This window comes from Leptosomus discolor, chromosome 1 (genome assembly GCF_034619465.1).
Source record: "Leptosomus discolor isolate bLepDis1 chromosome 1, bLepDis1.hap2, whole genome shotgun sequence".
NCBI lineage: Eukaryota > Metazoa > Chordata > Aves > Leptosomiformes > Leptosomidae > Leptosomus > Leptosomus discolor.
This window is the reverse complement of record NC_141391.1, coordinates 168,989,059-169,061,147: the sequence shown is the minus strand read 5'-3', so window position 1 is coordinate 169,061,147 and position 72,089 is coordinate 168,989,059. Positions and strand designations below refer to the sequence as shown.

The following is a 72,089-nucleotide window of genomic DNA, read 5'->3' as shown; positions in this document are numbered from 1 at the left end:
GTTTAGGCCTCAAGACATCGAGCTCAGGATGGCATAATTTGAGCATCTGAACAGCCTGAAATGGATTTGTAAGTGGTTTTTTTCCTCTTCTTAGAAGGACTGTGTGAGACTGGCTTTTCGTCCAGCATTAAGCACCTCAGCTGGAAGGACCTATTTTCACTAAAGAATAGTCTGTATGTCTCAGAACTACTGAAATTGTTTTCTAGCTTTAAAAAGAGTATCTATGTAAACCAATAAAACTGCACGTGTTCAAAAAAACACTTAATAAAGTCATTTGAGAAGCTGTTCTTCTTAAAATATAATGGAGTAAGCTTGAAACACTGTTCAAATTATACAGAAAGCCCCTTTTAAAATGGCATAGTGCATACAGCTGTGCTTCTTTAATTTTGTTTGACAGAGATCAACCATTTTTTTTTAACACCTGTTCACACCTTGTAGTACAGCATTTGAAACTGGCAGCACTAGGTTCGCTAAAAAGCCAAGCTTTTTAATTAAAACGCTTTGGTAAAACTTAGAAAGTTTGGATCATCTACTAACTTTGATCCACATCATTTCTGACAGAGAAGGATGAAATATTGTAGAATAATTACATTGTCTTTAATCAAGATACAGCTTTATTTCATGTTCTTTTAGAACACCATCATTATCACTTCTTCATACAGGCATAAATCTATGCTTAAATGCTTAAACCTGGAAATCTGACTTCAGTGTCATCAGTTGATCACAGTTAATACAGGAGTACAGGACACTCATACCCCAAGGCTGGTTTTGAACTGCCTGCAGAATCAAACTCTGCATTATTGGTCTATTCCCTTTGACCTTGCTACAATCATTCCCTCTTATCATGTGATTTCTCTTCCCATAATTTAATATCCAGAAATCCTGTTTCCAAAAGTCAGCTTTATCCACTGGACAGATAAAGCATTCTCTTATGGTGCCAATGGCAGCATTGACAGCATACAAAAAAATAGCTGGGAAAAGGACATTGGTTTTGGGGTTTTTTTCAACACACTCAACTACTGGAAACAGCCTAATACCAATAACAGCAATCAACTCTTTGTACATACTAAATCTAATTTGTTGTAACTGTAACCTATAATTTTATTAATTAATTCTATTCTATATATTTCCATAACAACAACTTTAAATGCAACAGGTGTGGGTGCAAAAGTACACTAGATAATTTGTGGAACCAGTCTGTTCAGTTCTTGCTGTGAAAAACATAAGGCTAACATAAGGCTATTTCCTTTTATCTTTACCAGGGGTTTTATTTCTGGTTGCCACAACTCTCCTACCCTCACTACTTTCCTTATGCTATTTCACTTTGTCTAAGTGCTATTAACAGTCATTTTCTGGCAACTTATTGAAACTCTGCAATCTTAACTTTAGTAAGGCCTTTGTCCTCATAGACAAGCTGACAATGTACAGATGAGATCAGTAGACAGTGAGGTGGATTGACAACAAGAATGGCCAGGCCAAGAGGGTTATGAACACTGCCAATAAGTCCAGCCAGAAGCAAGTCACTGGTGGTGCACCCCAGGGGTCAATACTGGGGCCAGTACTGTCTAACACTTTCATTACTGACTTGTATGAAGGGACAGAGTGCACTCTCAGCACGTTCACGGGTAGTACAAAGCTGGTTGGAGTGGCTAATACATCAGATGGGTGCACTGCTTTCCAGAGGGACCTCAACAGGAAGGAGAAATGGGCAGAGAAAAATCTGATGAATTTCAACAAAGGGAAATGTGAAGTCCTGCACCTGGGCATGAATAATCCCAGGCTCCAGTACAGGCTGGGGGCCAACTGGCTGCAAAGCAGCTCTGGAGAGAAGAACCTTGGGGTCTTTTCAACCAACATGTTGACCATGAGCCAGCAATGTGCCCTTGCAGCAAGGAAGGCAAAGAGCTTCCTGGACTGTATTAGGAACAGCATTGCCAACAGGTCAAGGTAGGTGATCCTTCCCCTCTATTCAGCCATGATGGTACACAGCTGGAGTGTTGGGTCCACTGCTGGGCTCCCCAGTGCAAGACAGAGACTTGCTGGAATGAGCCCAGCAAAAGGCAACTTAGAAGATTAAAAGGCTGGAGCATCTGACATGAGAGGCTGAGCATGCTGCAAGTGTTCAGCCTGGAAAAGAAAAGGCTCGGGGGATCCTATCCATGTTTCTAAATACCGGACAGGAGGGAGTGAAGAAGTGGGAGCCAGACTCTTCTCAGTAGTGCCCAGTGACAGAGTAAGAGGCAACGGGCACAAATTAAAACACATGAAATTCCATCTGCACACAAAACCATTTTTTTACTCTGTAAAGGTGATCAAACCACGGACCACGTTGCCAAGAGAGGTTGTGGAGTCTCCATCCTCAGACATATTCAAAACACAGCTGGACATGGCCCTAAGCAAGCTGCTCTAGCTGACCTCGCTTGAGCAGGGTTTGAACTAGATGATCCCCAGAGGTGCCTTCCAACCTCAACCATTCTGTGAATTCTAAAATGGAGATACTGCTAACATTTCTGTTACCATTTTTGTTTGTAAAAGCCACATGGAACAGGATGGAAAAGAATCACCTCAATCTCCAGGTTGCAGTCTTCTCAATGTTTAAGTCTTGACTTCTTAAACTAGTCAGTCCTAGCCTAGTTTACACCCACATGTTCTTATCCCCACATTGTTTTTCAGCCTAAGTATATTTTCCCCTCCCATATATTTATAGAGATGTGGGCTTATTTAGCAAATGAACACAAAGCTTTTATGGGCTCTTATAATACACTATCCATTCCTGTGATAACCCTCATAGCCTTTCCCTGCACCTGTTCCAGTTTTAATTCATCCTTCATGAACAGAAGAGCAGAACAGTAGACACTATTCCCCAAAAACATGGTATCAATGCTTTCCTCTCTGTTCTGTCTATTGTAAACATTTTCCTCACTTTTTGTAGGTAACAAATCACTTGATTACTCCTGCCAGACTAAATGGAAGAAATTAATGCAATAGAAGACTCAGGTACTTACCTGCACTGTGCTTAAAGTCCATACTACCATGGGTAACAGATGTGAGGTACGTTTCTGCATCCTCATCACAATCACAGGGCTATGTCATGCTGGCTGCAGCCATTTCATTAAGATCTTGCTTCCAGATGAAAATCAACTGAAGTCTTTTTATTATGGTTGTATTTCCACCCATGTGCATTCTCTGATGCTGCAGACCGCTTTTCTCAGGAAATCTTCAGCAGCCTCTGTAAGATGTCCTAAGGAGTAGAAAGATCTCAGCCATGAGAGGATCTGGTTCAAGTTAGTCCAGGACATACCAAACTACTCAGTAGAGAGCAGGTGAGTTTGGCTTTCTTTAAACAAGCAGTAAAACTGCATTTTAAATCATGCCTATGAGCAAAGTTTTCAAACTTGTTCTCTGCTTGTACCTAGTTCTCTGTAAATAATAAAAAAAAGGTCTGGGTTAAAATATTCAAAAGTAGCATAAATGACAGGTTCATCAGTCACTTACGAAAACAGGGCTTCAGGGCTTTGAAATTTCCATTCTAAGTAAGTATCTAAATTAGAGAAGACACTGCAACAGAGCTTCAGCAGTAGAGCGGGCCATTTGATAAGCCAAAAATAGCCATTAGCAAAGCAAATATAACTCTAAAGAGATGTAATCTATTTAGAAGAACTTTGGAAGTTAGAAGGCGATGGAAGGAGGGGAAAAGCTAATGCAGAGATCACTTATAACTTATGATGTAAATGAAATATGATCCCATGGTATCTTGAAGCTTGGGATATATTTGTTCATGAGATACAAGCTCATCATCTTCTATATAGAGTTAATGACAGCCTTGTAATACTACATTTTTCTGCCCACCTTCCCTAAAAGTTTGAAGAGTGAGGTAAGAGAGCTGTAAAACACAGTGGGAGAAATGACTTTCTTATACTGAGCAATCCACTGGCAGTTTTGTGCTCTTTACTCCTATTTGCAGTTACATTGTTTTCAATAAGACTTTGCTCCTGACATTTATTGTGCCATTACAGCCATTAATATGTGAAAGCCTATTTTCAAAACCCTATCACTATCATTCCTTCTATCTTCCATTTATTGGAGCAAATATACGACATGAATAGTAGTAGGAGGTGATATTTTTCTGTTTGAAAGTAATGAAGCCTACAGAACTAAAATAAGCTGAAAAAACAATTCCCATTTTCTGTCTTTTGTAACCACAATTCCATCCTCAAATATTTTGCTACTTAGAGTGACTATGTATGTTCATAGAAAGGAAGCAAACGGCAATCCAATATCAGGTAGACTTACGGTAGCTAAAATTACAGAGTAAATACTACTTCACTTGGAACTTACCCTCAATTCATTAGCAAATCTTACCCTCAGTGTCCTGATATACACACACTGCTACACATTCTGCTAGTTCTCAGCAAAATGGATTTGCCTCCTTTCTCATGTATGAGTTTTTGATTGGTACTCCACACAAATACAGTCACTCTAAAGAAAGGGATGCTTACCCTTTGCTTGAGATTATATTTTTAGAGTGTCGGTTATAAAGATATACTAAAGCAGTAGCTCCCTTTTACTTGATAATAAACATAGCCCAACAGCTGAAAAGATATATTTACAATCTTCCACCAGAATCCTCCCAACCCCTTACTGCTAAGAACAACAAGTGGGCCACTGCAGCATGTCCCAGAACTATTTTGGTATTGGGGGAAGTGCAAGTTCCAAAGCAGTGTGGAAAAATGCCCTGCCAGCTGCTCCCCTCTCATACAAATGTAGGCTTAAGTGTCTTCCCTGATCAACTAGCAGATGAAACAACTTTCAGATAAGCTGCTTCCACATCATTTAGTGCCACATCCACAGAGATTTTTAGGTGTCTGAAGGCTCAAAGGTTCAAACGAATTGCTGGAAGCTAATCAAGTATCACACCTCAGCTGAACTACAGTAACTGGCTGTGCAAGTCAACAAAACAAAAATGCAATGTAAGTCACAGCAGCTCACCTCCTTTCACTGTGGAGTACGCTCACTCAAATTGTGCCTGCCACATATTAAGAGCACAGAGCATACAGACCTATTGAGGCACAGTAACTTGTTACCTCACACCAACTGGCTCTGCTCTGAGTAACATTTGTTTATAAATCTACTTTCAAAGCTCTGGCACCTGAAAAGTCATCGGTGCTTTAACTCTCACCAGTGAAATTAGTGGAGTGCCAGATGTTCTACTACTATGCATGCCAAGATCTTGGTTTAGCTGAGCATTTCAAGGGCCCATCTCATGCCTACTGATCACAAGCTATCAGGCCTGTGCTTTGTCTGCTGATCAATCCAATAGACAGGTTTGTAGTACAAGTGCCTCATCAAGAGCAGTTTAAAACGCTGGGTATAACACACTTTCACTGAGAAGCACTACCAAAGCAGAAGGTGGCATCACCCACCTTTTATGTGGCTACCTAGAGGCGGGCACACTCAGGGAGGAAGTAAGAGACTACTCAGATGACAGGATTCAAACCCAGATTCTGACACTGTTCTTGGAAGCCTGAGGTCATCGGCCTTTTAAAAAGGGATTTATAATGGAGTTCATGCTTCTAAAGAAAAGTTTAAAATGTGAATTTCCAGTGAGTCAAAACCTTGGGAAGCAAACAGAAGTCAGGTGGTGTGAATTTTTTGTAGATCTCATCAGCTCCCGGAACCTGCTTCATAGATGTGGCATTAATGACAACAATAAGTGCAATAATGACAATAATAATAGCTGACACAAAGCATGCTGAAACTCATTTAGTCTGGAGATGAAAAAGACAAAGAAAATAGTTGAATGGTCTATATGAACTACATGTAAACACAGCCTCTTGGTCAAGCTGAGACATGGTCTGGCTGCTGATTCTGCAATGTTAGTGCTTCCAAGTCAAGAAAGCAGTCATAGGATCAAGCAAGTAGTCATAAGATGCAACATCACTTCTTTCACCTTGACTGCTTTGTTTCTTCAAATTTATTCTTTCATTAGTATTAGTATCTCCTCTTTCTTCAGAATGAGTTTCAGGCTTCTTCTAAGTTGCAGTTAAAGACAGGACTGAAGCTGATTTACACCAAAACTCATTAGCTATAAGCAAAGTAGCACTGCAGAGGCTTCAGTTACCACATAGTACCAGGATACTGCCCAGATTTGTACAGCTGAAGCCAAATTCAATGCTCTTGTAACTTCAGTGCTATTGCCTAGGCTAGCTAGATCAATATTTGCAAAGCAGTATCTATATATGTTGCTGTCACACCTTTAACTGTGATGCAGACATAGCCACAGGTAGCTGTCATTAGTGCTCTGAACTCACATAGACACCCAAATTGGCAATTTGCCTTCTCAACTATTTGAGACACTAAATTTTTGTAAGCTGGATAGGTTTTATTAGAAACTATGGATCACAGTTGGAAGGACATTGCAAAGGAGTAAACGACATGAAAAAGCAGAGCAGCATCCCGGGAATTATATCCATATCAGTGTAATCTGTGCCAAACTACCAAAACACCCCGAAGACTGCTATTTCAAATTGAAGAGATGCTAGACATTCCCTATACCACATTTTGATTGCCTAACCTAATGCTCTTATGAACTCAAATTGTAATGAAATTTGAGGGGAAGCAGTTAAGCCAAGAGAAACTTCTATTAGTCTGCCAAGACAGATTTTCCCTTTTGACCTTTTTTTGAAAGCAATACGTTACATCATAGCAATGTGTAATTTTACTTTGCGGCGCAGGTATATATCTAATGTAAATTGCAACATATTATGCACACATGCAGCCCCACTGTGAACTTGTTTTCAAAAAATCACTTTTGCGATCCAAGCATCCAGGAGAGAATGAAGGCTAACAAAATGCTAAAACTTAAACATGTCTTAGAATTTCTGGGATTTCCATCCTGTACTCAGTTTCAGCTCTAATGCTTTTATAAGCAATAATCAAGAGGCCATGCTGCAGACGGAGAGGGAAGAAGCTACAAAATAGCACAGCCACCTTCCTATCACCTAACCCTGAGCACACATCCCACACAGAACAGCACTGTTGGAAAGTGCAAAAGATACTGCTTTTGTATCTCCTTTCATAAATCTACATCCATTATAATACAAATTTGTTTTAAATATATCCAGGCTGTTTTCAATGGTTTTGGTTTTTTATCTGCCAATAAGCAAATTCTATCTTCAGTTTCCACCTCAGGATCGAAGGCAAAGGCTGGGAGCCTCTGCTACAACTCCCACCTGCAGAATCTCTTGTGTAGGCAGCACCACAAGAAACTCTTCAAGGCAGACTGCAGCTCAGAAGACATTGATGGCTATGTTTGCACTATGTAGCGATGGTAGATATAAACACTGAGCATGTTTTACATTTAATTTCAGAGCATGTGAACAGTGGACATCCAGAAGATGGGACATATATCAGAGAGGAAGACCCAGAGACAGTGCCTGTCACCTCACCTTTGCAACAACTGTAGCTACAAAACATGCTACCACACAAATTCAGGATTAAAATCTTTTCTCCTTTTCTTCATTTTTTTTTTTTTAATAGGGGAAAGAGGGACATGTGGATTTAATTGCAGGCAAATATAAAACAAACAAAACAACCCAAGAAACAAGCTGCTTTCCAAAGTATGGAATCTTGGAATCTTTCCCTTTCTTAAATACAAATGCAAAATGCAAGCTACTGGTTGCAGAAAGGACTATCTTTTTAAGTTAAAAAGTGAGAAACAACAAACATCATGCACTGAAACATCTGTGGCTGATGGAGGAATCAAAATAAGGAAGGATGACACAGAGAAACTAAGGAGTTGCTGTGGGCTACTGTCAATGGAAAGCTCAACTTGACTGTCACAAAGAACAAGCTGTCGGCAAACTCATCGCTGATGGTGGTCCGAGGGCTCACTAGCACTGTTCAAACAATGGGTAGGACCAACATCAGAATGGAAGTGGAACCCAAAACGTGCTGGTGGATCCCATCCCATCCGTGGTTCCTCCCAATAACATTGTTATGCAGCCTAGCCAGAAGTCAGACCTACATTTGCAAGTGCCCTCAAGCACCCAATTCCCATTGGTTTGAATGGGAATCAGGCTCCTAAATGCATTTGTCAGCCCCAGCTTTACTGCCTTTGCCCTCCAACAGCCGTGAGAAGCTTTTGTACGACACTGTTTCTGCCTCAATACCTTTCCAGGAGAAAGGGGGGAAAATAAGTACGTCTTAGGCATGATCCATGTTCGTTTTGCAAGGAGGTAACCACATACCCAGCACAAAAAGATACATGAAAAGGTGTATCATTATGTATGGCTTTTAACAGTAAGTGACATCGCTGGCTGGTTACCACTGTATTATCATAACTCTTTCAGAAACTCTGACAGCATAGGCCAATATTAAGGAAATCCTTATTCTCCTTCTTTCTTTCAGACATCTTTGAAAACTAGCTTTAAGGCTCTGTATTTGTGTTACATTTAACAGCTATTTAGTACGCAAAATGTATTTGGGTATAGGTATCCTGGCTGTCAAGTAGTTTGATTGTATCAGTTTATAATAACACGATAGAATGTATTTAAGGTGAGTCTAATCTTTAGAGTTATGTTCTGTTAGTGTTCAACCCCTCTTATGAAAGGAAATGGTTGAAGAAAAAAAGAAAAAATGCATATGGCAGCTATTACCAAAATAAACACATACCACATCTTGTTCTGAAACCCTGCACGCTACTCAAGTTACTTTAAGAAAAAAAAGAGTTAAAAAAAAATAAAATATATTAATTCCATTTACTGCTTCCTGGGATTTTTTTTTTTTTTTTTTGCCTGGCAACAGGACATCCTTGCTGGCATTACAAAGATCTGATATTCATTTAAAAAAAAAAAAAAAAGCAACTGTGCTAGAAATCATGAATGTCAAAAAAAATTGAGAATGCTAGCACATGCTGTGACTTATTCTCAAGCATATTAGCAGAAATGCATTCCAAAAACAGGTTTTATCCTAAGAAACCCTGATTCTGAGTAGAAATTCTTCTCGTCATGGAAACAGAGAGAAATACACAAAACGATAACCAGTACTTATATTACTTTCAATGCTTAAAGTCTTAAATGGTTTACGGACATACCACCATAGGCATCACTTATTTTTGCATGACACAGTGTCAAATCTTCAGCAGTGACAGCTGAATGACAATTTATCTCCTTTTGTATAAATGAGAATAGCTACTGGTCAGACTACCCTGCTCCCAAGAGCAAAGAATCAGAAAAAAAATCTTTCTTTCTAGGACAAGGACTTGAAAAAGTAGGACTTAAAATGTCATCTGGTCCATTCCTCTACTCCAAAGCAGGACTGTTAGGGTTTAAACTATATTTCAGCATTTTTTTAGTCTGTATCCAGAATAGCTTATATCCAAAGACTAGAAGATACACATGAACCCAAACCTCCTCCCTCCTAGAAGAGGTTTCCACACTGCAAACTATCATGGAAAAAATATATAGAGTGATACTCTAGGAGCTGCACTTGAATTCCATGGTTTCATCTGTGGGAGGTTATTGTAAACTGTAGCGTTGTGCCTTGAAAGTGACATTTTTAGTATGAAAATTCCTGAACACCGGAATGCCTAGGTTCACAGGCCTTGCCATTGCCTTACAACAATTTGGTGGTATACTATAAGCACATCAGAACAATTGCCTGATAAAACAATACAGGAATATACCTCCTTTATTTTCTGCATTTATTAGAAATGTAGTACCAAACTACAGATAACATTAGACACATAAACTAACATGTCCAGCTTGCAGGTAAACAAATACTCCTTTCTCACCAATGAATAATGGGAATTGATGTTGTTTAATCTCCCAGGTATGGATGCTTTGTATTCCTCCTGAAGACAATGTTATTTTAAGCCTGTTGATGCACAATGTGTGGAATCACATAATGGTTTGGGTTGGAAGGGACCCTAAAGATCATTTAGTTCCAACTCCCCTGCCATGGGCAGGGACACCTTCCACTAGATCAGGTTGCTCAAAGCCCCATCCAGCCTGGCCTTGAACACTGCCAGGGAGGGGGCAGCCACAGCTTCTCTGGGCAACCTGTTCCAGTGCCTCAGCACCCTCACAGTAAAGAACTTCTTCCTAAAAGCTAATCTAAATCTCCCCTCTTTCAGTTTGAAACTGTTACCCCTCGTCCTATCACTACACTCCCTGATCAAGAATCCCTCCTCACCTTTCCTGTAGGCCCCCTTTAAGTACTGGAAGGACGCTAGAAGGTCTCCCCGGAGCCTTCTCTTCTCGAGGTTGAACAACCCCAACTCTCTCAGCCAGGTCCTGCACTTGGGTCACAACAACCCCATGCAGCACTACGGGCTTGGGGATGAGTGGCTGGAGAGCTGCCTGGCAGAAAAGGACCTGGGGGTGCTGGCTGACAGCCAGCTGAACATGAGCCAGCAGTGTGCCCAGGTGGCCAAGAAGGCCAACAGCATCCTGGCCTGTATCAGAAACAGTGTGGCCAGCAGGAGTAGGGAGGTGATCATGCCCCTGTACTCAGCACTGCTGAGGCCGCACCTTGAATGCTGTGTGCAGTTTTGGGCCCCTCACTACAGGAAGGACATTGAGGTGCTGGAGGGTGTCCAGAGAAGGGCAACGAAACTGGTGAAGGGTCTGGAGAACAGGTCTTGTGAGGAGCAGCTGAGGGAACTGGGGTTGTTGAGTCTGGAGAAGAGGAGGTTGAGGGGAGACCTTATCGCTCTCTACAACTGCCTGAAAGGAGGTTGTAGTGAGGTGGGAGTCGGTCTCTTCTCCCAAGTAACAAGTGATAGGACAAGAGGAAATGGCATCAAGTTGCACCAGGGGAGGTTTAGATTGGACATTAGGAAAAATTTCTTTACCAGAAGAGTAGTCAAACACTGGAACAGGCTGCCCAGGGAAGTGGTGGAGTCACCATGCCTGGAGGTGTTAAAAAAAATGTGTTGATATGGCACTTTGGGACATGGTTTAGTGGGCATGGTGGTATTAGGTCAATGGTTGGACTTGACGATCTCAGAGGTCTAGTTCAACCTAATGATTCTATGAAAATATTCCTTACACCTGTAAAATTAGTATCATGGCTAATGTGAGTCTGCATGATCTACTTAAGTCATTTTGTAGCTCATTTCTGCACAAGATCACTACTAAAGTCATAGAAATAATGCTACTAGATAAGGCAGTGATCCTGTTGTTTCCATGAGCACTTGCAAAAAAATCCTTCAAAGGTTATAAGAAGCCCTGAAGCGACAAGTTCTAGAACCGTCTGCCCATATGGGAATTTTCTTTTTAATCACAGAGAAAAATTTTATTTTTACATTGAATTCTAAGAATTTATTTCAGTTATTTCAGGTTTCTTCATCTACATCCACATACCAAGACATATTATCAAAGACAGATGTGAGAACGTTGGAAACTGAAAACTTGATTTTATTTGAACTTTTATAAGATACCCACATTCTCTTTACTAAGTAAAAGCTCTTCCAAAATACAGACGTAGAAACAATTTGGCTAATATAATGGGTGGGTAATAAACACAACAATTTGGGTAATACAATGTGAAAAAACCACTATGGGCCTAACCCTCCAGGTTTTCAATGATGACAACGAAAAATACAGGAATTGGACTGATTTATTTTGTAGTAGGAGGTGGGGAGGGGAAAAGTGCTACAAAATATTGAACGCTTTCAGGTGCAGCACGACACATATTATGCTTACACAACATTTCTATCTACGTTCATTTAATTTTGTACTTGTAAGTCTTCTATTCCCTTAAAAACACATACAGAAAACACTACTGCACATATTATCACAATACTATCAAATAAATATTTTATCCAGCACCAATAAAGGCTAAGCACAGCATGGTCATCAGATTATAAAGGTCATCAATACATATAGTAAGAGATGAAGGCAGAACGTAGATCCTACTTCCAACCTCTGTACTGCACACACAATCAATAATTAGCCTGGCTAAAATTTTTAGTAGGAAGGATTAAGACAACAGACATATACTAAGCTATACAGCTCATCAAAATGAGCCACAGAAGAAAGAAAATCACCATCTGACCACTTCTGCCTTTTTCCATCAACCTCATTTTCCCTCCAAAGCTCTGCAACATCTTTACAGCATCCACTAAAAACATATGTCTTGAAACATCTCCTGGAGGGGAACGGACAGCATTAACACTGATCACCCACCCTGGGGATGAACTGTAGTTACTCGTGTAGGATGGATGTGGTTTTCATAGATGACACTGTACCATTCTGTATGGTTTTCTACAGCGGAGTAACTGAGGCATAATATCATCTTTCAAGAGAGCTGCTGAATATGTTTGAAGATTTAGAACCTTTGTGAAGGAAAAAAACTTGTGCATCTTTTCCAAGTTGTGCATTTTTATAGGAAGTGTTCAAAGACGCATGTATTTGATGCATACCATAACGATGAATACTCATTCAGGCTATTCAGAGAAGCCGTATTCATAGAAGCCGTCTGGAACTGGAGGAACAGCAATGAAATAAGTGAAATGTAAATAAAATGCAAATTAAGCATTACAAATATATATCAATTAGCAGTTTCCTGTTTGTTGGGTTCTTTTTTATCACTGTTGTCTGTTGGAGTACAATCAACTATGATAAAAGTCAAAGTAATCTTTGAATAGACCAGCCCCTCCACACAGTGAAACAGGGATCATTATCTTTCTATTAGCAATAGCAATGCCTCATACAACTTCCTTACTGCCAGGATAACCTGACCACTACAGAAAGAAGCAGGCATGAAGGGAAGAAAAGCAGAAAGGAAATTCAGAAATACAGAATTTTTTAAAAGCAAGGTGACTCAATTTATATTCTGTATGTTTTCTCCCCATCCCAAACTTTTCACATATCTATGTACTGTATGAAGTAGCATTTTTTTTCTTCCTTTTAAGAAATAAAGTTCCAAACTTCAACAGGAATCAGGACACAACCAATGCCCAGCTCCCCAGAAGACCTTCCTGGCTTGCAGACCTTGCTACAGCCCGCTCTGTTCTCCATTACTCTTTTCTGTTCAGCTGCTGTGCCTCATTTTCGCTTTTTGGGGGTTAACTGTCTACCTCAGTAGCCATTGCCTTCATAGCACTCTGCTTTGATTCTGGCCCTTGGATAAGTCTTTTCTTTAACAGCTGCAGTTCTCTCTCATTCTTAGCACCAGAGTGAGGACCTGCTCTTTGTTAGTACTCTGTAGGATAATCCAGCTATCTACTACTCCTTCTCAAATTAAGGGATTTTACTTATTTTTGTGCTCTTCCACGGTGACAATTCATTCACACATAGTTGCTGCTATGCTATAACGCTCAACTGCGTCTTTCTCTGCCCTTAAGAAATATGTATTGCCCCTTCTTCACACTCAGGAAGATTCACTCATTCCCTGGCACAAACCTATATACCTACACACCCAGGCTGACTCCACACATTGCCTTACACATGCTGTTTCTGAGCACATTCTTTTCCCCACGTTCACTCAGTCACACCCTCTTTCTCTAGTACTGTTCAACTTTCAGAAGCACAAATATATTACTCTCAAGGCTGGAATTTCAAAGTTTGGTTAGATGTGAATGTTACCAAGTAAAAATGTGGATGTTCAATGGGTTAAGAAGCTATCTTGTGGAGCGTGCATTAGTGAGTGGTCTATGAAGTAGAACCACCCAATGATTCACCTGCAAAGACAAACATGAAAAAACATCCTGTTTGAGTTTATATTATATCCACCTTTAACAGGTGCTTCACAGTGTTCTTACAATGAAATAACGTTATCTAAGTAGTTGAATTCCCATCCAGCCTGTGTCTTCAAGTGAAATTAGAAAAGAGTTTAGGAGTTTATTTCCTAGTTCATGTAAAAGATAACTCAAAGATATGTCAGCCTTTTTTTTTTTTTTTTTTTTTTTTTTCAGGATTCACTACAAATTTGGTTTGCAGAACACTGGCTGTACAGTAGGGGAAGACTGCTGACCAGGACACAAATTTTGCTTCCAGCTCAGTGAGCGTCTTGATGTACATTAAAATCTTTCTTCTATTGTCAGTTTACACTGAACTTCAGGTGTTGAGTCATAGCTTTCCATTCATTTTTCTCCCAAATATTTATTTCATAAGGTGTTATTCAAAAAGAAAATACCTGAAAGGACAGTTTCTTTATATGATCTTACATTTGAAATTACCTTTAGTATTTTAAGTCTATTCACTCAAAAATACAATGACATAACACACTGCAAAGCTCATAAGGTGGCAAATGCTCAATAGCTATAGACATGAAAGATCTCTTCAAATATCTGCCAGGAGAGCAATATTATAGTTTCACCTGTAGAAATACATCGTCCTTAACATAAGCACAAATTTTACAGTACCTTTAGAAATTAGTCTACCAAAGCAGTTTCTCTGCATGAATCACAATCATCGCACAGGGAAGTTGGTAAAATAACTAATCCCACCTTAAAATAAACTAACTAATGCATGCACATTATATTTAAAAACTGTTTAGGACGGGTAGTGCCACCACGGATTTTAAATTTGTAAAGTACTTGTACTACATGTTCATTCTTCGTATTTTAGACTTTTATTATATAAGAGGTCTGTACATTGAGTTCAACTGAGGACAAATCGAGTGGCAGACATTACTTCATAGTTAAATGGGACTGCTCCACTGTTGCTGAACCAGGAAAGTACACAACTGGAGTCCACATAATAAATTACTATGCCATTTTGCAGTGTTCCAGGATGAAATGGCCTTACGATCTCTAATACTGGAGCAATGCTTACAGATCAAACTCACAGCACTCTTACCAAGCACAATCTCAATTCTACAATCAGACCTATTCAGGTCATTTCATCACAGATGAAGTCCCAAAAAGCTTCAGCACATCTTTGTGAAAGTCCAGCTGGCAGCAGCCTGGATATGAATATGACACAAAACTGATAGAAAGGCGATAAGGCTTCCCAAGGAAAAAAAGATAAAATAGAAAAGGAAACATCATTGGGATAATCAGAGAAAATCAGAACAGGAAGGAGGCATAAAAGCTAAAAAGCACATGCTCAGCATTTATATTACGGAATATTAATTCATGTGTCCAGTTTTCATTTATTTTAGTGGACTCTGGTGCCACTTACAATGCATCTCTAGAAATTATCTGCACTTATGTCAACAATTTTGTTCCTACTATCAGGGGAAAAATAGTGCCCAATTGCAAAGTCCAAGTATCCAATTGCAAAATCTGGTTCCAGCCACATTCCAAGGCAAGTATCTTGACTCTAATAGATGATTTCAAAAGACATGTCACCACTTTGAGTAGCAACAAATTTTCAGTTGCAAATACAACTGATCTTTTAGCATTTCCATAATCAGGATACGAATTGTGAAGCCTATGCCTTTGTCGTGGTTTAACCCCAGCCAGCAACTAAGCACCACACAGCCGCTCGTTCATTCCTCCGCTGTCCCAGTGGGATGGGGAGGGAAACTGGGAAAAAAACAACTAAAACTCATGGGTCGAGATAACAGTTTAACAACTAAAATAAAATAATAACAATAATGATGATAAAATACAATAATTTTAATGAAAATGAAGGTAACAAAAAGAAAGAGAAATAAAACCCAAGAAAAGCCAAGCGACGCACAATACAGTTGCTCACCACTCGCTGACCAATGCCTGAGCAGCAATCCACACCTGCTGGCCAACTCCCCCCAGTTTATATGCTGAGCATGACGTCCTATGGTATGGAATATTCCTTTGGCCCGTTCGGGTCAGCTGTCCTGGCCACGTTCCCTCTCAGCTTCTTGTACACCTGCTCGCTGGCAGAGCATGGGAACTTGAAAAATAACCTTAACTTAGGATAAGCGCTACTTAGCAACAACTAAAACATCAGTGCGTGATCAACATTATTCTCACACTAAAACCAAAACACAGCACTATACACGCTACTAGGAAGAAAACTAACTCTATCCCAATCGAAACCAGAACAGCCTTCTAACCATCTAAACTTGATTCATCCTCAGTCAAATTCCTATCCCAAAACCCTATTCCAAACTTAATTCAGACCATAATAGCTCCATTTATTTCAAAACACAAAATTACAAGATCTGTAGTAAAGCACTGCCCTTGGTGGGTCATTCTTACAAGTTTCCTCCTAATAACAGTGCTCCACAGGATACATTTCATCCACGGGTTCTTTAGTCTCTCCTAGGATGGGCCTTCATTATTCAGGCAGAAGGGAGGTGTGACAAAAAATGAAACACAGAAATCGGGTCCATAAATGCCATTAAAAACATGTTTGTGACACGTTTTAAGTTTCCAGTAATGCATTGCTATTGTCGGAATTTTCTTTCTTATACACATATACAGACGCTTTATCTAAACGCTAAAAATAGTAACAGTAAGGCTCAAGAAAGAATATAAAAATCAAAAGAAACCTCTGCCTTTTACAATTTTGGCCTTTCACATCCTGTGAGAAATGTTAAAACGGGCTACAAAAATAAAATATGAAATAAGGTGTTCCCTAAACTCTTGTCCCAGAGTTGTACTTTGGTATATAATTTACATAAATGTAGCTTAAGGACCAAGATACACTGTCTCTTAAGGAATTTTACAGTTCTTTTCACCTACCCTTTGCCCACAGTGAAAATACTAAGCACTTGTTCAGAAGAATCAATTTCAATTTAATCAGAAATGTTACTCATTTATTATTCATTTATCCCAGTAAAAGCAATATTAAAATTTATATTAAATGGAAAATGAAGCTTTTAAAACCAAATTTTAGTACTGATAATATGCATAACACTGTGGAAAAATTATAAATTCTCTACGCTCTCACTTGATCTGTTGAGAATGAGATGGACTCAGCACCATCCCTAAAAATTCACACACACGCTCACCCAAATAAAGGAAGCCTTGAGATAAAGCTGAAAACAATACTTTAGGAAATCTTACGATAAATATATTATGACACTGTAGCTCTATAAGTCAACTAAGATTACACAAACAGTTATATCTAATTCGGTCAGTGAGGTAAAGTTATAAAGCTTGCACAAGCACGGTGGAGGTTTGGATCTTGTTGCATTATTCAATAAGACAACAAATGAAGTAATATAACAAAAGGAAAAAAAAGCATCCTTCAGTTGACTGGAGCGACAACTAAAATACAATGACATAGCCAGAAGCTGAAGATACATAGTTAGTCTATCAATATTAGCAACAGACACACCAGAAAAATCCTAAAATGATAAAAAGACTTTCCTCTTTTTCCTGAGAAAGGCTTAATCACTGCGACAGAGAACATTTTTTTTCTGTGGAGGAGTCCGAAAGAGACTATTTGTTCCCAAATTCAGGAAATAGTGAACTTTAATAGACAAACTAACTCCTACTGTGGTTCAACTTTACAAGCAGTAACAAAGCAAAAGATATTAATTTACAGCATACTTACACTACACACCATTCCCATCAATATTTTAACAGTTGTCAAGAGAATAGTAAAAAACAGAGCCTTGTTACAGTGAAAGATGTGAAGCTATTAACACACATCTCAATAAGAAGTTGCATTTCAGAATCAAACATCCCCACGCTTTGATTTGAGATTGTCCACATTTGCTGTCTCTCAGGACATAGTTCAGTAACCATTTACTCTGCTTCTATTTGGAACGAGAAGTAGTTATGATAACGTAGCAACTAACACCCAATTTACTAACTTTGGCAGGAACTCCAGGCAGAAAACTTGATTTTATTCTGTATAAATTTTTTTCATTTATCTTCCTAAAATTTGAGGGAGATGTTTTAAATTACTGTTAAGAAAAACTATAGCTCTACTGCATGCATTCTCAAGACTACCTGCATACATACACTGGACTCCTCTCATACTAGTTTTATGAGAGGAGAAAACCCAAATCTTTACAAAAAGATAAACAGACAAGTTTCAACAGATACTTATCAAAACATGCAATTTAAATCATTTCAATCTGAATGAATTTAAATATTTAAAAAAATAAATATGGACTGTGCCATAAAGAAAAACACTCACTCGGAGCACTGGTCAGAGAAACAACTAGAAGTTCCCTTCTTGGCTGTTCCTGATTTGGAGCTTACTGGGTCACAATGCTCCAACCATCTGTCCATTCTGATGATCTTTCTCAAGTACGGACTCTATCTCGCAGGACGTGGAAAATTTTCCAGAGACAGTTTGTCAAAATAAACACAATTCCTCAGTAAAACTTTCTTTTCTAGGGAAAAAAAGAACTTGAAGGAGTCCTAGCTAGCTGTAATAACATATTATTGTTTGGCTCCATCCCCCATATCAATGGCATTTTATTGTAACCATATACAGAAAACATATTCCACCTGCTCAGAAGCTGAGCAACAGAACTCCAAGCACATGGAAATCACTAGGCTAAAATCCAGAGCCACCATAGCGATTTCCTACTGCTATCAACATTTAAGTTTACACGCAAATCTTCTGATTGCCCACAAACTGTCCTTGCACGATTCTGTATGTGCAAAACCAAAACCGGCACATGTGCCTGATCCCAGCAAAGCCCTTTTACACGCAGCTTAAATGCTACCTCCTGCTGCCCCTCTTAACGTTAGGAGGTTCAACTGTTACACTGCAGGCAGCTCTGATGCATATATTTAGCAACAGTAGCTAAACCACAGTCTGAAACAAAAGCACTGAAATAAAAGTGATAATACCAGGCCCCACTGTAATTTGGCTCCAAAGCTGGTAACACATTCGGTCATCACACACCCTCATTAAAAACAGAGCAATGATCAGCTTGCATGTCTAGGTGTCTTCAAGTAGCCCATAATCAATCTTACACTCTTGTCACAAAGATGATAATGACTAACTATGATTGGTGGGGGGACCTATTATGCGTCTACTCCACCCATACTGACCTGTAGATCCGATCTTTTTTTAAAGGTTGCTTCATTTAAGAAAGGTTAAGCCTCACTAAACACATCAGGGTCAAAAGCCAACATTTTGGAATGAAGCCTTCAGACGAAAACAGCGGAGAGGAACATTCAGGGTTTTTCATTGCTTTCTCTGCCACCACACCTTTGCAGTAATCACTTTTTCCAGTAAGTTGGTTGAAGCCTGCAACATAACAGCACTCAAAATATTGTTCCAATATTTAAGAAATCACTATGCTCTACCACCAAGATTTACCTTTGAAATTTAACCAGACATAAGGGTGAAATTCAATCACTGTTTACTCCTCGCACAATATTACTTTTAGTAATTATCTCAAGTATTTCTTGAACTCACAGCTACACGAAACAGCTTCCACTCCTATTTAGCACAGCTCCTCATAAAGCATAGCTTGGCCAAGCCTCCAAAGTTTTTCTGCCACAAACTGCTGGTTTTCTACACAGTCAAAAAAGATGTGCATTATCAGCCAAGCACTTCTACTAGACTCATGCATTATGCAGTGTCATATCAGAAATAGACAGGCTTAAATAGTCAGTAACCTGGCTACATAAACATACCAAAATAAACATAATAAATGACCTGTTCTGTAGGACTTGAGTGCCAAGTCTAGCCAAGCAGAATTCCATTAGATTAGGAAAGAAGATTGCTTAAATGGCAGTCTATCCTCCCCTTTGTGATGCATTTGTTAATCATACAATGCAACTACCATTTTATTATTAACCTGGCTTCTAAGACATAGGCTCTGCCAGAAAGAACTGCATGGGTTTGAGGTAACTGCACTACCAACTCTTTCCCTCACCCCATTGCTGGAAAACACACTCCACAGTAGATTTAGCCAAACTGAACACGTGCCCATCTCTCGACAACCCAGTTCACAGTCCCATTTCCTCTGTATCTTAAACTAGGAGTCTGGAGCAGTTGGTATTTGGTACAGGCTTGCTGCTGCTCCTATGGGAGTGGTAACATCCTAACTTCCAAAACAATTCAGGTATTTTCTCAGCTTTCAGTCTGTGAAGTTCTATATTCCCAAGAAGCCAAACTCCTCAAAACCTGGACATATTTTACCCTATATAACTGAACATGGACTACAATCTTCATGGAGCCACACTTGTAATTTTAAATGTTTGCAGGTAAAGCGGGATTTCACTGCAATCACTTGAAGGCATAACTTTATCACTGAACAAGGCTAGTAACTCATAGAGTCTCTCCGAACTACATCCACTTACACCAAAAATAGTCTACTACCCAAATTAACTCAAAACTTGAATAACAAGAGTATCATGGCAATGAATTCAAAACTAAGGAGGAGAAAATACTAAGGACCAAATTGTTTACAGGAAATGCATTGTTCACAGAAGAATATTTATGAACACAAAACTAAACAATAGGACATCCCGCTAACAAAGCCCTACAGGCTAAGGAGCTTAAACCCAAGTTTAAGATTACATAGTCTCACAGAGAATCTGAAATACACAACAATGATCTTAATTTCTACTGACCCATTTCACAAAGCCTGGTGAAATCCTTGGGGTATTAGGTTGTCTCTATGATAAAGATAAAAGAATTTTGCATCACTTAAAAAAAAAAAAAAAAATCTTCTTCAGGTACTTTTACCGAAGTTGAGTACCATCAACTTAGCTTCATTGTAGACATCCAACCAAATAGGCTAAACAGTTCTGTAAAATACTACTTTTTCTATTTTGCTAAAAGACATTCAATTTTAAGCAAATCCAAACCAATCACAATTTGCTGAACCCATCAAAGCACACAAAAGCATACAATACTCTTAATATATCAACACGCTCAGATGACTAAATTCAAATAAACATAGCTGTATTTAATTGATCTCCCCCTTTTCATTCACTGGTTACTATTATTTATCTCCATTTCTAAGCATTTAATGCAAAACCTTATCTTTACTAGGAGGGTCACTCTTACCAGGCATCAAAGCAATGCCAACTATTTCATAAAAGGCAAGATTAGAAAGCTGGATGGGCAGACAGGAACAGTGTAATTGCTTACAGTTCATATGAGTTGTTAAACAACAACAAACCAAAGGAAAAGATACTTGTTGGCAGCTGTAGCAGTGCTCTGGATTCACCTGAAAATAAGGGAGCCCTGTGGATGGCGAATGCAACCCTTACCATAATGACCATGTACGTGCATTCTCTTTAAAGTGCATTTTACAACAGTAAAAATTCAAATGACAGTCTGGCTCTAAAAGAAAAGACAACGTGGGACTTACTATATAACAGCTGCTTTATGCAGAAGCATGGTTTAGAAATAAATGTGTTCCATTTTTCAAAGTCGTCTCTGTTCAGTGTTTACCAGAAGAGAGTGCGTGTATGATTTGACAAGATTTTTGCATGTATTTTGGCACTTAAAAGTATTTTAATAAAATTCTAATACTGGCTCTTTTATAACTGCTGTATCATTAGAAAGGTGGCATTTTAAGTTTGCAGGGAAGTAAGCTTGGCACTGTTCTCATTTGCTTGCTTATAGCTAACCACACAGCAGTATTAAATCTCAGAAGAATCACTGCTCCCTCCTATTGTATCTTGGGGGAATAAACTACCTTAAATAGTAATTAACCTGATGAATAATTACCCTTTCCTTATACCAAACCTTCTTATGTTCAAGTACGTTTAAGATTTTTTTCTAGGTTTGGGAAAAGTGCTAACCTGTCTGGTTGTCAGGTTAACCTTGCCAACCTCGACGCTACAGTTCACTTTAAGTTCTCCTGAAATGATGACTGGGCCTGAAGCTGCAGGCAGCCTTTCACCCGGCTACAATGCAGCTGAATGAGGATTTACTGTCCCAAAAGCCCACACAATGCAGCACTAAAGGGATGCATTCTCAATACAGTGTTCACTCCAACTTTTGGACTTTGTGCTGGTTTAACTGTTGAATACCAAAGAAGTGTTACAACCATGACAGACCAAATGATTCTTTAGAATGATGATAACTGAAGACACTGCCTTCCCTAACATAATTAACTTGATGTGCTATTTGCAGAAGTGAGGAAAAAATCTATTTCTCTTCAGAGCAAATGTTAAGTAGAGGACTGAAAGTACCTCCAAAGCAAATAATTCATTTTTATTAACCATAATAAACTAAGAGCGTGTCCTGGTTTGGCTGGGATAGAATCGTAGGCCAGCCATTGACAGGCTCAAGCCAGCCAGGGCAGCTGACCTGAGTTAGCTACAGGTGTAGCCCACATCATCATGTCATGGGTTATAAAGGGGGAAGGTTTACTGAAGAGAGGAACCTCCTGTGAGGTTATTCCTGCTGGGATTCCTTCTGCTTCTGCTGAGAACTACTCTGACAACAGCATGTTCATTTGGCTAAGTATTTTCTGTTTGTACTGGCAGTTGTTTCATTAAATCTGTTGTACTTCCACTTATGGGTCCTCTCTCCTTTTTCCCTGATTCCTCTCTCTGACTGGTGAGGGTTCATCAGGTGACAGAGTGACTGTTATGTTTAGCCCCGGGTACAGGCTAAACGTAGACAGAGTGGAAAAGAAAGTTACATCAAACTTGCCAGAACACGGTTATTGAACACTGCAGTTTCTAATCTCGGCAATAAATGTAGGTCAAGGGAACTGGAAAATCTAATTACTCTGTAAATTTTTAAACCTGTTTCTTCTCAAGGAAAGGAAAATTGTTCCCTTGCATTTAAGCAGACTTCGCTTCATCCAAAGTGTAACTACAGCTAGGTGGAAAATTTACTTTTGTCTGAATGTAGGTTTTTCAAGTTGCTTTGAAGTATCTTTGCATCCTGCACTGTATGCTGAGCTCTAGTTCACACTGGTACTCAAGGTATCATCAGTTACTTCATAATTACTACAGCTATAGTGCAAAATCCATAGACACTCTTCACAAAAAAAAAAAACAAAAAACCACACCTTTGAATAAAACAGACCTTTGGTACAACACTGTAGCAGTTCCTTTCAGTAATATATCCCATGCAATCATAATTTGATACCCAGTATTGATACACTGCATCAACAAAATACAAAGTGATGCATCATTACAGAAGTACTGCAAACTTGAATATGTGACAGCATTGTAAATGTTAATTATTTACTGATGATTTGACTGTTTCACATGCAGTTGTTACTGACTTCTGTGTATAGACAGACCATGTAACTTAAAAGGTCAAATACTTTAAAAAAAAAATACAAAAACCTTGAAGATTCAAGACTCATGATTCTAAAAACCAAGAGCCATTTATGAATCACATCTGCAAACAAGAAATAATGTTTTTAGCATTCAAGATTTATCCCTAGCACAGTGAATCTCAACTTTTCTCAAAAAAAAATCCCCAACAAAAAAATACTGAAACAAAGAAAAAAAACCAACACCGCACCTCTCAAAACAAAAGCCCTCGAGGTCCCAAAACCAAGATGTCCTACCGCTTCATGTTTTAGGATTCATCTGTCGTCATGTTTTTCTTACTGTTCCATATCCACAAAGTTGGGTTTCTTCTGTTTTGTAAAATAAAAGCCTAATTATACATAATTATAGGTAGAATTCTATGTAATTATAGGTAGAAGTTGGGGCTTTCACAAAACCAAATAAAGCCCCAATAAATTTACAAATCATTGGAGTTGTTAGTGTATTTGAGGGTACGTGGAGTAGAAAACATAACTATAGCCAGCCAGCTGACTAGCCTGAATCACAGAGCTCTTCCTGCTGGCTCTTACCTCTGTGATACGTGCAAAGAGACCATCGAGTTTCACAACAGAGATAGGACTTGTGTGTTATGTTCTGATTTGGCAGTCAAGTGTTTTGTTTGGTTTTTGGGGGTGGGAAGTGCAAGTTGTACAAAAGAGGAAAACCTGGCCTAAGCTCATCTGATCTTTGGACACTGCTCTCGTTAAGTATAAATCCTACTTTTGAACCACCTCCAATTGCATGAGAGGTAAAGCCTTCCAAACACACACAAAAAAAAAAAATCAGAGAGCCATATTGAAGACTTAAAACATGTTTGTCTTAAAAGGTAAACCCTGAAACAGCAGCTCAAGGAACAACCCAAAGCAAAATTAGTTCTATCACGATGGTCCATTGTAAAAAGCAGACAAATGGCAAGATTATTTTCACTATATGCATTGCATGAATGTACATCTACGCCCTTTGTAAAGATGTATCTTTAAAACTACCCAGAAATATGGCAAAGGTGGCAAGGTCAAACACATGAAACTTAAGTAATATTGGTGCAATGACTAACTGTGCAATCTTAATTTGTGGCTCTTGAGTTTCATTATGCCATTCCACACTCCCTTTTCCGTATCATGGACGAGTTCATGAATACAAGCATCAAAACCACGTTTTTATTCTTCAGCATTCTCAAAGGTTTCAGATCTCAACCCTTTATACTTTGAAATAAAATTTCAGACACTAATTGGGTATTGGTCCTTCCCTCACACAAAAAAAGAATTCATTAAATAACTACTAAAATTGTATGTAGCCTGAGGCCTGCCTGGTGACAGGTAGTAATAAATGAGACCTGGCTCTGCACTGAATGAGGAGAAAAAGAAGAAATCTAATCTGCCAGTCCATTTGCTAAGTGACAAAAGTGGCAGGGACCTGCTTAAGAAAAATGTGTTTATACAAGTAATCAATGTGCAAAAGCAAATTAAATTTGGAGTTTCTTGATCTTTGGGTGTTTGACTTTACAGCTTATTATAACTTTAACAAAATAATGTAATTCAATACAATTGTGCTTTCCTTCCTGCAGCTTCCATGGTTTTCAGGTGTGGTATTGCACTGACTCATGGCACTTACTTCACATTCTGATGAACAGAAGGTCCAAATTTCACTAAGAACCAGAGTAACTAGTGATGACAAACTAATCTCCTTTCAATGCATGCCACAAAAAGCACGTAAAAAGTCTGACTTGTTACAGATGAACAAAATTGTTTAAAAAATATTTTAAGATTAAAAAAATAGGTGTTCTGGAACAAGAAACAATTAGGTTTAATGCACATTGGTCTACTCTAAAAGCACAAGTGAGCCTACTGAACATCAATAGGATTCAGATGAAGGAAAAAGCTTATGAAACAGTTTGGACGGACGATTTCTGCAAATATGTAAGCACACGCTACCTTCTCTCTGCCAACACAACTAAACAGTCTTTCATGCACAAGCAGTAAGTGCTTTAATGGCTGTTTGCAATCGATAGCAATCCAGGGACACTGAAGAGAGTAGCATTTCCTCACTTTGGTTTTGGGTTGGATTTTGCAGGATTTTTTGATGATAACGAAAACACCAGGGTTTTCACCCTACCAATAAAGGTAGGCGGATAGACAACCTGTTCCTGGCCTGTTGGCAGCGCTGGGAAGGCCTTTTGTCCGTCTTCAGCTCCAAAATAACGCTATTATGTGAACAACAAAAGGATAGCACGGGCTGCCTGCTTTCCCAGCCTGCGTACAGCAGTATCTTCTAAAAACGAATTATTTCAAAACCACTTTAACCCTCTTTGGCCAAGCTACGCTCTTACTACGGTACTTGAGCCACGTGCATCCTCCGGCTACCGAGCCTCGCAGCAGGGAAAGCCGCCCTGCCTCGCACACCCACGCCGGGCTCCCTGCCACCAGAGACCGCAGCCCTTCCGCGCTCGCAGAGCCGCGCTGGACGAAGGCCCAGCGCCGCTGGAGCGACGCCTGCGGTAGCCCCGCGGCCCCGGGGGGAACCGCCTGCCGCCGGGCCCGCTCCCGCCTCACGGGGACAACCACACGGTCGCACAAGACCTGCCCCCACCGCCTCACCCCCGCAACCGCGGCCGGTGGGACACCGGGGGCAAACACCGAGCCGCCACCCGGGCCGGCTCCTGTCAGCCCACGGCGCCGCGAGAGCAGGCGACGGAGTGACCAGCCTCACCCCGCCCCACACCAGGGCCTTCTCCCGGCAGGGGCAGGGCCAGGCGCGGCCCCCAGCCACCACCCCCGGCGGGGCCCCGCCGGTGACTAAGCACACCCGCCGCCGCGCCGTGACCGGCCTTTTACCTCCCCGCCCGCCGCCGCGGCCCGCCTCCCTTCCCCCCCCCCTCCGCCTGCTGCCGCGCCCGGCGCCTGCGCGGTGCGGTGCGGCGCGCGCGGGCGCAGGAATGTGCGTTACAGTTAAATAGTGGGCGCAGGGGCGGCCGCCGCGGCGCTCGGGGCCGGCGGCTCAGGGGCGAGCCGGGCCGGGCCGAGCCGAGCCGAGCCGAGCCGAGCGAGGCGGCGAGGGAGCCTCCATGGCGCGGTGCGGCTCCTGGGGCGGTGGCAGCGGCGCGGCGCTGCTGTGACAGGAGCTCGGCAGCTGGGACCGGCCTTTCTCCTGTCCCACGCCCGAGCGGGGGGCCCGCGCCGGCGTCCCGGGGGAGAGCGGAGCCGTGGCGGCGGCGGCCGGGGGCAGCCGGCGTGTCACCGCCTCTATGATGAAATTTAAGCCGAACCAGACGCGGACGTACGACCGGGAGGGCTACAAGAAGCGGGCGGCGTGCCTCTGCTTCCGCAGCGAGCGGGAGGACGAGGTGAGCCCACCGAGCCGCCGCCCGCGGGGGGTGCCGGGCCCGACCCCCGGTCCGCCGTCACCCGCTGGGCCCGCCGGTGCCGCGTCCCTTTGTCTGGCCGGGTGTGTGTGTGGGGGGGGGTGTGCACGGGCCCCTCCCGGGGGACACGCCGCTGCGCACACAGAGCCGTACCGCGGCTCTATCCCCTCCGCGCCGGGCGAGGGGGTGATGCCGCGCAGCTGTGCGGTCCCCACCCTCGCGTTGGCCGAAGCGGGGAGCGGCTGCCCGCAACCTGTGCTGGGGGCGGCGGGCGCCCCCCTGCCGGGCCGGGTCGGGCCGTGCCATGCCGTGCCGGGGGCGGGGCGGGCGCGGCGGCTCCGCGGCGCGGCTTTCGCCCACCATCTTGGGGCGGGGCGGGCGGCGGGGCGCGGGCCCACGTGCGCGGCGCCCTCCTTTGTGCGCGGCCGCGGCCCCGGGGCGGGGGGGGGGTTGGCGGCGAGACGGGTGCAGGTCCCGGGGAGAGACCGGGCACCGGCGGGAGCTGCTGGGCTGCCCGGCCTTTGTGCGGCCGCAGCGCGCAGGGGATCGGTGAACGTATAATGGCGCACCGAGGGCAGGGTGGGTGTTGCCCGCAGGACGCACCCCCTGCCATCCTCGGGTGGGATAAAAAGAAAAAAAATAAATAAATCCTGTATTTGAAAAACCTGTTTTTCACAGCGAGAGAGTGCAAATGGTGCTTCAGAATATTTTGTCAAGGAGCCCGGGGGCGGGAGCGGGGGGTGCTGCGGTTTGGGTTGTTGAGGGTAGCGCTCGGCTGGGGTTTTATGTTGCAGCAGAATCGGGAGGTGGCAACAAAGTTGTCCTATATTCCCAGCCAAGGTCAATTGCACCGGCCGCTATCTTGAAACTTTGCTGATGGTTTCTTTGCACAATGCATTTATAGACTGTCTTAGGCCGGCAGCGTACCCCTTCCTGATTTTCGTTTTCATTTTGTTGTTTAATAGCTATAAAATAACTATAAAGGTTAGGGCTTGGGGCTTTTTTCCTCCGTTTATATACTGGGAGAAGCTAGTGCCCTAGCCAAGCTGCCAATATGGCAACTTTCTTGCTTAAACATCCACTAAGCAATACAATGCCAAAGGGAGAGGCTTGATCTCAAAATATGGGCCTTTGGGTTTAGGCAAAAATTTTGTGGGGTGTTCTGGTATATGCCATTACCTGTGCGCTATAAATGCGGCCTTGCGACCACACTGATCAGCTTTTTCTAATATTATAAAGGAGAATGGTGCCCAGTAGGAATCTTTCTAGGTCTTGCTATTGGTCTAGCTTTTCTTCGGTTTCAGCAGCAGCTCTGATACTCCAGTGTGCTTCCCCATTTATGTGTCTTCGGCGTTTATTTTTGGATGCTGCTCCAGCTCAGACTTATTTGGAGTTCAAACACTTGAGCCACTGTTACCACTTTCTTGTACCAGTTGTAGTTCAAAATTAATTGTTGGGGTCACTTCTGTCAGTAGTTTCCATTCATTCTTCATTTCCTGCTGCAGCTTCTTATAATCTCCTTCAATCCTGCATCCAAATGAGACGACTGGCTGCTTCAAAGCATTATTTGTAAGAACACTCTCTGACGCTAAGGACAGTAGTAGCAGCGTTGCTGCTGGGCTGTGTAAGAAGTGTGGGTGCTGACACTTGTTGCACTGAAGTGCTTTGTGGTTTTGCGGATGGAGCACCTGTACAGCTGGCATGAGGCTGGGCTTTGGTGTTGTGCAAGTAGACGCACTCGAGGGTGGAATGAATGGGCTAACACCAAGTCAGATTTGGGACACAGATTAAGCATGTGGAAATGGTTCAAATCAGTTTCTGAAAAGTTATTTCCAGAAAAGCAATGGCAACATCTTGAACTTCAGCTGTTTCCCAAGTGCCAGCTCCATCTATATCGATACAGAACCTATTCCTTAGAAGTTTGATGTCTAGCTGCTGTTGGTGATTAACTTGTGATTGCCAGCCACATTCCCCAAATTGGCTGGATGAGGCTTGCTTCTGTTGTTCTTGAGCAGTGTTGTCTTAATAAGTTTCCATGTAGGTCTACTCCAAACTCCACATAAGTGTCTTCAGTGTTTCCTTTTCAATTCTCTAGAGATTGTACCATTGATTTTCAACTGACCTACATCTCCAGGGATCTTTTAAGTGCAGCGTAATGTGTGCTGTGAAGGAGCACAAAGGGAGTGCCTGCGTGACTGGAGGGAGAAGAGGGGAACACCAGACTCCCGTAGAAGCTGGGGGGGGGGAAATTAGTTTTCATAGTTGTTTTAACCTGCAGGATTACTACTCCATAAGCAAAGAGTTGTTTGACATTGGCAGAGACACAATAGAACAGACAACTGAAAGAAACCTTTAGCAATACATTTCTTTTTAGGAGTCTTAAAGCAATAAATCAAAATCTCAGCTTCTTCTGGTTTTACTGGAGATACTGTCTCCAAGAGTCTTAATAGATCACATTCTGTTTTTCAGCTGGTTAGTTTCTGTTGGGAGGAATGAGTGTCTGCAGCAATCTTCTGATATAAATCTTAGAATTAACTTGTCTTCCTACTTCCGTTCTGACTTTCTGTAAGGCCAGTCCATATCCAGTTGTGCCTGTGCTTTTAGCTTTTTTCCTTCTTTCTTGCACTTAGCTTTCTGACACCTCTGCAGACAGCAGTTGTTCCTCTCTTAGCATTTTTTGGATGGACTTGAAGTCTTAAAGCCCTGTCTCCTAAAACCGGTTTTCTCTTTTTCTGATTGTCATGGTAGCTCTTTCATCTCCTTCAGTTTGACAGCCATATTTTTTGAATGTGGGTGACAGCCGTGGTTGCTTTAGATGGAATCTTACCCTGTTGTGCAAAAGGTTACTAATACTTGTCTAGCTATGCCAGAAAAAAACATTGTGATAGGACCTGTCTTTATCATGATGGTAAAGCTATCGTGGAGTCATCTTGTGATTAGTGGTGGTATCTAGGTCTCCAACCTGTTCCCATCTCATGAACTCTCAACCTGTACCAGAAATTCTTAGTGTCCTGCACACTAGGTTCTTCTTAACCAAATGTGATCCTTCTTCTGGAACTTCAGCATGAGAGATCCCCTGTTGATACCATAACTTACGGACACTGCCTCTCAATTTGGAGACTTTGAAATTTCAGGAACAGCTTTTCTTGCTCATCACCACTGAAAGTCAGGCCAGTCACTAAAACATTTACTGTCTCTATTGTTAATCATCACCTAGCAAAATCTGCTCCTAATGGCTTCTTCATCTGTTTCCTATCCATATTGCACTTAGGCTACCTTTGTAGCCTTGCTGAAGCCCATGGTACAGCTGAGTTTTATGGACATGCAACATGTCAGTTGAAAAAGACTGTGGTAATAAGAGGATGTTTTTGGTAAAACCAGACTGTATTTGCATTCATTTTCTGTTCACTTCTTTATTTCTTAATTTGAAACCTAAGTGGGCTCTAGAATACCGCTGAGGCAAAATTCAGTCTGGTGGTCCCTGCAAACAGTTTGAAATAGAGCCACTGAACTCCTACTCTCCAACTACAGCACCCTGTCCGGTTAGACTTACCAACAGTCCTTGCTGCTAGACTTAAAATTGTTGAGTCAGTTCTCTTGGGTGTTAGGGGCTGGAAACTGGGCTTGCCTGCAGTCTTGCAACCTGTCAAAAGCTTCTGCTTTGTCTTGAGAGCTGGTATTGCAGCTGAAAGCAATTGAGATGACTGATGGTTGTTCAGATGCACCACTGCAAAAATCCTCCCTTCTTGTTTCTTTCTTCATCTTCAAGTGACTCCACATATGCCAATTTAGTGCTATATAGCCCATTTTGGTTTAGATTTTGTAGCCTTCATGCTGTGATGATGTATGATTTTAAAAAAACTATATTCTGGAGGAAGCCCCGATAGCCAAGTAATGTGGCCAGTAGCTTTGGAATTTTTTTTTTTGAGTGTTTTAGAAGGAGCTCTCTTAGACTACTGTCGTTAAAGCATTGCCTGTTTTGGTCTCTCAATGCTATCATTTGGCTGAAGAAAGCAAGATGGCTGGATATGAGCTTGAGTGCTGGCCCCTTCTGTCGTTCTTAATGGAAATGAAGCAGTAATTGCAAGCACTGTCTGCCCTTTGAATGAAAAAAAAATTGCTGGAAATGAAGCAGGAGAAATGCCATGAAAAGTGAACTGAGGCTATGTGGGCATGAAATGCATGAGGGCTGCAGGCTTTTTGCTTTGAACAAGCAAGAAGCTGTTAGGTGTGTGCAAAAAGCTGATGGTATTCAGCAGTCTGGAATGGGCTGGCACATTTGTATATGAGGAAATGCAAGTCTGTCTTGAGCAACTAGGGGATGTGGATGGCAGCTTTAGGATAAGCCCACAGGAGAACCTCTCTCAGTACTGTGAGGGTTTCCACGGGTTGGAATTGCTTGCGCATTCAGTATTCTGCAAACACTGGTTTTACATAAAATGCTGCTGTCTTAGGGCTTGGGCGGAGTGTAGGCAAGGAAATTCTTAACTCTCAAAGCAGAGAATGAGGCAGGCCTTTAAAGCAGCAAGAGCAAATAGTAATAAACATTTTTTCTAGTCATTTGGATAACTAAAACAATTTGAAAGAGCTAATTTAATTTCTCTTCTATCCACTACATATTATACAAATAAATGAGCAGTTATTTTTAAATACCTTGAATATAAAACTTGAGTGCATTCTAATTATTTTGGCATCTGTAACACTGCTTTATGTAATTGAATAAAGTATTGAAAGCCCTACTTTAGTGTTCAGCCAGCAGTTGCTACTGGCAGATGTAAAAAATATTTTCATATGCAAAAAGCTTTCAAGCTTTTCAGTTTTTAATTTTGCCATTTTTGTTGTTCAGAGATGAAAATAGATGGGAAGGGTTTCCTGTTACTATTGAGACAGTAGTGAGGATAACTGTATTGTTACACACTTACGGGAAATACAGATTTATTTCTTTTCCTGTAGCAGGGCATACACTTGCATGACAATTATTACCTCTTAACTTTGAGTTAGAATACTTGAAGCCTATCATTTTTATCTCCTTTTTTGGTCTGATTTCGAGAATTTTATTTCGTGGGCTGTAGAATGGCAAGACTTAAGAAACCCTAGTTTAATCTGTCTTATTCTGTGGTCACTGTTTCATTATTTTAAAACATAGTGTTCATTTTTGTACAGCTGTTGCTTCATATTAGCAATGGTTTTATGAAAGGATAATAAAGAAAAAAGTAAAATGTTATTTTTATTTGCGTTGGTCTAAATCATCTGAAAACCGGAAAGACCTGTTGTAATGTAACCTGATCTATAAAACCAGGGCCCAGAAGTGTCACCTGGCTACCCTGGCAAAATGGGGTGTTCTAGGAATTCTTGTAAAGAAATATACGCAGTGAGAAAAGATCTTCTATACTTGACTCGGAATTTCTCATTTGGTTTCTTTATCCTTCAGCGTAAGCTCTCACGTGTAAACAGACAGGTTATGTGTACTTTAAAATATAACTGAGAGTATGACCGTGGCACTGTATTTAAGGCTGACATGCTCTGCAAAGCAATGTATGGACTGATAAAGGTTACTTAGCTTGCTCTATGATTGCCTAATAGAATATAGGCATATTTTAAAATACCAGAGAATAGACATTTCAATGTGCGCTTCAGGGACACTGTGGTTTTTACTTGTTCTGTGTCGTGTACATGCCACGCCGACATACAGGAGGAATAATTGACATAGGATGATTGCTGCCTTAGTTTTTTCCTCAGCATTTTCTTGATTTCTTGATATTTGGACATCATCTGTGTGGTGTAGGAGGGGGTGTAACTTGAAAAATTGAGACCTATAAACAGCTTCCAAAATGGCTCTTTAGCTACAGAGACAGCATCTGCTTGTGGTGTATCCCTGCAGGCTCGTATGGAGTTCTGCAGTGGTTTAAGCTTGTGTTAATGTTGGGAAAAATAACTGAATGTTAGGTGGCTGTGGTGGGATTTATATCAGGGAACCAACTTAGAAAACACAAGTGCCTTGTTACCCCTGCTTCCACAGGAAAACTGCAGGCATTGCATGTGCCCCTTGCTTTCATGTTGGGATCTTGTTTTGACAAACTGCAACTAACTGCTTGCCAGCAGTGGAAGCCTGCAAGCTCGGCGAAGCTGTAGGAATAATTCAGCTGTCCACCGCAGCAGGAAGCTTCAGTCTTCAGTCATGCCTCTTCAGATAATGAAATCAGTCAACCATGAGCTGTTTTTTTAATTGTGAAACCTTGATTCTTTTTTTTTTTTTCCAGTACCTATGGTATTACTTGTCTATGCCATACAAGTGTGTTTAATGGGGTGGATAGTTGCTCAAAGTGGGCTGAGCGGAGAAGGGAACATGGCCGTACCTGTCTTAACACCAGGCTAAGGTGTCCTGCAACAAAACATGTTTTGTGTTTTGCCATGTTTAGAAGATGCTTTTTGAACTAGTAATATTTGTGTTTAGATGCTTGAGAAAATATCCTTTATATCTTACTGACAGCATCCTAAGTTTACTTTGAGGATTTAAACTAGTGGCTAAGTTTCTGTTTGAATTACCCCAGCTAACTCACTGGTGTTCAAAACTTCCAAGTTACCAGTTTCTGTGAAATAGCAGAGTTGCAGACTTCTTCAGAAATCTCTACATATCCTAGCTGGAGATATATATGCATATATACACACACATATGCATATATATATATCTAGCTAGGTTTTGTAGCCATGTTTTCTTAAACTTATCGTTTGTAGATATGAGCTCACAGGCCACAGGTTGATTTTTTTTTTTTTTTAAATTTATTTTTTTTCCAGTCTTTTGTAGTACACTTAAAAAGCTTGTTTTTAATTAGGTGGCTTTCTGACAGTGCTTCAGTGGAACCAGTCCTATAAACGTGAATATTTTAAAACAAATTTTGTCTTCAAAGATGTATGGGTTTTTCCCAGATATCTCAAAGACAAAAAAGGCTAAAATGTAACTGGTACTTGTCAAGAAGTAACCTTGCCACGTCTCTACCTGCAGCTGAACAGTTCTTAAAGACTTGGAGCTCTTGTGTCTGACAAGTGCTTGGAAGCTGATCCCTTAGTCAAACAGATTGTGTTGCTGAGTAACTGGTAAAAGCCCAGTTCTCCTGCTCAAGATTAGGCAGTGGTTTCAAGTTAAAAAGAAATGGGCAGCAATATGAGTTTTGTCTCTTTCCCTACTGCCTTGTGTGTTTTCTCCTTTGATATTGGCAAGCATTAAGGAAGAAGGACATAGTGTAGAGTGGATTGGGGAACTGACCCAGCCCGAGAAGTAAAACTTCTTTTATAGACTCTTGGGAGGGGTTTCTTGTTTGTTTGCAGGGTTTTTTGCAGCCAGAAATCTCCTTTTGGTGTATGGCTGGGTGCAAGATCCACACCCTTCATCGCACCAGGAGACCTGTCACATCTGATTCTCCAAAGCATACTAAAGCTTAGGGGGAGATCTAATGTTACAGGTGACTTGAGTGCTTGTTGACATGAGGAAATGTGTTCTGACTGATGTGCCATAGTGGTATAGTGCTGTCTGTTCCTGATACGAACACTTTAGCCAAAGAACAAAACAAAGTACTTTAAATAGCCAGACTCAAATTCTGCATCACTATAACAACGTGCTAGCCAAATATGTGAATTTTGTGTGAAATAAAATTTATAGAATAATAGCAAGTTAAAGCTAAACTTCTGAAAAAGGCTGCTGATTTTCTCCCTATTGCCATATAGCCTTAAAATCAGAAGATCTCAAAGGAAAAGTCATTTGCACATCTGATTTTGAAGTATTGTAAAAATGTATGCATATATTTCTTTACTGGCATTCTGAAGATGAATTATAAAGTTGCACTGATTGATGTCCAGGCATTGTGCTGCTGCCTTGAAAAGTGATCTTTACTTAAAATTGGATATTTCAGACTTTATTTAATATATTGTATATAAGAACCCGGTTTTCTGGATTGCTTTCAGGATGCTGTGCTCAAGTTAATGAGCATTAGGATTAATGTACTGCTGGTTGTTACACCATTTCTCTGCTGCTCTGCTAGTTCATTGAGACTGAATCTTCTTTTTAACCTCAGTCATAGGTAGGTACTCGCTGTCAATCTATTGTCTGTGAAGTATTTTGCTAGAGGCTTTTAAATTGGCAGAGGCTGATCTGAAATTGGGTAGCTGCAGTCCTGCCTTTCTGCCCCAGTTTGTGCAGACCCTTGTATGGCTGTGTACTGATCAGCATTGAGCTTGTGCAGGCTGAAGACTAAACTTCAATGGGTGGTATGAGCTAGTTTTCAGCTAGATCAGCTTCCTGAACTCGTTGTGCCAGTGTAAGGGAGAAAGTAAAGCTGTTGCAGCCTTGAGTTTAATTAGCTTTTAAAATGCTCTCAAGTCTGATCCCAAGGCTTTTTACTGCTCTACAATAACTTTGCACACATTGCATCTCCAGGTTAAAAAAAGTAATTTTGAAAATGATTGCAGTAAAGAATGAGGACTATAAGTAATCACTCTACCAAGAGTATCTTCAGGAAGGCAAAAAGTATGTTCCTTACTAAATGCTACCTCTGTGGCATTGCTGTGGCAAGTTGTAGAGCTCTATTGCATTTTTCAACTTTCTGGAGTCCAGAAAGAGACAATGGCATTCTAGGACAAGGCTATCACAGTAACCTATAGGGGAACTGAGAAGCTGTTTCAGAACTACTGAAGTGAGGCAGTGATTCTTAAAATAGCAAAGGGTGTTAGATAAAGGAAATCTCTAACTACAGTAGCAGGTTGACGTGTGCTTTCTAATCTGAGATGTGTGCTTTTGCTTAAAAATTCATACAATGAATCCTGCAAATATGATGCAGAGTTCAAGAGGTGTTTTTCCTTGCTCCTCAGTGATGTTTCTGTGTTGTAGCATTCAAAGTAGTTTCCCAGTACTTCTAAGGAAGCTCCTGAGGTGAAAACAATTGGAGGTTGGAAGTGTTAGGGAATAATAAAATATTTCCTGCTTGTGTTCTTCCCTGAACATCTACTTACGACCATTTTTAAATCATAGCGCTTGAGTGACCCTTTTTGGATTAAACCATCTTTATGACTCTTTCAGGTGCTTGTAACTTTGGCAGACCAAACACATAGGCTGAAGTTTTCATGCTGAGTGTGCTAGGTTAGACTGTAAGCACCTCCAGCCAAGTGGGTCTTGGTTTTTTTTTTGTCTCAGAATAGGGTTGGTTTTTTTTTCCCTCTTAATGTTTCTGATGCCTGTGAGAACATGCAGTACATCTGTTCTCTCTTAACAGTGTTTTGACACTGTTTTGTACCTGAGAGGTATCTCTTGCTGCCTTTACAATCTTTCCTATACTCCGACCAGTTTAAAGCTTCTGAAACGGTGTGCATATACTCACCTAGAGCTTGGGAGCTGAATCCTTGGTCTTCCATGCACTTGCCTGCTCCTTTCCTTCTCTGTGCAGTGTTTAGTCGTACATCTGAGAAATATGGTGTTCATTGTAACTGAGCCACGTGTGCTCAGTGGTCTTTTGGGGGCGAGGGGTTGATTCCCTTCCTCTTGAAAGTTGTTAGTTTTAACTGCTAGTTTTACTATTAAAAAAAAAAAAAAGGCAAATATAGCTACCTCCATCAGGTAATTCAAACAGCAAGTGGGACATAGCTAGTGGATTAGTGGGGGTGATGAGAGGGCAGAAAACGGGGTGTGGAGTGGGGAGGAGAGGAATAGATGTGATTAGGCTGGGAGGAGACAACTTAAAAAGATTGCTAATGACAAATAAGTAATATCTGTGGAACTGGAGTGGTACCTTTTGAACTTTAAGTTTGTTTTCCCTTGCAAGTAATACATCTGCTATGGGAAAATTCCCATCTTGCAGTTGGTTTATAGTGACTTTTGCTGCTATTACTTCATTACTTCAAGATGTGGATGACTCTGCTCTGAAGTCAAAAGAATCCAGCTGTGGGGGGTTGTTCTGTCTAGCAAGTTTCACCCTTAACCTCTTTTTTTTTTTTTTTTTTTTAATGTAAGCTGATTTTTAACACAGTTATAATGCCCTACAGTTAAGGAAGATAGAAAGCAACAATATTTTGTATAACTTTAAGTCAATTTCTACCTCTTTGAGTGCTTGATATGAAAAAAAATATAAAGAGGAGTAGCTTTTAGTTGTAATTTGTATTACTCTGAGCTGTTGCCATTTTAGTTTTCTGGAATATATGTCTGCTGACTGTTTCACAAGTTTCTTCTGACCTGAGAACACTAAAACAGGCCAAAACTTTGGCACATCTTTCTCTAGAAATTTTCAGTTGTTTGTCTGCAGGCTTATCATTTATAGTGAGCAAGTCCCATGATGCTACATGCTCTGTAATTACCTTTGGGTTTTGGTTAACCATATCTTGGTTAAGCATATTGGTAGGTGCTTATTACAAGTAGGCTGGCTAGCAGTTTCTCTTCCTCACTGCACTCAAAGGTCATTGCTATTCCTGGACTTGAAAACAAGGTAAAAACTTGGCTGGTAAGACTTAGTGGAAGAATTTTTCTTTTTCTGCTCTTAGCTGAATTTTGATGCTTTACTTCCTTTACTTGGCAGTGTTATGGAAGAAGAATAGCTTTACCTTAGTCTTTGGAGTAAGATAAACTTAACAGTATAAAACACAAGAAATCTCATTCCTTTCTCTGCATTCAGAGATACGGGATAGAGATGTCTCTGCATAGGAAGTACTTCTGTTACTTACTTCTGAGCCTTATGACGTTATGAGGTAAAATTTGGTGTGCATAGGCCAGAAAAAAATGTAGGTGTGTGAGATTCTGCAGTCTTTTTCAGTAGACTGCTGTAATCTGCATGAATGTGAACCTTCTCAGACAAAAATTGGATGTCCAGGCAACCTAGAGCTCTGTTCTCCTGCTTATCTTGTATACAGGGAAGATAAATTGCTGGCTTTTTGATGCTGATTTTGCACCTCTCTTCACATGTCAACCAACCACAGCTTATTGGTGTCTTCATTTTTAGGTGATCTTTATATTTACAGGCTAGCCATTCAGGTACTGTGGGATGTATCTTCTGGCCACATACAGGTGGAAACACCTGAAAACTACATCCACTACATGGGTTAAAAAACAACACACTGAAACTAAAAACGTGCAAGCGAGTGCAGGATTGCTTGCTACTGTAACTGAATCTGTGTGGAGTGCTTGTCAGCCTTACCACACAATCTTGTAATTGCTAGCTATCAGCTCTTGGCTTTTGTAGAAATTGATTACCACAGAGTACATTTTTGCTAGCATAGCCCAGGATGGATGCCTTGTGCACTAGTGGCTTCAAATGTTAATGTTACTGGGTGGAAAAAATTGTGCATCTGAAGGTCTTGGGGATAACCTTAGTGTGGTCCCTTGGATTTAGACTGTAAAAGCAGTGAGATCACAGGAGACTAAAGCATAGAGGGAAAGACGCTTGAGAAAATGCTTCAGTTCCAGGGTTAGCGGAGACTTGCGTAGCTGCCAAAATGACTCCCAGGCTGTAACACTTGGGAGTTTACTGTATGTAAAGCCTATCTACTAGAGTTGATGTATTTTAATGTTCTATCTGTTTCTGCTTTTTAAAAGGGTAATTTAAAGCTAACAGATATACAAACCCAGTTCAATAGACTACTGATCAGGTTAGCGGTAGTCAACTACTATACATAAAGGCATAAAAAATTCCAGGCTTATGCTACACTGCCAGAACCAGCAACCCGATTTATCCCTTAGTAGTAATTAAGAATTTTATGTTTAGCCTTAACTAAACAATGAATGCTGATTAAAACCATTCTACCAAGCTGGGATTGATTTAATGTGATATAATCATCCTTTTGTTCATCATTGTTGCTAGCTTCCACATGACTGCAGTGAGTGCTAGTTTCATCAGCAGAAAATAATGTGTAATGCTTATGTCTGGGATCCCGCAAGTGAGTTCATAACTTCATTTTTACAACTGTGTTTTAAGCATTGTCGACATGGTGGTTCTTTGTAGTGATATAGATGCTCCACCTATGTTTTCAAAAACTTTTTCTAGAACTACATTTAGTAGAGCTGTGTACCCTCTGTGATCTTTTGTTAATATCAAACGATCCTAGGAAACTAAAACGTTTGGTTGTAAAGATCAAGTTGAGACACATTTGTGTCTAACCTTGTTGCCTTTGCTGACTATTTCTAGGTTTTTAGACAGCTGAGTAAAATATTTGAATTGACTGAAAATGTGACCATTTAGATCAGATGCTAAGAATGATTCTGTACTAAATGAGGTCTCTGCTGTGTTCCCTATTTAGCGTAGGAAGAATTTGGGGGAAATTACTACAGTGGAGAATGCTTCAGAGTAGGCCAAATCTTGACTGCAAATAAAATAAACATTACAACAAGACAATATCTGTCAAGTAAGGCTCTTGTAGGTGCACCTCAGTATGCACACGCATTGTTGCATTCACAGAGGTATGCAGTCAAGTTAATTGCACTTCCCAGTTCCTGTAGGTGAACCTACGCCATATTTCCATGAGTGCCAAAGGGACATAGTATACGTAACAAGAATTTCCCTGTTGCCCTCATCAGGGAATCGTTTTCCTACTTAATCCAACGGGAGGTGAGTTTAAAGACCATAAGGGTAGCTGGCGAGGACTGGACTGTCACTCCAGTCATCTGGCACCAGTCAATACTTTAACCTTTAGACTGAGGTTCTTGTTGCTAGTCTTTTAATTACGTTTAAAGATTTGAGCACTGGCCCTGTCCCTTTGCTCCCCACAGTTGCCCTTTGACTTCAGGGTAGGGCTTATGTAAGTATTGCCTAGTATATGAAGTGTGTTACTACACAAATGATTAAGAATGTCTTACTAATCAGGACCTGTCTCAAATACAAGTTAAACTGTTAATTTCCGTGTGGTCCTGAATTCAGGTCTTATTTTCATTGAGTTCTACTGCAAATTACAAATATAAGGCATCCTAGTTTGTTGGACTGAGATTGTTTGGGGGTTAAAATCTTCTCAGCTCTGAATATTATGAAAGACAGGTCCTACAGACAGTGGGGTTTACATTGGTATATATCAGTGATATGGCAATTAAGTGAAATCAAAGTGTCTTGGAAAAAAATGTTATTAAATTTAGAAATCATTAAAATTCAGTATGTTGCAGTTTTTCTTCTTACAGAAATGTTAGAAGAAACCAAATTGGACAAGGGCCAATGAAGTACTCTTCCCTATAATTTAGTTATGCAATATTGTAAGCATGACATGCTAACATAACACTTCAGTAACTGAAAAGAAGCTTGTCTAAGATTAAAAATTACGAATATTTTCACAAGTCCAGCTTTTTAGCCAAAAAGATGTCATTCCAGAAGAATTAGCTTAACTTCTGTGTGATGAAAACGTCTTCATTTTCATGCTTTACCATCTATATGACTCTAAGGCTTACTCTGTATTGGCAAATATTGTTATTGGATTTTTGTTGTACATCTTCATTCTTGTGCATATTGTATTGTGTATTTTTCACACTGTGTCTAAGCATGTGACGAAAGTGTTTGTTCAAGGAGATTACAATGACATTGTCTTGACTTAGTTGTATTGAAAAGACTGGATGTTAATAATTTCACTGGTTTGGGTTTTTTTTTTTTACTTCTTACAACTCCTGGTAGCCTATTATGTTTCATTTCTAAAGTCTATAATCCACCTGGCTAGATGGATAAGTGCATAGCTGAAAAAGTAGATAGTACCAAGATTCCTGACTTGTGAGCTATATTTAACAGTTATTTGCAATTATTTATAGGTGCTGTTGGTAAGCAGTAGCCGATACCCAGATCAGTGGATTGTACCAGGAGGAGGAATGGAACCAGAAGAAGAGCCAGGGGGAGCAGCTGTCAGAGAGGTGTATGAAGAGGTAATAAAAACAAAACAAAAAAAATCCAGCTTCTTTCTGCTGCTGCTATCTTCAGATGGGAATCAAGAAGAAAGAGGGAATGCTACCTCCTGTATCCAGGATTTGACTGGGACTTCCATGGTTGTGAAATTCAGAGAACTGCAGTTCTGTATGTTAGAATTGGGGTATAGTGTGGTGAGGTGAACTAATTAGCTTGCTTCCCAGCATGCTTTCATTTCATAGCTAAATTTCTGTCTCTCTTTATAAACACTTACTGTAAGTGGAACTGTGACTTTATGCCAAATGACATATTATAGTAGTGTAGCATTTGTGTTTGTGCAGAAGACGTTTGACTCGCAGCTCTTCTAGAGCAGACTGAAGTCGAACTAACCATTAATGTGTAGCTAGATAAGAAAGAGAAATAAACAGCCCTTTGAGGAGATTCCAAACTAAACTGATTAGACACTGATGTATCTGAGCAGTTGAGAATTCAAAAAGGCCTTGTTAAGTACATTTAAAGCTGTTTATCTACAAAGCAAGCACCATAGGTATAGTCTGCCTTTCTACCTCTGCCCCTACCCCCTAGCCAAAACAGAGCTGTAAGTCTTGAAGTATTAATGCCGTTTCCCACTCTAATATGGTACTTAAATTTCAAATTTAAAATTCTGGCTTTTAACTTGCTATTTATTTTTCCTAGGCAAGCTAGGAATGTTACTTGAATATCTAACAGTCAGGACTGTAAGCCAAACAAAACTTCAAGAACAGAGTCACTTGATTTAGCTACAAATTATGCAATGAATAAGTGACCACAGATCAACTCTTAATTCTTTATATCGTACTTGGATGCATCCTAGCAAGTCAGTGAACTACAGGATTTCTGCTAGTCTTAAACAGTTTTCTCATCGCAGTTTGACTACTACTATTCACAAAGCACATTAATATTGTTGTTAATTAGTATATATAATGATTTTTTTAATTAGCTGCGCTATCTAGTGGTTTAGCTTGCTTACCCTTAAGACTGATTCTGCTGGGTTGTAGAGGCTTGGGAAATTTAAGGAGATGCAACTTGCACCAAATGCTGCCTGGTATTCGATGTCAAAATAAGATCTTCTGTGAACTGTGATTCAGCGACCCTCCTCCCCTCTTACACGGGGAGCAGGCTAGTTCAGTACTCAGTGCTCTTAGCAGCCTTCATGCAGCAAGGCTCAAGCATAAATAAGCCTCACTGATACAAAGTTATTTCAGACTTTCTGTCTGTGTCCAGTTTTGCTGGGGGAGCAAATTTCGAGCTGCCCAAGACATACTCAGATAAGTGATTGTGCGTTTGTAAAAGTAAAGGAGGCGGCCACGAGGCAGACTGTTTGAAAGGAGCAAAGGTTTAGGATTCTAGGAATGAGTCAGCAAAGACTTAGGCTTCTAGGCAGTAGTAGCACCTCTGAGGAACGTCCTGGCACTTCCACTGTCACGAGTTGATGGGTGGGATGAAAAAGCACAGGATCACTGACTTCAGTGTTCTTGTAAAACACTGATAGTTTTAATCGCTGATCTGACCCAAGGCACAGTTCAAGATAAGGAATAGTAAAATCTCACCTCCCTGTCAAACTAGCGCTGACTGAACAGTAGTCATATGTTTGGTTTTTTTTTTTTTCTTTGGTGGTGATCATCTTGAAGGGACCTGCCTGCAGTTAGTATATCAGCAAAGTTGCTGTGGGGGTTTGACCAACTATTGAAAGCTGCCTGAATGGTCTAGCTTCTCAGCTTGCAGGGAATGCAGTGTTACACACAAAGCTCTCATAGCAGTGAGCGTTGTGAGCTGGGGGCTGATAACTGGTTTTGTGCTACACGTGGTTCTGCCCTAAGAATATTCAGAGAAACACTTTCAAGTCCTGGCTTTGCTGGAGATCTGCTTGTGAATTTCTGCCGTGGTGCAGTGCATGGGCCATGAGTGTTGGAGAAGGTTCAGCTGGTATAGCATATTACTGGATGATACATCATATAGTATAAACTTGGTACAAATTTCTCTGTTACTGTAAAAGCCCAATCAGAGTGCACACACTGCCCAGACACTGCGAACTTCTCTGGTTCATACAGGTATCAAAATGCTAATTACTTCTGAATGAACTTTCTCCCTTCAGATACACTTTCACTTCAGCAGGAAAAAGAAAAGGAAAAAAAAAAAAAAAGAGCAAATCAGAAAGTTAAGAATAGGAGTACCTGCTGTGACAATGTGAAGCAGTCCTTCCATAGCTCAGTTTTCTTCTTGCCCTCGTTTCTTTCCCAGGGCAAAGCAAAAGACTTTCTCACATGTCATGGTGGTTCTGGTCAAGAATTGCAGTACTCAGCAACCCTAGGCTGTTTTGAATCCTTTACACAGAGGTCAGCCTCCCTCACTTGCACACAGAGCTCTCTTTTGATCATGTTTTGTTCCAGTGCTATCACACAAAGTGAATCTTAAAACCAGCTACATGTAAACATGTGATTTAGGCAAATGCTTTGATTACCTTTCAGTGTGTTCTATGTTAAGTTGTTCTGTAGCTGCTTAGAATATGTGTTGTCATCAAAATTTCAGTAAGAGGCTTCATGATAGAAAAGCTGCATTTTGTAAACAACTTAAAAAATGGCAGCATCATCAGCATTTGTAAACCGTGAGAGAAACTGTTTCTAAAGGTAAAGGAGAGAACCCAGCAAATATAAAGCTTTTGAATGGTGCTAGCACAGGGTTATTTTGCTCAGAAGTTAAACCAATTTTTATTCATTTATCCTACAGTGGGTATGCTTTTTTTTTAATGATGTTCTGGAGTAAGGTACAAAGCGCCAGCCATGTTCAGCTGTGCTTGCAAACGCATAAATATTTTTCAAAGGCTAGGGGCTCTAATAAACATCATTTGGTGATACTTGTTCTACAGCTTCAGAGTTTCTGGGGTTTGGTAGCTTGTGCAGCTGATGAGCGTTAAAAGCTCATGCCTTAAAGTAAAATATTCTTAAGCTACAGGCTGAATCTTGCGTGCTGCCACAAGACTGCAAAGCGCCATTTTTAAAGAAAAGCCAGAGTGGTATTCAGAGTTTTGACCTGAGCCATGGAAATTTCTGCTAACCTTTCTAGAGATGAATGTCCTTTCTATTTTTATACTAAGGTCAATGTCACCTGGCAAGCTGGTTACAGTACAGTGAAGTGAACTGTTAAGAGTTTTGTGAATGAATAAACTTCAAAGGAGGCACACTGTAGCACTGGTTGGAACTGTGTTTTTTCAATATTGGGTCATGCACAAAGTAAGCATCAGTTTCCATTAATTTTTAAAATGGAGAAATTGATAGAGGGAGTTATAAAGGCATTTCTTAATGGTAGGAGTGCTAATAGCTTGCCATATGGTAGCCCACTGGCTCTAAATATCCCTTACTTTCCCACCAGCAGTAGTGTATTTAAAATCTTTGATTTAAAACCCAAGCAAAGATCTTTGCAGTCAAATCTATATGCACTGCAATTGTTCCATAGTCTGCTTGTGTGCATGACTCCAGATTTTTTTTTTTTTTCCATCCTTAAGTTTTGTTCATGTTAGTGATTTGGGATTTTACCTCCACTAAATGTTTAGTATGAATTTCATTTAAGTTTGTCTGCCACTTCACAGCTTACAGTGATTAAGATAACCTGTCAAGTTACTTGGGTACAAATAAGTTTTACAAACCTGAAAGTAAAATACCAAAATGAAGTTACAGTATAAAACAATCCCAGAAAGGTATTAAACCTCACCTAAATGAGGATGATCTATTCTGTTAATTAATTTGGAGCTTACTTTTTAATTGGGTAGTGTGAAAGATGGAAATAAGAGCTGTTTGCACATGCAGTGTTCAAAGAGAAACATGACACAAGTAATAAGGGTGGCAAGCTGATGGTGTCCAGCCTCTTAAATGGAAGGAGCGCCCTCCCACTCCCTTTTCTTCTTCCACCTAAACAAAAGACTGAGTCTCTTGCCTTGTTTGTACTTAGTAATATATTGAAATGCCCACCAAAAAATACACAGTTCCTCCCAGACCTGTGTGAATATAGCTTCTGAGAAGCTACCAGGCTGATCCTGAAGGTTAATCCGCTGCAACAGTGAAAATGGCAGTAATATTATCTAAGACTTAAATTGGAGGAAATTGAGGAATCCGCTCTAGTGAACGTCTAATATTAGAAGAATGATTGGGTGTTACAGACTAGGACTAGGAAGATACTTCTAAAAAGAAATAAATAAAACACCCTTTCAGCTGAAATACTGTGGCAGGTACAGTGAAACCCTTTGGGTTTTATAAGACTATGCAAGAAAGGGGAGGAATGGTCTTGCACTGTGCCTTCAGGAGTGTAGCCATTAAAATACTATCCAACAGATCCCACAGTTAAAAAGAACTCTTAAATCTTTCAGATTTTAAGCAACTTTCTGCCCTGGTAGCCTGTTAGTGTGAAAATTAAACTGCAGCATGACTCTTGCTCCATCTACAGGAAACAAAAGGCAAGTCTGACTGCACAGCTGAGACTGCGGTACACCTAGAGCTGCTAACAGTGAATGACCTCCAGGCCAGAAAGATTATGGGATGAAGTGTACAGTTTTCCCTCTGGTGGTTGGATTTAGACTAATACTAAAATATATGCATAAATTGAGATTTGAGACCTTATCTACATAGTACTGATAGACTTCCTTCAGGAGTTGTTCGGGGGGCATGTTGCACTTAAGTCAACAGCTTGTCTGTCAAAAGAAATCCTGGTTTTTTTCAGGCTTTTCTCCCAAAGTATAGACTGTCTTACAAGCTTATGGTAGCCTATTTTTACTGTTTACTTAGAGAACCATATTTTAACAGCCATGGGTACATAAAGGCCAAAGGAAGAAAATTATTTTTATTAGAGACAAAATGGTTCAAAGCCTAGGCATTAATTAGTGTATTGGATTAGAAGCTTACAATTGGGAAAGTCGGAACTTTATTTGACTTTCTGGGGAAAAAGCTGAAGCATTTCTTGGTCCTCTGGCACTGAATTTTGACACATTTTGAAGGAACTACATTAAGATAAGAACTTGGGGGAAATACTTTTGTTAGCAAAACCACTTAAAAAAATCACTGTCAAGTTGATGGTACTCTTTCAACTACGAAGATGATTCAGTTGATTATATTTTTTTCAGAGGAAAAATCACGAGGCTGTAATTATCACCTTTTTATACTTTTGGCTATAAAAGCTTTCAAAAGACACTACTGTCTGCAGGAATGATGCCACATTTTGGAAGCACATGTCTTTGCCTAGAGAGTAACTAGATATCACTGACAGTAGTCACATTTACATAGCAACATCTGTTTGCACAAAATCTTCATTATAAGCTTTGGGGAATTTTTACACTTAATGTAATGGAGTGCTTCTAATTGTTTCATTCAGGGTTACTCAGCTGAGAGTATTTGTTTAAACCACTGATTTGCTTGGAGGGAGACTAGAGAAGCTGTAGAGTAAGTTCCCGCTAGAGCTACATTGATGATAAAGTCACACTATGACTATGGGGTACTAATACATTGAAAAAACTTCCCTATGAAAGCTATTCAGTACTGGTAAACTTAGCTGGTCGTGGTGTTTGTGTTGTGTGTTGGATAGGAGTTAATTGTCAGACTCCCTCGTAGCAGTTCAGAGAAGCCCTCCTGCATCTATTGATGGTGAGTTTTTGTCCTTCAACAGTCCTCTTGCCATAGACCTGCCTTTAAGAAATCTTTGTAATGTAAATAAGGCTTTGGCTAGGACTTCTTAAAGGGTTTTATAATCTTGCGAGTTTGGTTTTGGGGAGCGGGGGGATGGTGGTGGGCGTTTGGGTTTGGGATGAGGGGGAGTAATTTTTTTCCTCCCTCTGGGGGAGCATAGTCACCTTTAGAGCAGTTCCTTGGTACTTGGAAAAGCTTTTCTTAATGTTTGAAAAACCTGCAGAGTCTGCGTTAGTACTGGGCTTTCTGTCGTTCTTCTAAGCCATATCTTATCTTTAAGGATATTAAACAATCTTCTTAGTTGCAACTTTAGAAAAGTGAAGAAATTACAAAATTTGTGCGGCTAAAACTGCACACTTGGATACCTCAAGTATTAAAAAAAAAACCCAAAAACCCACTAATCCCACAGATTCATGGTATTACTTTTGATGGAATAGGATGATGGGAAATTGCTTTTTTTTTCAGTTGTTCAGTTTGCCACAAAGTAGAAATCTTAAAGGATATAGTGATTCAGAAGCATAAGCCTTTTAGGTTCTACTTCTCTGTTTTAAAAGATACTGTAATGTTGAAGAAATTAGGACTAAATAGTAAAACATTTCTTCAGCGTGTGTTCCTTTAGGCTAATAAATGCTTTTTCATTACCCAGCGTAAAGCACAAGCAGTCTTCAGTGCCTGTTGTGGCATAGCTGACCCTTTCAGACCAAAATAAGGGTCTGTCACTTTCATCATTAATGTCCTATCTAATCACTTCTCCAGCAGGTCCAGTTATGTATTTCAGCTTCATGAGCTCTAACGGGTATCTCTGTCATTGCAGAAGAATAGAAGAACAACATTGTATGTAGTTGTGCATTAGCTTTAGGTCTAGCTCTTGCTCTAGATAAGCAAAATGCTTGTTGAGTTGCACAGGCTGCGATCAGACTTCCTTCATCAAAACTGCTTAATAAATAACACCAGCCATCTGCTTTCTTTAAAAGGAAAGACAGAAAACGTTCACTTGCAAGGTCTTGATTAGACTTACTGCTAAAGCCTGCCCAGTTGTCTGTCAGAGTTACTCATTAAAATGTAATTGAGATCCATATGGTCCTTTATGTAAAGACATAAGGCATCAGTAACTTTCTTTGGTTAAAGCTGGAAACAAAGACTGAAGGCTAGAAAATGTCATCTTGGTGCTAGGAAGCCCTATTTTAAATACCAGTTATACAACAAGACAAAAAAACCTAAATGTGGCTTTGTCTACCAGTAGACTACATATGCTTTTATGTCTCAGACGTATGGACTGAGATTTGTTTAGAATAAATGGATGATCGTAAACTATTTCTGTTGGAAGAGGCATTATATGTTACTTCTGGAAAAACAAACCCTAGAGTCAGTAGAATATAATTACCACTTTAACTGTATTGATAAAAATGACTAAGCAGAGGCTGATGCACATAGGGGTTGTTTTTAAAAGTTGGAGTAAAACTCTGAATTTAGAGCCTTTTGTAATGTCACTAACTAGAAAAGGAATTCAAAACTGTTTGTAGAGAATTGGGGATATAAATTTGGTTTTAAGCTTACATGCAAAAGCTGCACTTCTGTGTGAAGACTGGTGTACATGAAGTCGTTATGCTGCAAGATCCACCCAGAAACCTACAGTTTAATTTGTTATTGTATTTTGAAGACTTGGACTTATGTTTCTGTGTAAAATAGCAATGGAGTTTTAATGATTCCTTCTCTAAATTTATTATTATTTTACTACTTTAAATTACCTCTTGTCCTACCTACTTCCCTGGATTATTTCAGTATTGGATGTCATTTATCTCTTTAAAATGCAGTACACAAAGAACATGGTAAGTAAAACAGTATTTTGGTCTGGATGGAAAACTTGAAAGATCTATGCGTTCTTTGATCCACTCGTTAGGAGACGCTTTTGTGCTTTAATACTCTTAAGTCCTCTAAAATGAGCAACTCCAGAAGCAATGCAGCACTCTCTCATTAAAAGCTGTGTTAAAACTCTTGCTTAAATAACCCTAATAAGGAGTATCCTGATGTAGGAGTCTGGTACTGATATTTTAGTTCTTGAAGTTAAAAAGTGCCTGTTAACACTTCTTACTGTTTGTTTTGCAGGCTGGAGTAAAGGGAAAGCTAGGCAGACTGCTTGGGATATTTGAGGTGAGCTATTTCTTTCACCTTTTAAAAACGATGTTCTGGGTGTTTGTTTGTTTGTGAGTGTTGATAAACTACAACATCAGACTTAAGTTGTTAAGTATTATCTGCCTGTAATTTTGCAATGCTACTGGAAATGCTGCATTAGACAGGTGATTTCCTTTAGTTGTTACATGATGTGTGAAGATCTGAATAGGAAGATTTCAAAGTACTTGGAACTTCCCTGGAGTGTTTTTATTTGCTAGTAAAGCAGTTTAAAACTGTATTAAGCTTGTAGTGAAGCAGAGTGGAGTAGGAATGGTTACTGGCACAAGGATAAAACCATCTGTAAGGGGAGCTAGGGCATAACATCTCTTGGTTCTTAATATAGTTGTAATCATAGAAGGTCCTGGGTTTTCTAGGAGCTCAGTTCTTCTCCAGGGGGCCATATGGTTTGGTTAGTTGGGCAGCACCTTTAACAGCGTGCCGCTAGCCTGCTTTGGAGTTAGCAGGGAGTAACGTCTGCGCAGACCCCGCGGGGACTGCCCGCCCTGAGCAGACTGCCTCTGTCAGTCTCTGCGTCGGACTTGCCTCCTTCAAATCCACGTGCTTTCTAAATAGGTGGGTAGTGCTGCAACCATGGCAAACCTGTCGGGTGAACAGATGGTAATGAGTTTTGCATTTGTCATGATGGCAAACATAGGCTATTTAATTTGCCTCAGTTAGTGAGTGAAACTCTATAGCCAGCATTGCTTAGATGATCTGACCACATGATGCAGTGGTTCCATCTTACAGAGTTTTTTTTAATAACCTTTCATCTAAGAACATGAGTTGTAGAAACAGTTTTAGCAAACTCGCTCTACTGTGGTAATTTATAATGTACGTAAAAGATAAGTAAGGGGCAGTACTAGTGGACAACTGACAATATCAAACTGGATGGCCAAGAACATAGTTTGGTCTTAGCTTCATGATCTTCAGATTTGCTTGGGTTGTAGGGTGGGTTTTTTTAGCCTAGTAAAATAGAATAGCTGTTGTTCCAAATAAAACTTCAGTTTTCCCATCGTTTTGGGTCTACTCAGTACAGATGTTTATTTAGTGAAAATAAAAGCCAGGTTTTCCTGGCAAGTATCCTTCAGAGGTAGGTGATTTCTAATCTTATACTTGTGGTAAGTCTGTAAGTTAGTTTTTGCTGAGAATTAAAATGTCTGCTTCTAATATTCAAGCAGAACCAAGATCGGAAGCATAGGACATACGTTTATGTTCTTACTGTGACGGAAATACTGGAAGACTGGGAGGATTCAGTTAATATAGGTAAACCCATTCTCTGTCCTCATGTGCTACACTTAAAATGTATTGAGCAAACTTCTTTCATTTTCTGAAGCAACTCATATAATTCGGGGGGGAATACGAATTCTGTTCTATAAACTGAAATCACTGGAAGTTGTACATGTATAACTAGGATTGCTTCTGACATAATATGTTACTCATATGTTATATTAATTAGGATATTCCAAGTACTAAAATGGAAGCAACTTCATTAATAATTGCTGATACAGCTCTTAAATTTTTTTTTAAAGGCCAGATATTATACTGACAAATTATTTTTTCCTTATAAAGTAGAGTGTTTTGCTATCTGATACTCTAGGGTGGTTTTGAAACTGTCTTAAAAAAAAAAATACTCTTTTTTGATGAGATTCTTTTTCCCCTGATCCCCCTAGGGAAACAAAATCACTAGTATTTACTTTCACCTTAGCCCAATTTTTCAGTAGTGATTGTGCTGACCTGAAGAGATATCTATTCCCTATATATACATCTATGTCATACAGATACCACTGTCATGCAGTTTATTTAGATTAACATCCTTTGTGATGTTGTAGGGATCTTCCACTTTGCATTTAATTAGCTAAACGTTAACTGGTTTTGTCCTTAAGTTGTTTGTTTGTTTGTTTGTTTGTTTGTTTGTTTGTTTGTTTGTTTGTTTTAAAAAAAAAGCTTAGTTCATTCAGTGTATTTGTCCAGCTGACATTTTAGTTAACTAAGAGTTGATACAAAGCCTGACATCCTACCTTGGCTGGTTGTGCTCTGCCCTTTTCAGGAGGTGGCGCTTTAGGCGCATTAAGAACCATAAACTTAACGCTACTGATCTGTCAGCAAATGGCCTGTAGCAACTGTAAGGGTAGTTTCAAAACCGTGCTCAGTTTTTCAGGTGGAGAGAGAACGTTTTATCCGATTCTGTCAAGTTGTGGGGAGTGCACCCTCTTAATTGCCTGTCGGGTTCCCTGTGTAGGAACACTGATCAGTGGTCCATTACTTAGGAGGATCAATATTGGCCGGAGTGGGATTGTTTTGAGGGGTCTTTTTGTACCCGGAACTGTACAGGGCCTGTGAGGACAGTACTGGTCTGTTCCTGCTTCGTGCCAAGCTGTTGGGTAGAGGTGAGCATCCAGCACCGGGGCTGCTGCTGGCTTCTGCTGGGGAGCACTGCGGGCAGTGGATGAACAGCCCTGGTGGGGCCACATACCTTGCTCTTAAACAAGCAGTTTATAGAGGTCTTAGTAATTTTCAAGCACAGTACCTGTAACACTGTAAAACCAAATAAAAAATAAATTAATCCCACTTTTAACAACACTACCCTTGACCTTGTCTACAAATATTTTCAGAGGCCTCTTAATTTTAAAGCACTTGTATAAGAAAGATGGTCTTAGGACTGTCTTACTAAGATAAGTCTTAAAACTTACCTAAACATATCTCTGGTGTAACTATTAGTTTTTAAAGCTTATGGCTAACCTGAGTTACTCCATATATGGATATGTTTTGAGGATGGAATGCTGCTTTCTGAATCAAGCCATTCTTCTGTAACTTCATGCATGCATGCATGTTCATTCTTCAGATTGTCATGCCTAGCAGAAAAAGAAACAATGTAGGAAGGCAGTAATGAGTCATTTAAATAATTATAATACCCTTTTCTGTAAGGACTAGATGTAAGTGGATTTTGGAGCATATGAACAGTCATATGAGTTTCTACCCAGTATCTGCTTGAAGTGAGTTATCTGAAAGGCTTTATTATGATCTGCATTTCAGTAAGCTTGAGTGAATCTCTTGTGTTCATCAGTTCTTTCAAGGTCTTTTCACTCTGTATCTTTTGCCTGACAACTTGAACTTCTAAAGTAAAAGAAATGAGAAAGTGAATTATCAGGTAGCAACAAATGGTGCTGTTACAAATTTGTGATACTGTTTTTCTTTGTGGATTATACTCATTCAGGAAGGAAAAGAGAATGGTTTAAAGTAGAAGATGCAATCAAGGTCCTTCAGTGTCACAAGCCTGTTCATGCAGAGTACTTGGAAAAACTGAAACTGAGCTGTTCACCCACTAATGGAAACTCTGTGGTTCCCCCTCTTCCAGATAACAACTCCTTATATGTCACTTCTGCACAGACTTCTGGGTTGCCCTCTACTGTGAGATAAACATTTGGATTACCTTTTTACTCATGTCATCACAAGGGGAGACATCTGTGATCACATGTAGGCATCTGTATAACTGTCAGTTCTAAGTGAAATATGTGAATGTGTCATAATGTCAAATTTATTTGAACATGTTTTTCCTTTTTAACAATGTAAAATAGTATTTCAGCAAACCAAAGCCATATATGGATTTTTTTTAAGATGCCTTAATAGGCCATTTTTAAAAAAAAAAAAATTAAACTTGAGTATATAAATTTCCATATCTGCTAAAATAAAATATGCATCTCAGTGGCGTTCAGCTTATTTAAGACTTGTCAGTTTTAGTCAGTAGTTCCACAAGAGTACTTGCTTAGAAAAAGCTTGAGCAAATAGTCTTATATGAAACTTTTTACTTGGTATCCACAGTTGAAGCACTGAGATCTTGAGGTGGCGGTAACTGGGTAGATGGGGGTGTTGAAGGCAGAGATGCCTAAGTGTGACTACAATAAAGCACTAAACCACATTCAGCCTGTCAAGAGCGAAGGATACCGACACTAAGCACTGCTTGCCTCAGTTATCCAAAAGGTTGCCTTGTCCTATGCAATCTCCATGTAACGTATGACTAGAGCAAGAACAGTATCTTTCTCTTGCAACTACCTGAACTATCCCACTATATTTTTGTTTCATCACTTGGTCAGCTGATGAACTGTCAGAAGACCTACGTGAAAAGCATTGTAGATCCCTCTTCCCCTGTGTTTTTTTTTTTCCTTTTAGCATTTTGATGTTTTGTTCATGGTATAATTACACTGCAGGTTCCAGAAACTTCTAATCTTCAATGAGAAGCATCTTATTAAGTGTTCCTGCAGTCTATTGTAATTTAAAAATGTTGAGAGGAAAGCAAGACTTACCCAAGGGGCACAATTACATTACCGAGGTGTCTATTAGCAGGCATGTGTTGAGGTGCCTTGCCCAGCAGGAACTAGTACTGGTGGTACCTCCTGGGCTTGGAGACAGGTGGGTTGATACTTAGACTAGTGGAGAAATAATATTCCTTTGTCTTATTCAGAAGGTGTGTTGAAAGACCCAGTTTTAAGTTAATTCTTAAACATTTCAGTTTCACTGTTTTAACATCAATTGCTTTAGTGTCTTGAATTAAAAGCTGGCCTCGTGATAAAACCTAGTTGGAATAAATGAGGTACAGCTGACAACTTCCCTGTTCTTATTTTCTCCTCTTTTTCAGCCAAAAAGATGAAAACTAAATCCACTGTTGGTCTTAATGTTTTTACCATAGGATTACTCTCTGTGTATGTGTGTGTGTATGGTTTCTTCTATGAGAACACTATCTAATTCATAGGAACATCCTAATTCTGGATTTTTTCTAGGATCTAAACCCAACTGTACCTCCTCCATAGCCAGCCAAAACAGAGGTTGAGGTAGACCATTACCTCGCATGTGAAGTTTATCCTGGGTAAAGCTCATTCTCTTACACAACATTTGAACCTTTGTAAATAGTCCAACTAGTAAATAGTGAGTGTAAAATGGAAAATAAATGTAATTTAAACCTTTTGTTACTCAATACACAAATGGTTAACTTCTACTTTTTTAACACAAATTGTGTAAAATGCTGCTATGAATTTTTTTGTGCTGTTACACTTTTTTAGGAAAAAAAATGTTGTTGCCACAAGTTACTCCTTAGAAAAACAATCTTGTGCCATATGTAAATGCAGTGAAACTAGGGAGACAGATGATCTGATCTCTTCACGCTGCTCTCTTTGAAGAGGCATAAATACTACTGACAAGAGGCATGAGCCACAAAGGTGAAGACTTCTGAAACGTTGGGTAGGATGCTCTTTCCATCCCCGAATCTCCCGTTCCAGGTCACTTCCAGAACTGGAAAGAACAAACAGCTCTGTTCAGGTGCACCTAAAGGTGGAAGCGTTGCCAACAGCTTATCCATCCTCGCAGCCATGAGGTGGGGGCTGGGGAAGGGGTGTCAGTATCTCAGTGGCACACACCACGTACTTTACACTGAACCTAATCCAGGGCGGGACACCATTTGCTCAGCTCACTTCTTTAAACTGAACTGTCTACGAAAAGCGCTGTTTTGCCAGGCGAAACAGAAGACGGTGGAGTTGAGCATGCTGAAGAATGTCTAATCTTTGTTAAAATCATGCCCACAGTGTGTAAGGGTACCTCTGGCTCTAAAGCTGCCTTTAAAAGAGTGAATCATTTAGCTCCCTTTCTTGATCACTTTGATGCTCAGTTTTTTGTTCAGTAGTCATTTTAACACTTTTTAAATTGAGCAAACTTGTACAGGCGTTCTTGTAACAAGATTATATGGAATCTGTGAAAGCTACAACACGAATCTGGAGTTTTGAGTTCTTATTCATAAAAAAAGCTTCTGTCTCCATTTCAGATTCTTGGAATGAAACCAGTCCAAGCTTGTATGAGGTTTAGTGGTAATGCATGATCTTATTTTGTAACTCTTGAATTATGTATTTGATAATAATGTAAAAATGTACAGTATTGCTGTTGCTAACAAACTCAGAGTTGATTGCCTATAAATATTTTGGTTATTTTTTGGTCTCACACATTTGAGCTGTTCAGTAGTGCCAGACAGTTTTGGTTTTTTTAACAGCATTCATTGTATAAATCTCTTCAGTCTCTATGCAACCTTCAGAAGAAAGCTCTATTGCTTAGTTTGACTTCTACTCCCTTTCGAAGATAAACATTCTGGGAATTGTAAAGGTAAATTGAAAACACTTCAGTTACGCTACAGGGAACAACTCTAGTAAACGGGCAGCAGCATGGCTTCAGTCCTAACAAAATCTGGCACTAAACTTCAACAGAAAGGGTCCCTGTAAAAATCAGAATGGCTAACGTTTTTTTCTACTACCCATCAATTTAAATGTAGACGCATTTTGTGTTTACTTGCACCTCTATTTAGATGGGCCAAACCGATTTCATACAGAGCAGATCGGGGATTTTTCTCATGCCATAAATTCTGTGCAATGTATCCAGATCTTGTTCTCCAGAGGAGAAAGGGAAGAGATGTGTTGTCATCTGCCATTTTCAAAAAGTCCAGTTTGTACCACTGCTTTTCCTGGCTGTTGGGTTTTGAGATTATCCTGAGTTAGGTTATGGTGGTACCAAGTAGAAATAGCCTTAAAGTTTAAAATGTGGAGCCAGAATAAGTGAAATGGATGTGCTTTTAAACACCACAAGAAATACTGAGGTATTGCAGAGAGGCTGTTGAAGTGAAAAATCTTACTTTGGTGCTTACTGCACCCCTGACATAGCCTAGCATTGGTCTGTTAACAATGTGCTGTGAAAAAAAAACCTGAGGCAAACACTTGGTTTGCTTACCAACATGGTTTGTGAGGTAAAAACTGAAGGGAGGGGGGTGGGGGGGGCAAATTAAGTTGTAAACATTTTGACCTGCTTGCATGGATTTTCTTTAAAGATTGATGTAAGAATTTTGACTTTTTATATTTGAGAAATACCAGAATAAAATCTAAATTAGTCCTGTGGATGATGTAGTCATTCCGTTGCAAATACTGCAAAAGAAGTGTTTGTGCAAGTCTTCGATCCCATCTCAAGCATACTTGGTTTCAGCCAGGGTTTCCTTCCTGGGGAAGAGCCCTCTGAAGAGCTTACCCCAGCACAGCTGCCCCAGCGCCCTCTGCAGCACCCTGCCATCTACCTGCTGCCCATACCGATGACACTCCTCGCGCTCTGCTTCCTTTCCTCATCTCCCGGCCTGCCCGTTGCAGCATAGGCACGTATTTTGTATCTGTGCTGTAACAGCGAGAGCAGCTGCATCAGACCAGGCCAAAGGTCCATCTCCCCCAGTGCCTGCAGGCATTTGTAACAACAGGACAGTAAGCACTTGCCTCCGTGTCCCCCTGTTTACCACCGTTTGTGGCTCAGGATCCTCCCCAGCCAGACATCGTTTCTTTGTGCTGTTACGAGGAATGGATTTATTTTCCTTGAACTCCACGCCGCACAGCCCCCGCTTAGAACACACAGGTCTCTCATACCGGCCCCACCTCCTCTCACCTTGTTTTTTGAACCTGCTTCATTCCACATGGTTTTGACAGTGAGCAGTTCGTCTGTTCCCCCTCTCTGTATGCCTTCTGACAAGTAGACTGTTGCCACACATCCTTCTCTTCTCCAGCTGTGAGAGTTTTTATCATAGTTGTGTCTATCGGAATGTCTCCCATGCATCATGTGAAGTTGAAGCACACAAGTAGGGGTGGAGTGTGTGTCAAAGCACAACACACAAAGACAAAGTGATGGGCTTGTCCAAGACTTAGAAGAGTCTAAGAATCTTCCAAGCTTTTAAGTTGAATGTGTTTGGGTTTTTTTTAAAAAAAAGAAACTTACCCCCTTCCTTTCAACACTGTTCTGGCCTCAATACTGCTGTGGCATGAAGCTCAGCACTGCATGCTCAGCTCAAGTCATGACCAGCACCATGTCCACGTTAGGAGGACAATGCAAGGAATGGTATATCTCCTCTAAAGCTGCAAACTCACCATGTCCCTGCTTGTGCCAATCTGTGTGCTATGGGATACGCACCACCCAGAACAATGCTCTCGGACAATTTTCTGTCCCTAAATAAGCTGGAAATGCTGTTCAAAGAGCTAGTTTAGGAAGGCTAGAGACCACTGAATGAGCCTGCTGCATGATCAGCTGCTATTTATTTGCCTGCTGGCCCACCCTGAACTTCAAGCAGCTCTCACTGGTAGCACTCGTTCCCCATAGCTTTCCCTCATTATTTGTTACCACCAGCTCTGATGGAGAAGCACAAACAGCAACACATGCTGCTGGCCAAAGACCATCGCCTTACGCGCTTACCCTGCTGTTAGCTTACCTGTGGCCTGGCACCTGTTGCATCAGACAGGCTCTGTAACAAGGCCCTTGTCCTAAGGGACTTTTTGCTGCCATTCAGCTGCATAATCCTCCTAAACACTTCCTTCTTCCCTGCTTTCTGGGGACGCCACTAGCACAACCTGTCCATCGGTAAGGCAGGCAAACATCCAGAGCAACTAAAGAAAGGAAAAATACCATTAGAATCACCTTACTGGTCTTATTCTTCCGAGATTAGCCTGCCTTTAATAATGTGCATGGGCCCTACGACCACAGACACCCCTCCACGAATTTATCAGTACCCATCCTAAGCCTTCAGTGTTACCTGTAATAGTAATGAGTAGCTGATGGGAACACCACAGCAGCGGTGCTTCTGAGGGCACAGCAGGTATTGGGGCTGAGATGAGCACACCCGCTACAGCTGAACATCGCACGGGAAAGCTCTCAGACCTTGCAAGCCTGTCAACAGAAATCACGGACACCTGAACTTGGGTACCGGTCAGGCAGGGAGGTGCAGATCAGACCTGAACCAAAAACACCCCTACACAGCAGCTCTGAAGACAAGAGCCCAGCCTACACCGCAGTATCTGAAACACAATTTTGTAACAAGACTCCAGTCAGAGATGAGTTTCCCATATGAAATAATATTTTCCTTTTTAAAAAATTAATAATAAAAATCTTTGTTAGATGCCACACTTGCATCAGCCTCTCAATTTGGGAAGGCTCACAGGGCGGGCTGTACAGAACCCGCAGGTGCTGGACTTCCCAGCGCTCTTCCTTGAGGATTCTGGTGCATTCAGTGTCTCGGTGATGGGCTGATCAACGGTGACAACTCCCTAGCAACACGCTGAGCTGCCCCGGTGAGTCACCTTAGGCTAGAATTCCCTTTCCTAATACAGGTCACCCAGCGGGTAGCGTTCAGCTGACAGATTCACCACCACCCCCCTTCCAACCAGAGCAGTTTCTCCCTTAGCTCTCCACCCCGCAGACAAACAAACAAGAGCAGCCAACTGGCTCACCCCCAACCCGCACCCCAAGTGCTGAGGGGAGTTCACGAAAGCAAATGCCACAGATAAAGCCGTTATGCTGCCTGACGCCACTCTTCTAACGTACTTCAGGGCACATAATTCGGCATTTGCTTTAAAACCTTCCTGCACGCTTTGACAGGAAAGGTGGCAATGCACAGTACGAAACCCATCACGGCAGACACGTAATTAACAACTTCGTGCCATGCTCATAACGTAACATGGTTTAGCGAAGCTTAGTACATCCATCGCTTTGATTGCACTAGAAAGTGTCCGAACTGTGCACTTCAGTAGGAAAGTCTTGCACTAAAACTGGCAGATTTAAAGACAGGCAGACAAAACACAAAACCAACCAAACAAACAAACAAAAAACAAGAATAAAAAAAGCATCCTCTGAGCTTGTGTGCCAGAGCAGTCCCCTCTGATGGCTTTAGAACAGCGGTGTTTCTCTTTTCTCCCCCTACAAGGGGGGTGGGGGGAAGCCATAGCAATGGGAAAGTGAGTTCCGAGAGAAGTTACCAATGTTTATCTTCCTTATTTCAACAGATGTTAAGAACTGTTAGGAAAGTGCATCGCACACTGATGGCAGCCCGCTACAGTTAAATGAAGCTCAGTGTCTATTTAATGAATGAACAATCACTCTTCCTTTTATTTCAGTGCCATACAACATTACAGTCAAGACATGTTATTGACAAAACCTACCAGACATTTTAAGAGTAACCCTCAAAAAAAAAAAAAAAAAAATCCCAAAAAGGAATGTACATAAATCGAGAGATGTCACAATTTTTGATGTTACTGGTCCATTAAGATGTTTCACAATAATCTCAATGTGTTGGAAATACACTTTCTCATAAGCTACAGAAGCAACGTTTCACTTGGTTTAGACTAAAGTCAGCTAAGATACAAAAAACCTGTTCCATCAGCTCCCAGCGGTAACACACTTCACACCCATGACAGAAAGTGGCTACGTGTTAAGAGACCGCCACTGAACGGTTATGCACAAATAAAAGCCTTCCAAATCCTCCTCTGGATCTAAAGGAAACAGCTGCAAAGTGTTTTGCGTGTGTGGTTCTAGAGGCCATGCGACAACCCAGGCTCCACAGCCACACGGTAACTATCCGGACACTAACACAGAAAATGCAACGTCACCACTCTCGCTCAGGATTTCAGGACGTTTCACACATAACATCAGCAATGCTAAAGGAGACCCATTTATTTTAAATTTACAGTAAATTTATCCAGCGGACATCCACTAAAAATTAAGATGTAACAAACACTCCCCAAAAGACAGCTGCATTTGCTAACCAGCTGGAATGGCAGATGTAACAGAAGTAACTTTGAGTTTCAGGTAGTGGCTGTGAATACACACCAGCTTAACTGAGGAAAAAGTTGCATCTAACTGGCTTCAGAGAATTTAGCCCACAAGTTTCACACATTCCTCAGCATAAGATAGAGCTAAATTCCCTTTATACAGGGCTCTTACATGAGGTTTAAAAGTTAAGTGCATATTATTTAATATATATATATCATCAACTTTAAAAGGATTAAAACATGCCCGGATAGACACCACAACAAACAAATTTTAGTTTTCAGGAAGCCCGTTTAAAATTTCCTTCATTACCACTATCATTTTTAAACACTCTAAAGAGTTTTAAAATACAGTATTTTACCTATTCTTTTACAGCCTTGATTTCAGATGTACCATCACTATGGACTCGTGTTCAAACTGAGATAGCATAGATTTCTTTAATAAAATCTCAAATTTGTTGAGAAAGTTAAGAGAACCCAGACACACACTAGTTACTGTGTACCCAAACAGTTCTATAACGCACTTTATTCAGTCACTAGCAAATGGAGGCAGAGGATTTTTTCTATTAATATATTTACCATAGTCCATCAATAACTTACTCAGTTTTAATTACACCCTCTGATTACCTGCCAACTCTTAGCCGAGTTTTAAGCCCCGCACATACAAGTACTGAGCCACCTGCTAAATGACCTTGGGTCTGGATCCCTCCCACCTAGCCTGAAGTTAAATCGCGTATGTGCCAGTTCAGGTCCCGTTTCTCTACGGAAAGAAGGGGAAGCCACTTCCAGAGGGGGCGCTTCGGTGGGCCTGAGTGTCCTCTGGGGGTGCCACTGGTCCTTGGACTAGGGACAGAGCTGGGGAAAGCTGTGTCTGTAGCGTAAGGTAAGGCGTTAAGAGGTAGGTGAAGTGAATCCAGGGCACAGCGCACGTCTGCTCAGCTGCCTGCCACCAAACCTGCCCGCGTCACCGGCACGGAAGGGGCCTGCGCCAGCTAAACCCAAACCCACAGGAGGGCAGGGTTAACGGCGCTTACCCGCTCTAAGGGGCAAACAGTTCGTTACAAGCCCTGAATGCAACTTTGGCTTACATTCAACACGGAAACTACTTTTTTTAAAGTTTGTTGGGTTTTTTTTAATAGCTCAGTCTGGTGAAAATGTTGAATTCTGAACCAAGCTTCAACCATGTCACAAGGAGTACCTTGAGGGACAATACAGGTTACTAACCACCGAAAGCACTGTCTGTTGGAAAACGTAGTTTTAATAGATATTCTTCATCTTACATAAGAGCACAATAAATACACCACATTCTGTAGAAATTTCAGATGACACTAGAGTAAGAGGTGAAAGAGGGAGAATACCAACAAGACTACATAACCATACCCCGAACTGCAGGACAAAACACTCCCTACTGGAACCACTACAAGCTGTCATTTATACGCTTCAGGTTGGCCTCAACAAAAGCTTTTAAGTTTGGGGGGGGGGGGGGGGGGGTGTGGTTTTTGTGGGGTTTGGTTTGTGTGGGGGTTTTTTTCTTCTTTTTTTTTTTTTCTCCTCTCAGTGAGGGAGAGGGCTTGGGGAAAGGAAGCGAATGGGGATACAAGAAGTTAAGGGACGCAATAAGATGGGTTCCCGGAAAAGATGCCAGACTCCCAGACAAGATGCATACACAAAAAACAAAACAAGGATGAGAAGGTAAGTTTTTAATCACTTTCCTTCCCTCCAATAAAGAAGCTTTGTTGCTCTTTAAGCAGACCAGTTGCTCAAGCAAGTTGCTTAATAAGGCTTGCAGAGAAAACCAGTGGTATGAGGCGCTAGCTGCAAGTGGTTAAGCAAACATCAGTCGATACATGAGCTGGCTGTGACAGTGGTTCTACACACCAGAATTTCAGGTTAGCAAAGGGCAGGAATTAAAGACATTAGAAAACTGAGCAGCCTAACATTAGATGACAATCAGCAAAGAGAAGTTATGCAGCTACTCACAGTTAGTGCTGTCATTTGCTCTCGACCTCCTACTTGACTATGGTTATTTCCATGAAAATGCTTATCAATGCATTACTAAAATTATGGTTACAATGGCTACATCAGAGATTTGTTTCTAACAGTCACTCCAAATGCAATTTCACATCAAATTGGCCAGGTAAGGTCACTCACATAACACAAGCTAATAAAAAAAGTCAGCAAACAGAAGCAAAAAAAATCTTGTAAATTCCACCTCTTTACTGTTTAATCTGTCAGACTGGTGAAGACAAATTTTCAGTTCTGGTTTCAAGGTTTTTTTAAATACGATTGTCACATTAGAGAAATGAAAACACAGCAAAACAAACTGTACAAAGGCAAAGTAGAATAACAAAAAATATTTTACTAAAACATAAGATTTACAGGAGATTTTCCAGACAAGCCATACAAAATGGTCACAAGCTTTTTCTTGGAGGGATTTTTCTACACTTGACAGCAGAATCACAATATTATTAGTGAAGGTGATGGATGTTTAATGTTCCCATTTTTTGTTCAAACAATGAAGCTTGTCCATCTACAGCGTCTAAGTTAGACTGGGCTAGAGGGTATATTCTAAAGTGTAACTGGTTAGCTGCTTTTACCAATGCAATTAGCATCACCATCAAAAGGGAGGAGGAGCCCACAAAATTAAAACAAAAAGCCCCGCAGCTAACCCTGCCTACCTTCATTCACAGTGCTTATACTTAAACCATGATGGGAAAAATGATTAAAAGCAGAGATGTGCTGCTGCTTTCAAACAATTTCACAACAATCCAGATGATACTTCTAGCCTCTGCTCATGCGGTACAATAGTGAATTAGGACAAGACACAGATTTGCTAATGTGCATTTAATCACCAAAGGACTGAAGATGTCTGGGCTTTTATTCTGTAATGTTTCTAAGACTGTGTCCATTAAATGCAAACAAAAAAGGAAGAGGTCTTGGCAGAACAGGAGAAGTGATGCACACTTGATGTTCAAAGCGCATTTAAATATTATTCATGGCATATAGCCTAGTCCATGCTCTGGCTGAAAAGAAAAAGAAACAGAATTTAAGAAAAGACGTATTTTTCAGGCTTTATTAAAGTAATTTTAAATACTTAAAGATCGCTTTTATACCACTACTGCAAGTACACAAAATATATCTGTTCCAAGATTCTAAGTGCAATTTTGAACTCCAGCAGCTGTCAACTTTTGTGTATTACAGAAGTGGCCCGACTGCAGTGGATCCAAAAGTGAGGAGGCATAATGTAGTAATTCTTCCAATCCATTACAGCCTGCAACAGAAGCAGGTATGGAAGAGATGTACTTTCAGAAAACAGATTACCTGCTTCTTAAGCTTTAGAGGAAAAGCAGCGGTGTGTGCTTGTATTTCACCACGGCTCCAAATCAGACACACTTGCAATTTAGGAACATGGAAATTCAAGATAAAACAGATGGAGAGAGCTTTTCCTCTGGCCAGCCTCACAGACCTGAAAACAGACCACTGCAGGCACATTCAGGGTACCTGGACTACGACCATACGCAACAATTGTTTCTGCAAGTTGCAGACACAAGACAAGAGGTCAGGATTTACACCCCCCAACCAATCAGTAACCAGCTACTTCCTAAAACTAGAGGGGGGGGAAAAAGTAAGATACACCACCTGTTTCTATGGCTTGAGCTTCATTGGTCTTCCACTGCTCAGCTACATCATTTGCTAGTGGATCATCTGGATTGGGAGCGCTTAACAAAGCCTGGATTGATAGCAGAACTGTACGAATCTGCAAAGCTGGGGACCATTTATCTGAAGAGACATTTATAGCAGTATGAATGAAACACCATATTCACCATAACCTACAGAAATAGCAAGTTTCACTCTCCCAGATTAAAGAACAAGCAAGGCATTCTTTAAACAAATGAAATCTCTTTTTAGGGTCAATTTACAAGTTTCTGTACTTAATAAGATCAAAAGAAAGAAAACAGGTAGCACTTACCTTTCAAAATATCTAAACATATTCTTCCCAGCTTGTCTACATTAGGATGATAAATTTTGGTCATGAAACGTACTTTAGGAGCTGCCATTGGATATTCTTCTGGAAGGAATAGTTCAAGTTTAAATGTCCCACCCTCAAAGGGGGAATCCTGTGGACCTGCAATGACCACGTGAAAATAACGTGCGTTGCTTTCATCTGGCTCCGCTTTTATCCCAGGGACTGGCTCTGCCAGCAAGCGCTGAGTTTCCTAGAAGAGGAAGAAGAGGCAGCAATGTAACAAATACAACACATTTAAAATAAACACAATCTGTACAAACTATTTTAAAAACAACAAGTATTCATTACAAGCTATTTGCCTACACCCACGGAAACAACACGAGACAAATACCTTCAAGTCAAAGAACATCTGCAGAAAGAAGATGAGGATGTGGTACACTGGTACACATCTCCTTTCGATCCCTCAACTGCTGTAATAGTATGTGCTTCTATAGCACAAGGTGACAGATAACCATTAAGCTGTCCTCAAATTTCTTAACTTTTAATTAAACTACTGCCAAACTCCTTTTTCCCCTCGATATACTTAAAAGCACTTTAAAGAACACCACAATGAAAATACCAAATGCACTTCCCGTTCTACCTTAAATAGAAAATCCTGTAAGTGAAACGCCAAAGGGGTTAATCACTCACAGAAAGTGTTCACGTTTACTCTAACACCAGTGGACTGGTTTATTAAGATGAACATTTGTACTGGAATCAGATCCAACTTTGACAAATTTAAAGTACTACTCTGCTGCAACACTAAAGGTGTTGTTAAGGATGTTTTATATGTTTACACATATATATGCACAAATAGCTTTGGTGCGAGCACTTTCAGCCCACGTATAACCATGTTTCAAGTCACCCTGACAAAGAGTGGGAGACAGGCAAGTTGTTCTGTCAGCAGCAGAATTCGGGAAGCCTGGTTTCCTCCAGAGACTTGTGTTCTCTGTTGCTCAATTCTTCTGCCTACAGCACCAATCCTACCTCTGGCACCACGCTGTGACCATAGCAGAGAGCTGCCCACATTCTGACCACCCACCCCACTAACGCAGGGAGCAGACTGACCAACCAAGCCCTGCACATCTTTCCTTCACAACTCCTACAGGCACCATTCTGCTCCTTTTCATAAAAAAGGACCCGAGGCCAAAACAGGCAGGGACAAGAAGTCCTGCAGAAGCCTCACATCCTCAGGTAACTTGAGCCCCATTTCCTGCTTTTCCACTAGCTTGCTTTTACTATGTACAGGTAAGTTTTTCACCACCCTTCTCTGTTGGCTTTCACAAAGAAAAATTATCCCGTTTCTATTGACAGAAAGCAGTAACTTGTAGGTGTAGTATTAATTTAGTGTTCTAGTTTTAGAGCATATTTATTCTGTGTGTCTGCATAGCACAAAAGAGACAGATTACCTCTACTTGGCTTAATATGTTCTTCAAACATAACAACAGTAATATGGCTGTCTCGGTGCAGTTAAATAGCACCTCCCTTTAGCAAAAATAATAAAATACATAATATAAAGAAGCAAAGGCGCAGTAATTAATGCCAAAAATCCAATCATTCATCTCAAAATTGTCAAGGTCCTACAAATCACAATATTGAAGTTATTACTAGGTACACATGCAAACGTAAGAATAAAATTATCTGGTCTAATTCCTCGTCGTGACTGTATATTGCCTATTTATCTGTATAGGCATTAGCTGCCAATGCCACTTGGGTGGCTTCCTGGATGGGCACCCAAGCTTCTACACTCACTTCTGCAAGTATATTTTAAATGACACACAAATTTATAACATACTCAGAATTTGTATTCTGCTGGCTATTTACTTGCACGGTAACTCCGTAGAAAAGCAGGTATAACGAGTGCTTAAAGCTTTAGTTCAGTGGTATGAAAGTCAGCGAGTAAGAAACTATAGACTACCCCTATAAACGCATAAAACATTTTCCATTTATTTCAGCAAGTTTTCAGTATGAGTCCTGCCACAGGTAAATGGGACAATTTGGATTTCCACCTATGAAGGACCATATACTTATTACAGTTTGACAGTTTTGGCAGAGGAAACAGTGTCTTATGCCAAATATGAATTAATACAGCGAGCCAACTTGAAATTAAAAAGAACTTAACGAAAAGACCCAATCTTTAAGCCCCTTTACAGCTGCTACCACTTAGATTTTGCCAGATACAGGCAAATCGTGGGTTTGGTTCTTACAGGCATGCTCAAATTTCAGTCTCTTGTGTTTGTGTTTTGGGGTGGGGTTTTCTGGGTTTTTTTGGTGGGTTTTTGTTTGGTTGGTTGGTTTGGTTTTTAGGGTGGTTTTTTTTTTTAAGTATTAAGGGTAACACATTTTAATAGCTGGGTTGATCTCAGCAGCCCCTAGCCCCCACTCGGTCACTCTGGTCCCCAGACTGCCTCCCTAGCTATGCCAGTATGCTGACTGTAACCATACCGGGCAGCCAATCCTGGCTTAAAATAACCCAGAATCAGCAGTTCTCTGGCAGCAGCATCAGCACTTCTACCTGCCAGCGTAACTGAGGGTGCAGCGCCTGGCTGCGAGCTGCACATTCTGTCACTAAAAACCATTTGTCAATAAACAATGAGAGAGCCCATGTATGAGCAAAACTATTCTTTTAATTGAGGTACCACATTATAGTGAAGGGGCTACACCACTGCCAGCATGTCATCACGCTCAGACAGCCCTTTATGCCTCTGTATTACATGGATGCGATTATCTTGCTATAAAACACTACAGAACAGGGGAGTACAAAGAAAAACATCTATGCTGCATACAGCTACGCTAGTGTCGAGGCTACTCAGAACCCATACAGGCCCCCTGCGGAACACAAATATCCGATGAAAAACGCTTCAAGCGAGCGCGCCTCGCTTCCTGCACTGTGCGTGGAGCTCCACCACTACCGGCACAACTGAAGCTGTTTTCAAACAGAGATGAGGAGGAATACTTGTGAGAAATCTGTGAGGGAACTGGCTGACACTCATCCTTCATACCCGCCAGGCTCTGATGCAGCCATCACGCAGGGAGAGCAAGCACCAGGCTAAACTTCTCCGACACCCAGCGAATGATAGGTTGTGACTCCTGGGAACGTACACTGCTACCAACTTATGCAAAAGCTGAGAAGTATCTTTGGTTCCGAAAAGGCATCTTTTTAAAAACAGTGTAACACAAACAAGCTTGTTAAGACTATGAAAAACACAAGAAAGATACCATTTGTTGAAAGAATGTGAAATGTTTGGACTTAAATACATCAGCATCACCTGCTAAATTCTGACAATAAATAAGGCTTTTGCCCTTCAATTATGAAGAAATTTATAATATCTTCAATGTATTTGGGGGGAAAACATGGAAAAGGAATAGAAAGGGAGAAATTAATCAGGAAGTTACATTTTAAAGTCTAGGAAGTTACATTTTAAAGTCTAAGCATACAAAATGCACAAGCATATCCAGTTCTAAGGTGATATCAGGGACTTGAATTTTTGCAGTAAGACAGCCAGTTAAAAACATGCTGACACTAAAACCAACTTGATTTGCCATAAGACTTGGAGAAATAAGTCATATTTGAGAGAAACGGTAGTCAGTATACAGGGCAACACTATGTACCAGGTCAGGAAACTGAACTGCTTAAAGATTTTTTTATTATGAAGTTTACATTACAAAAAAAAAAGAAAACCCAAATAAAACACCCTGTAAGTCACCCACAAGACCTTGACAAGATATGGACCCAATCTACAAACATGTTTAACTACATGTTGATCTTATTTTATAATTTTATATTATTTTCCCCAGAGGATGGTTACCCATTGAAAAACAGGCTCTCAAACATGTTTAAATAAACAGCTTCTAATTAAACTTTTAGCTTCCCCCCTTTTTTAACTAATCAGGAAGGTCAAGCACATGCAATACCTCACTTTCCAGTATCTTTTTAGGCAAAATTTTTCTAACAGTTTTCCAGCTGAGGAAGTGAGCTTTGTGCAGTTACTTCTCACTTTCTCCCCAAAATTGCCTTTGAACCATTTGTCCAATTTCAACTTTTCTGTACATTTTCTAAGCTGTCAGTGGCTAAGACAGAAACCAACATGCTGTTCGGCCAGTTTATTCCAACCAAGCATGTACTATTCTTGCCTGGTAAAAAACCCTGACAATAAGGCCAAAAAGAACTGACACCCAAATATTAACATGCTAAAGAGCAGAAAGGACAAATTCACATAAAAACAGGTTTTGCAGTTCTGCTGCTCACAATAAATGTTTTTAGAATGGAGCAGTTAATTTTGTATTCATGGGAATACAAATTTCCATCAAGTAAGTGTTCCAGAACAGCACTCTATAGTGTTCCTTATTAGCTCTCCTCTAGCATATCAAAGTGTTTCACAGAAAAGATTTCAGGACATATTTTGAGGTCTAAAGCTTTTAATGAAGTATCCCATGCTGCCATAGGCAGTTATTTCTATCTGTCATACTCTGCAATGTTTTTAGATTGAGATCTCTTCTCGCTCCTGGATTTACTCCACTTTTTCCAATTCCAAGTTCATGTCAAAACTTGCATTGACTAAAGAAAATTAATAAACCCCAAATGAAGATATATGCCATCAGTACTTCAAAAAAAAAAAATCACCACACTGTCATTCACAACTGGTTATGCCCCCCACAATTTTATCTTTCTTATTTTTAATTAAGCAGTTAAAAACCACAGAAGTGTTGAAGGTGTTTTGACAAGGAAAAGCAAAAGCTTTTCTTATTAACACAGGTGGCCTGAAGTAGAGTGACAGATGATACGGATGGGACAGATGGCGTAGCTGACATTCTGCATAGCTATTCTTCTATGAAGACACTAAATTGAAAACTAACTGTACTCGAGGAGGGAGAAACCCTCAACCTGTTTTTACAGTAACCTGTGAGGACAAGAAGCCTCAGGAAGAGAGTGCACTGTGATCTTCAGAAGAGACCAACAGAGCAGGAGATGGGGTGAAGGTTTTTCAGGTTGCCAAGGCTGAGAGAAACCACACAAACACAAGAGATCGACTTGCAGGAGGGTACATTTCATACTTCGAGCTTTTGCTTGATTATCCTGCTTTCAGGGGAAGGAAAGGGCCGGGGGGGGGGGGGGGGGGGGGGGGCGGGCGGCTACTGAAAAGCAGACATAACCACCAGGATTCTTCTGGTTCATATACCCAAAACAAGATAGAGCTCTTTAATGAAGTGACCTGAACAACCAATGAAGTTGCTTCCATACAGACATGCATGAAAATCAATAGTTACATCACGTGGAGATATGAAAAAGCATACAAAGAAGGAATCTATTAGAAATATACTACTATTTTAATCACTTCCAGTCTCGCAGGAGTGTTTATAAGAGCCTCAAGCTGCCAAGGCCTCAGACAAAACAACCAAAAAAAGATTTCTGTAAGCTACATTTTTGGAAAACAAAAAAGGTACTTCAGAAGTCATACTTCTATCAACAGACTAAGGCAGGATCAAATAGTGGCATATTGGCAAATAACTACAATCAGAACACTCAGATATGCAAGTATTTGCAAAAAAAAAACCCAAACCAAACATTATTTCTCACATAGCAGAGCCACTGCAGCTGAACCGAAATCTCCAAATCTGACACAAACCACCCCAGTAGTGAAGGAAGAAATTGTTGCACGTGATTAGACAATTTTTAAAGCTTCTTCATTAATTTTTAGAAAGAACTATATTCTTTGTTTGGAAAAATAATTGCAATTCCATTCCCTGTACTATGGCAACAGTTAGTCAGCACAGATTTCATACTGCCTGCCAAGGGATGTGGCTAAAGTTAAGAACAAATCAATACCTAGCACCTATGAAATACAGGAACTTTAGGGCTATTGCATGAACGCCACTAGAATTTAAGAAAGAAGCTTGCTTGCAAAGTCAGCACAAACTAGCTCAAAGAAGGAATCCAAGCTCCATGTCTTCAGCCAAATTTGCTTTGCGTAATTCAGCTGCCTGCATGCTCAACTTCCTGACACACCAGTTTTCTTATTTCATATTCAGTATTAGAGCTATTCAGTTACCTTCAATAAGTAAAAAATTCAGCATAGTAATCCACAAGTTAAATACAGTAGTCTTTAGTGAGATGTTACAACTGAAGGAATACACCTTTTGACAGCATCTGACATGGTCTGATGCTCTACACAGTCCTTCAATATCAGCTGTGACACCACCTGGTTACATTCATAAAATCCATTAGAACAAAGGGAGCTTCAAGAAACCCCAATGTCTTACAAAGCCTGACCATTTTAAGCTGATAAATGAGCAGCCACTGGGGAAAAGGAAGAAAAAAGCTGCACTGCCTTTGCACTTCAGCCTATCATGCACCTTCACTTTTGCCTGCATAGCTGTGTCTTGACCTCATGGTGAAACAGCACGTAGCCAATCCAGAAGAAAAAAGGGAAAAAAAAAAAAAAAATGCAAGAGGGAAGAGTCCCTGATGCAGTTCACCACATGTCCATGCAAACAGCTGTGCCAACAAAAAGGAGGGTGCAAACACATGCTGTCAGAAGGATGGCAGCACAGACTGCTCCTTTTGGTGAAAGGGCTAGTTTAGAGTTGAGACTGCAAGATTAATCACAGCGAGACACTAGCGTAACAGATTACTATTCTGTCACCAACCTAAAAAGGAAATGCAGAGGCTACCTCCTCATTCCACAGGAAGAAGCCTAACTACCAACAGGGCCAATTTCAGTAACAGATGGAAACTACTAAATTAAAGTCTTCATCCATCGACAAAAGTCTTAAACACCAAAGACTCTGTGTATCTTCTTACTTGTTATAAACAGTTATCTAGCAACCTTTTATAGCGTTGAGACTACAGAAAAGCATCCTTATGGCTAGCAGCTTTATGCTAGTACCTTAAAAAGAGAGCAATAACATCATTAAGACTTTCAGAGGTCAACATACTTAAAATTGCACAATACCACCTCTTTATGCAAAGTCTCAGGGGAATGAGTCTTCCCTTGTATTTTCAGCAGCACACATACTAGCTCAATTCTCTAAGCACCAGTCAAGTAATTTACCTTCAGCATCACCTAGTAAGATGGAGGTTACACCCCAGAAGCACTTTTAGAGAGGATGTGGCAGACAGTTTCAGACTCCGCAGATGATATTGCAAATTAGGGTTTTTCAAAAAGAGATGACAGACTTAAAATGAAAGCCACTAGCTCCATTTTCTGCTACAGTTGAAATGATTACACTTATCATTTGGAGGGTACTGCACATACCAATTTATGTGGGAGAAGATGTGATGAGGAAAAAGAGATATCTTTCAGTTTAACTGATTGCTCATCAGTCTCTTCAATATTTGTCTCCTGGGGAGATTACGCATTTGCTGCCAAGTCCTCCAGGACGATTTCTAAAGCAGAGGAAGACACTACCAATGGCAAAAAGCAAAGAGATTTTAATTAAAAAAATTATTACGTTACACCTAAGTTCTACTCCAAGTGATTAAAATTAGTGCAAGTCCTTCATCTCATTCTTCATCTGCTTCAGCTGCTGAATTTACAATTCAGTGAAATTGCTTTTCTCCCCACCATTTCAGCCTGGTTCTCAGTCCTTCTTGATCAACCTCACTCACATCTGTAACTACCTCCACCTTTTCCTTTCCTCACAAAATGCAAGGGTTTGCCCAAACTTCCCAGCAGCAGTGCTAGTTTGTACAGTCACCGTTCCATGCACCCTCTTCATCAGACCAAGCATCTGCAAAGTCAAATGAGATCACAGAACTGATTTGGCTTAAGAAATAACATTTACTACAGAGTTCTGAGCCAAATCAGTCCCTCAGACCAAGTTTACAACAGCAGCACAAACGCTTTTGTAGCCAGCACAGCCCAGGCTAGACCTGCTTATACAGTAAGGCTGCTCAACATGAACTGCAAACAGATCACCTTGAGAACTGCTGCTGGAGAGCAGCTCTGCAGAGAAGGACCTGGGAGTCCTGGTGGACATCAAGTTGACCACAAGCCAGCAACGTGCCCTTGTGGCCAAGAAGGCCAGTGGCATCCTGGAGTGCATTAAGAAGAGTGTGGCCAGCAGGTCAAGGGAGGTTCTCCTCCCCCTCTACTCTGCCCTGGTGAGGCCATACCTGGAGTGCTGTGTCCAGTTCTGGGCTCCCCAGTTCAAGAAGGACAGGGAGCCACTGGAGAAAGTCCAGCAGAGGGCTACGAAGATGATGAGGGGGCTGGAGCATCTCTCTCATGATGAAAAGCTGAGAGCCCTCCAGGCTAAAGAGCCCCAGAAGACTGAGGGGACCTTATCAACACACAGAAATATCTAAAGGGTGGGTGTCAAGAGGATGGGGCCAGGCTCTTCTCAGTGGTGCCCAGTGACAGGACAAGGGGCAATGGGCACAAACTGGAGCACAGGAAGTTCTGCCTGAACATGAGGAAAAACTTTTTCACTCTGAGGGTGGCAGAGCACTGGAACAGGCTGTCCAGGGAGGCTGTGGAGTCTCCTCCGGAGATATTTAAAACCCACCTGTATGTGTTCCTGTGTGACCTGCTGTAGGTGAACCTGCTTTAGCAGGGGGTTTGACTAGGTGAACTCCAGCGGTCCCTTCCAATTCTTACCACCCTGTGATTTTCTGAACTTCTGGATACTCTAACTTAACTAGGTGGTAACCTCTACACTTCATGTTGGCTCTCTGCAAAAAACAAGAAGTACACCACCAACTTTAGCATTTCAAATCAGACTACATACAGCATACATTTGTTTCCTATTTTTATTCTGATTGCAGGAAACCCTTGCCAGCTACCAGTGCTGTTACTTTCCAACTACATCTAACAGTTTGAATTAATTTTGGGGCATGAAATAGAAATTAAAGGTTTTAGCTGCATAAGGTGAAACTTAAAGCAGCATTTCAGCACACAGACAAGTGATAATTACTTGCCAAATGGCAATTCTTTCCTGTTCTGTCAGAGTGGGATAAAGAGGAAGATCACTCTCATCTGCTTCACCAAGAACTGATAAGCCAAACACAAGAAGGTAAGCCACACGCATGTTTTTGCTTTGATTTTTGAGGAGACAGTAGGAGAAAGTGAAACGTATCAGTCAAAACTGTCCTCAACATATAGGGATAAAGCTGCCTCAGAAAACCACAAACACTTGATTCAAAAACTTTTTATAACAGTACATCACATTTTGGCACAAATTCCTCCAGGGTCTATCAATTCATTAGCTACAATTATGTAAAGAACTGTTTATAACCAGCATTACTGAAAATAAATTGGTTACCTAAGCAGATGTCATATTGTCAGAGAGATTTCAGA

General features: G+C 40.6%; 2 protein-coding genes across 4 annotated transcripts in view; one reads left to right on the top strand and one right to left on the bottom strand.

The window, feature by feature from the left end:
- The first annotated feature begins 26,329 nt into the window (after positions 1 to 26,329).
- Positions 26,330 to 51,693, top strand: NUDT4 (nudix hydrolase 4). Of its 3 annotated transcripts, XM_086471060.1 has the most exons (6): positions 26,330 to 26,451; positions 37,237 to 37,244; positions 40,219 to 40,329; positions 48,124 to 48,168; positions 49,365 to 49,452; positions 51,404 to 51,693. In XM_086471060.1, the coding sequence occupies exons 1-6, from the start codon at positions 26,349 to 26,351 to the stop codon at positions 51,604 to 51,606; spliced, it is 558 nt and encodes a 185-aa protein (XP_086327186.1). In that variant the 5' UTR covers positions 26,330 to 26,348; the 3' UTR covers positions 51,607 to 51,693. The 3 variants fall into 3 exon arrangements, with proteins under 3 accessions (XP_086327186.1, XP_086327178.1, XP_086327171.1); XM_086471052.1 differs by lacking the exon at positions 37,237 to 37,244 and having other exon boundaries at positions 26,330 to 26,447; positions 49,368 to 49,452; XM_086471045.1 differs by lacking the exon at positions 37,237 to 37,244 and having other exon boundaries at positions 26,330 to 26,447.
- Positions 51,694 to 60,981: 9,288 nt separating this feature from the next.
- Positions 60,982 to 72,089, bottom strand: part of UBE2N (ubiquitin conjugating enzyme E2 N) — an 18,296-nt gene continuing 7,188 nt past the window's right edge. Inside the window, exons 2-4 of the mRNA XM_086471035.1 lie at positions 62,755 to 63,001; positions 62,424 to 62,564; positions 60,982 to 61,807 (exon numbers count right to left, since the gene is read on the bottom strand). Coding sequence (XP_086327161.1) covers positions 61,767 to 61,807; positions 62,424 to 62,564; positions 62,755 to 63,001 — 429 coding nt within the window. The 3' untranslated portion in view covers positions 60,982 to 61,766. The remainder of the gene's footprint in view (positions 61,808 to 62,423; positions 62,565 to 62,754; positions 63,002 to 72,089) is intronic.

Excerpts from the sequence above, each read along its gene's own strand:
- NUDT4 (XM_086471060.1), top strand. The coding sequence starts at position 26,349 with ATGATGAAATTTAAGCCGAACCAGACGCGGACGTACGACCGGGAGGGC. Across the intron at positions 40,330-48,123 it reads TCAGAGAGGTGTATGAAGAG|GCTGGAGTAAAGGGAAAGCT; the intron begins GTAATAAAAACA and ends TTTGTTTTGCAG. Across the intron at positions 48,169-49,364 it reads GACTGCTTGGGATATTTGAG|CAGAACCAAGATCGGAAGCA; the intron begins GTGAGCTATTTC and ends CTAATATTCAAG.